This window comes from Chiloscyllium punctatum, chromosome 35 (assembly GCF_047496795.1).
Source record: "Chiloscyllium punctatum isolate Juve2018m chromosome 35, sChiPun1.3, whole genome shotgun sequence".
Taxonomy (NCBI): domain Eukaryota; kingdom Metazoa; phylum Chordata; class Chondrichthyes; order Orectolobiformes; family Hemiscylliidae; genus Chiloscyllium; species Chiloscyllium punctatum.
The window spans coordinates 31,248,045-31,320,133 of NC_092773.1; the positions used below are offsets into that span (position 1 = coordinate 31,248,045).

General features: G+C 43.5%; 1 non-coding gene across 1 annotated transcript; it reads left to right on the plus strand.

Annotated features, from left to right (window-relative positions):
- Positions 1-31,774: 31,774 nt before the first annotated feature.
- On the plus strand, positions 31,775-31,856 carry trnas-uga (transfer RNA serine (anticodon UGA)). Its single transcript has one exon. It is a non-coding gene; the product is annotated as a tRNA-Ser (tRNA).
- Positions 31,857-72,089: the final 40,233 nt, after the last annotated feature.

The following is a 72,089-nucleotide window of genomic DNA, read 5'->3' on the forward strand; positions in this document are numbered from 1 at the left end:
TGGATACAAAAACCTACGTGTCTGAGTGTTTGGTGGTGGAGAAAGTCGATCTTTTTCGATGTTGTGTCAGTCATCCTGTGCTGATAAATTTGGTTGCACTGTTCTGGGTGGTGTTGAAATTTCCCTTATTGTTGGAATTGCACTGAGGAGCCCTGAAGAAGGTCCTGACGGAAATGGCTCTTGCTACTTGGATGCTGCCTTATCTGCCGTGCTTCTCCTGTTCCGTGTTTTCTCAATACTGCACTTATTCAGGCAAATACGGAATTTTCCATCATATTTCTTACTTATGTCTTGTAAAGGAATAAACGAAAGATGGGGGAAAAAACCCAAATATGGAGAAGAATTGTTGGACAAAAGAGTGGATAAGAATCTGCTAGAAGAGTGAAAATCGGTTAATGGAGACTGTTTGTGACTATTCATTAGTGCTGTGTAATGACAGGCTATCTGATAGATAGTCTTCAGGGAATAAAGAATTGTATTATTTGCTGTAGTAATCCCAGACTCTGCCCTGATATTGATTGCACTAAAGGCTGGTGCGATTGATTTCTCTTAGGGACTGGGACTCTTACAGAAATGGGAGAGGTCTTTTGGAACTTCGAGCCAATGTCGGACATCAAACGACTTTGTACTCTCATCCCACTTTCCAGTACATGCTCTGTAGCTTTTTGTGCTGTGGTGCTTCAAGTGATCATCGATTTTTTTTTTAATTCCACCGGCTCCAGCGAAATGACATCACCACAGATATATCCCTCTCACCTCCATTCTCTGCCTTCCGCACAGAACTTTCCCTCCTGGTAACACTGGTGCATTCTGCCTTCATTCCAAACGCCACCCCACATAGCACCGTGGAATCTGCCCCTGCAAGTGCTGAAGATGTGAAACATGTGTACGTAAAGGAATAAGACCTGTTCATGCCTGCTCCACAGTTCAATATGTTCATGGCTGATCATTTCGTGCGCTCAGATCCATTTACCCGTCCTTTCAGTCTATCCCTCACTTCCTTTATTGTTCAAAAGTAGGTTTTTAGCCGTAAAAACGTTCACTGAAGTGATGTAAACTACTTCGCTGGGAAGAATTCCAACTTTGAAAGTGAGGACCGCAGGTGTTGGCGATTCGAGCTCAGAGCACTGTGCTGCAAAACGAGCAGTAGGTCAGACATCATCCGATTAGCAGAAAGGTTTGTCGTTTTGGGCAAAAGCCCTAAAGCACGAATCAAGGATTCCAAAGAGTAACAATTGTTTGGCTAAAAAAGTTCCTTCTCAATTCAGCGCTGAATCTGCTCGCTCTAACCTTGAGGCTATTCCCTCTTGTCCAATTTTCACCCGTTAGTGGAAACATCCTTTCCACTTTTATCTTACCTATTCCCTTCAAGATTGTGCATATTTCTATAAGATCTCTCTTCATCCTTCTCAATTGCAATGAATATAATCCCAATTTACTCAATCTCTCCCATAACCCGACCCCGTCAACTCCGGAATTATCCCAGTGAACCTCTTCTGCGCCCCTTCCCATGCCAGTCCATTCCTTTTCAAGTAAGGAGACCATACCTGCTCACAGTGCTCTAATTATGTCAAAATCAGCACCCTGTACAGCTGCAACATAACCTCTCTTCTTTTAAACTCAACCCCTTTAGTAAGGAAAGACAACATTCCATTTGCCTACCTAATTACACGTGATACCTGCAGACTAACTCTTTGAGATACATGTACAAGCACAACCAGGTCTCTCTGCACAGCAGCCAGCTTCAACGTTTCAATAGACAAGCAATAACCCTTTTTTCTCTAACTTGTACCAATATTGATGACATCAATTTTTTTCTGCCAGACTTTTGCCCACTCAGTCAAAGTATCTATATTCCTCTGAAACGTTTCACAGTCCTCTATGCACCGTCCTCTGCCATTCATCGTCGTGACATGTGTAAATTTCGACGTGCTACACGTTGTCCCCACTCCAAATTATCAATATAAATTGTAAATAATTGCAGTCCCTAAACCCATCACTGAGGCACACGACGACTCACTGATTTCCAGCGAGATGAGTAATCATTTATCGCCACATTATGCTTCCTATTCGTTAACCAAACCTGTATACATGCTTGTTCTCGACCACGTACACCATGGATCCTTATCTTATGCATCAGCCTCTTGTGTGGCACCTTGTCGAAGTTTTGTTTTGGATATCTAGGTACACCACATCCTCTGGGTACCCATTGCCCACCATACTTGACATGTCTGCATAGAATACCAAAAGACTTTTCAAGCATAACCTGCCCTTAATGAATCCATGCTGTGTCTGTTCAATCTAACTGGTCTTTAACGCCCTGTCTTATCCGCCTTCCTATTTTTAAACAGTGACGCCATATTTAATGCATTCCATTCTGCTCGAATTGCCCCAGAGTCGAGCGAATTGAAAAATTACTGCCAGTGCACCTGTTATTTCCACCGCCAACTCTTTTAGCAAACTGGAATACCTTCTTTCAGTGCCACGAGACATTCTATGATTTGCTGCATTACTTTTACCAACAATTGCTTTTCCCTAAGAAAGATTGCTTCCAGGTCCTCACCGACCTTCGTTTATTTGTCAATTACTGGCATGTATGAGTGTCTTCCACTGTAAAGAACAATACAAAATATCTGTTCAATTCCTCAGCCATTTCATCACATCCCATAACTAAATGGATAAAGAACCAATGCTTACTTTAACCCATTCTTTTTCAGTTATTTTTTGTAAAATCTTCTGCTAAACGTTTTATATTCTGTGCTTGACTTTTTTTCTCATATTCTTTCTTACGATTATTTACAGCAATTTTTGTGGCTTACCTTTGACATTGAAAGCTTTCCAAATCTTCCAGTTTCATGTTGATTTTGACCATTTTGTATGCCTTTGCTTTCAATTTGATAGTCTCGCTTATTTCTTGAGACACACATCGCAGATTACCCCTTTTCTTAGTCATCTTTTTCACTGGAATTTTATTTTGCTGAGTACTTTGAAAAATTCATTTGAAACTTCTGCTCATCAGGTGTACTACCATAATTTTTTTGTTTTCAGTCTATTTTAACCAGGCCTTCCCCGTTCTATTGTAGAGCCCCTTGCACATGCACTGGAATCTGGCATAGGATTGTACCTTCACACTCTCCAACAGCATTCTAAATTCAACCATACTGTAATCACTCCTTCCAAGAGGATCCTTCACGATGAGGTCATTAATTGTTCCTGTCTCACGACTGAGGGCCAGATCGACAATAGCTGGGACATCGTCGTTTCTTTGACATACTGTTCAAGAAAATCATCACGATTAAATCCAACAAAGTCCTCCTCAAGGCAACACTGACTAAGCCCGTTCACCCAATCGACATATCGATTAAAATCCCCAATGATAATCGTCGGCCCATTTTCAATGGCATGACTTATTTCTTGGTTTGTTGACCTCCCCAATGTAATCGTTTATTTGGTGGTCGACAGACTACACCGAGCAGTCAAGGTTTCTTCTTAGAATTTCTAATTTCCAATAAAATGGAATGAAATTCATTCTCACTCGAACTCATACCATCTCACAGTACCGCTTTGAAGTCGTCCTTGAATATCAAACTCTACTGATCGTCCTTCCGAATAGTCTGAAATTCCTGGATATTTAACTCCCAGTCACGACCATCTTGTAACCATGTCTCTGTAATGGCTACTAAAGCATATTCATTCGTGATGATTTGTGCCTTTAAATCTTCAACCTTGTACTAATTGCGACGATCATTTTGGTAAACTGTCTTCATGATAGCTTTCTTACCCTCATGATTATCACCGTCTCTCATAATAACTCCTGAATAACCCTTCCTTTTTGCATCTTGTTTCTGCTTACCTGTCCTTTTACATCCACCCTCCTCAGTATCCAAGGGCCCAACCACACCTTCAAGGTGATGCTCGATTTTGGATGCTAATATTGAGGCTGTGCCGACTTGTACTTTTTTTGACTTGTCATTGGAAATTTCCCTTCTGAATCTATGTTATGTATTCTTTGTGTTTCTTTGGCAACTCACGATCCCCCATTCTTCAGAATTCCAGTCAAGATAATCTGAGTTCACTTCATCTCTCCTCAAAAGCCGATCCCCTCAACTCCGGAACCAACTTAGGGAACCTCCTCTCCACATCCGTCGAGTGCCACTACATCCTTCCTCAACTAAAGAGACCAAACCTTCACCCAATATGCCAGGGGTGGCCTCACCAGCACCCTGTACAGCTGCAGCATAACCTGCCTGCATTTAATGTGGTGGAAGATCCAGAAAACCTCCGAGAAACGCGAAGTGGCCATGGGACTGTCGTAAATGAAGAGGAAAATTATTAATATCAGTAACAACGTAGCACTTTAAAAAGGAGCTGCATCGGGCATTGATCGGTCTGAAGGGCCAGATATACTTAGCACCATAGAGTCATGTAACACGAAATGGCCCCAACTGGTCGATGCTGAGCGAAATGTTCACCCATTTTCACCTGTTTTGCCTGCATTTGGCCCATATCCTTCAAAACGTTTCCTATATTTTATTTGTCCAAATGTCTTTTAATTGTTATTTAATATATCCACATCGACTGCAGCCGCTAGAAAGGTCATTTTGTATGCGTATCATCGTCTTTGCGAAAACCTTGCATCTCAGGTTCCCTTTTATTCTTTTCCCTTTGATCTGAAATTGCCACCTCCTGTCCTCGATTCCTCAACTCTGGGAAGAAGTGAGTGAAGTCACCTTATTCACATCTCTCATAATTTTACACATTTGCATAAGATTTCCACCTCGCTCTTCTACACTGTCAAGAGCTTTTCCTATCGCTCCCTATGAAGCACACCATTGGTTTCTGTCAACATCCTTGTAAGTTTCTTTTGCACTCTTTCCAATTGAGTAAGATCCTTCATCTAACAAGGTCCCAAAACAGCAAATAATACCTCAAGGGCGGCAATAGCAACATCGTGTACAACTACAATTTAACTTTCCAGTTTAATACTCAATGCTCTGAATGAGGAGGACCAGCCTGCCAAAAGCCTTTTTTCGCTCCCCTGTGTAGTCGTGATTCCCCTTTCAGAGAACCGTTCAATCTTACACCAAAGTCCCTCTGTTCTCCTTCAGTCCTTAGGCGCTACCATTCACCAGGAAATTCCTGCCTTGATTTTCCAAAACACAGAGCTTCACGCTTCGTTAAGCTCAACTTCATTGCCAATTTTCTTGGCCAACTTCTGCAGGTAGTCAAGGTCTCATTGCATTTTCTGATAAACGTCCTCATTATCCACAGCGCCACCTATTTTAATGTCATCTCCAGAACTATGAATCATGCCTTGTGCTGTTGCACTGAAATTATTGATTCAGATAAGCAACAGCAATGGACCCAGATCCCCCGAGCGACACCAGCATTCAAAGGCTTCCAGACCAACAACCATATACTCTGCTTCCGACCATCAAGCCAATTGTGTATCTAATTTGCCACTCCCTCTGGATTCCACAGCAACTTACCATGTAAACATTCTCTTGGGCCTCACTGAAATTCATGTATACTGTGCCTACCCTCATCAAGCTTCCTGGTCATTTCATGAAAGAACTTGAACAAAGTTATGAGACATGATTTTACACGCACAACACCATGCTGATTACTCTGGATCAAACCCTGTCTTTCGAAATGTATCTATATACAATCCTTAAGAATCTTCTCAAGTAACCTGTGTCCGACAGATGTTAGGCTCACTAACCCAAAGTCCTCAGGCTTTTCTTCGCAAATTATCTTGAACTTTATTGCCAGAATATCGGGAAAAGCAGCAATTAACATTTTGATAACATTGGTGATCAATACGCTATTTTCCAATGCAATGTTCAATGCAGGAAGTCATTTTGATAACAGGAATGTTACTAACGCAACCCTAAATTTAAATGAAGGCAGAAGAGAACGTGTGGCAAAGTACAAATCAGTTAAACTTGTCATAATATGTGGGGAGTCTTTTGGAATCTTGTCGAAAGAACGTAATGTTTGATCTTTAGGAAGCAACAGCAAAATTGAAGGGCATAATAATTGAATTATGGGATGGAAATCAGAGCTACCATTTCTGTTATAACTGTTGGAAGGTATTTCTTGTAGCCAGATTTAAATGAGACTGGAAATGCAGGAGGCTGGAACAACACAGCAAGCCAGGCTGTCTGAGGAGGTGAGGAAAACGATGTTTCGTGTGTAATCCAATCACAGGTGTGGGGGTCGGTGAGGTCGGAGCTCCAGATGCAGGGAGAGTTGGAGCATCGTGGGGAAGCGCAGATAGGTGGAGGGTACGACCTTATTGGTCATGGGGAGGAATGAATCCGTTTGGTGGCAGGGAGCACGGGAAGGCGTTGGGAGGGGCCGACAAGATATTTGGGGAAAGGGGAGGGAGATTCTTTGAAATTGGACAACTCAATACTGTGTCCTACGGGATGTAGAGTGCCCCGGCGGAAGATGAGGCATTGTTTTTCCAATAATTGAGAAGCAGTGAATGTGGTACAGTTGAATACTCAGACGGATTGTTCAGGAACTCACATAGTGAGTGAGTGAATAAAATTGAAACAAAGGTTATTCAGAACGCCATACGTAAACAGAAAAGTAAAAGTAAGTTTTCCCTACATTTGAACGGAATTCGAATATGAAGTGCATGGTGTTTTGGTGAGACTGTACCTGGAATATTGCGGACAGTTGAGATGTCCTAACCTGAGAAAAAATTATAACGACCAAAGGAAGAGCGTGATGGGAATTTTCCAGATTAATCTCTCATGAATGCAACGTCTTCTGATGAAGAAACTCGATCTGTGATCTGTAGTGTTTCAAAGTATGACTGAAAGCGCCCATTTATTAAAGTTATAAACTTATTTCAAAGTATAGGAATGAATTCGAGAAAATACACACGGAGGAGACAGACTAACGAGGGGCACGGTCAAGCGCAGCAGTCAGGTTAAGTCATAATCCCAAACGTTTCCACATGTTCGTCAAGCTGAACATGATAACCAGGGAACAGTGAGGGCAAGATTGTGAAGTGGCAGTTATCCTGTGAAGCTGAAGAACATTAATCAATTGTTTCATGGATGCTTCACATTTCCTTTCTTCGTTGCATTGATTTTTAAATGGTAGAATTCTCGCCTGCCGTGTGCGACGCCCAGTTTCCTTTCCAGGTCAATGCATTGCTTACTTCAACCTTTTGGGCAGCACACGGCTCAGAGGTTAGCACAACTGTCTCACAGCATCAATGACTGGGATTTCATCCCAGCCTCAGGCGACTGTCTGTGTGGAGTTTGCACATTCTCTCTGAGTGATTTCCTCTGTTATGCTCTGGTTTCCCTGCACATGCTGGTTCAGTGAATTGACCATCCTAAATTGCCCATTGTATTCAAGGAGTTGTACAATAGCTCTTTAGTCAATGGAACTGAAACACAATAGTGATGCCGTGTGGGTTGATATGGACTTGTTGGGCCGAACAGCCTGTTTCCACACTATTGGGTTTCTTTGCTTCTATGAATGAGGATGCCGATATAGAATACCAGAAGATGGTCTGTTAACAACTTGAGCAGAATGATAGATAATGTGGGCAGGAACTGATTGCTTGGGCAAACATAAAATTAGACAATCTCCAAGCGCACTTGAGTTATATTTCAATAGTGATGGAGAGTCAAAGGAGGAAAGGACCTGACCCAAATTTTATTTTCTTGGAATATGGGTGTATGGGAGGTGCTACAGAACTAGAGAGTCGCTCATGTGGTCCCATTTTACAGGACGCATGGTGCATACAAACTCTGAAAATGTAGACGTTAGTATCAGAGCAGTTTTATGGAAAATGATGACGAATATAAGCCGCATAAATATATCGTTGAAAAAATATGTTGCGTTGTGCCCATCCTGTCCATGATTCTAGTGATGTTATATGCATAACATATGTCCCATCAGCCTTCTCATCTCCCAAGCAAACGATTCCAAGCAATCCTGTGTCTCTTAATTACTAACATGCTTCTTTTCAAAGAACATCATGATGAATTTCCATTGCACATTCTTCAGCGCGATTCCCTCTGGCTAGTAATGTGGCGACATATTGGCGTAACCAAAGACTTAGACAGTTCTTACAATCTTTGCTTCGACTCATAAACGTATGTCTATGTCAATGGTCCCCGACAGTAGTACACTGGAAAAGCGCAGCAGGTCAGGCAGCATCCAAGGAGCAGGAGATTCTACATTTCCGACATAAGCCCTTTTTCATAAATGACGAAGGTGTGCCAAGCAGGTTAAGATAAAAGGTAGGGAGGAGGGACTTGGTGGAGGGGCGTTGGGAATGCGATAGCTGGTAGGAGGTTAAGGTGAGGGTGATAGGCCAGAGAGAGGGTGGGGGCGGAGTGGTAAGGAAGAAGATTGCAGGTCAAGGGGACGGTGCTGAGTTCGAGAGTTGTGACTCAGATGAGGTGGAGGGAGGGAAAATGACGAAGCTGGTGAAATCTGCATTCACCCCTTGTGGTTGGAGGGTTCCTAGGCGGAAGATGAGTCGGTCTTCCTCTCGGCGTCGTGTTGCCATGGTCTGGCGATGGAGGAGGCCAAGGATCTGCATGTGCTTGTCGGTTTGGGAGGGGGAGTTGAAATTTTCCACCATGGGGTAGTTCGGTTGGCTGGTGCGGATTTCCCAGAGGTGTTCTCTGAAACAATCTGCAAGTGGGCAGCCTGTCTCCACAATGTAGAGGAGGCCACATCGGGTGCAGCAGATGCATAAATGATGTGTGTGTAGGTGCAGGTGAATTTGTGATGGATATGGAAGGATCCCTTGGGGCCTTGGAGGGAAGTGAGGGGGAGGTGTGGGGGCAAGTCTTGCATTTCTTGCGGTTGCAGTGGAAGGTGCCGGGAGTGGAGGTTGCGAAGGTGGGGTGTGTGGACCTGACGAGGGAGTAACGGCGGAAGTGATCTTTCTGGAATGCTGATAGTGGAGGGGAGGGAAAGATATCCTTGGTGGTGGGGTCTGTTTGGAGGAGGCAGAAATGACGAAGGATGATACGATGTATCTGGACGGATATGAAAGGTCCCTTGGGGCACATCATTCTCCACACACATCATTTACTGCATCCAGTGCACTCAAACATCTCTGGGGCACCCGCACCAACCAACCCAACTGTCCCGCAGCGGAACACTTTAACTGCCCCACCCACTCCGCCAAGGACATGCAGGTCCTTGGCCTCTTCCATCACCAGACCATGGCACAAGATGCCTGGAGGAAGACCGCCTCATCTTCCGCATCGGTACCCTCCAACCACAAGGGATGAATGCAGATTTCGCCAGCTTACTCATTTCCACTCCCCCCAGCTTATCTCAGTCCCAACCCTCGAACTCAGCAACGCCTTCTTGACCTGCAATCTTCTTCCCGGGACCTCTCCGCTCCACCCCCTCTCCTGCCTATCACACTCACCTTAACCTCCTTCCACCTATCGCATTCCCAACGTCCCTCCACAAATTTCCTCCTGCCGACCTTTTACCTTAACCTGCTTGGCACACCTTCCTCATTCATGGAGAAGGGCTTATACACGAAACGTCGAATCTTCTGCTCCTTGGATGCTGCCTGACCTGTTGCGCATTTCGAGAAGCACATTTTTGAGCTCTGATCTCCGGCATTTGCAGTCCTCACTTTCTCCAACAGTCGTATCCTGTCCAGTCGCATTCAGGGGTCTTTGGAGAAGCATCTCTCTTAGTTTTCGATTGTGCTACAATTCATTAAGTCCTCAATTGTTTGGTTTCTTCTTCCAAAGTGCAATACCTCAAATTTATTCGAGTTAAATTCCATCTGCCATTCATCTCTCATCTGACCATTCTACGAATATTTTCATGTCACAGAAAATCTTCCTTCTCACTGCCAACCCCGCACAGTTTCTGTGTCAACCACAACGTTATTTATCAAAGTCGCCCCACCCAGCCCACATTCATTCATGCACGACTCAGTGAAAACAATAATACCAGAGAACAATGACAGTTGGGAAGATACACGATGTGTTGGAATGTTGCCTTACTGCAGCTGTACAGGGCTTTGTGGAGACATCATCGTGAACATTGTGCAGTATTTAGAGCAGTTTTGGTCTCTTTATCTCATAAAGGATAAACCTAACATTGAATAAGTGCAGTGAACGATGATAAGACTGATCTCTCGTCTGATATGCTTGTTGTGAGGGCAGTACTTCGTTCAGCTGGGTCTGTATCACATGGAGTTTAGGAAAATAAATGAACCTCTCATTGAAATACATAAGACTCTGGCAGAGTGGCAGATTGGAAGCAGGCATGATCAGACTGGCACATATAAAACAACGGGCCACAGTATTAACGACAGAGAGGCTACTGTACTTGAGATGTTACTTATGTTTCCGCTCAGAGACTGTTGAACCTGGGCAACCATGTTACACATCAGCATGTGGAGACGAAAATGTAGAATAACATCAAGAATTTCTGCATGGTCGGAGAGCAGGAGTATGGTGCAGAGTTAATAGGATCAGCCAACATTATATTGACAGTGAGAAGAAAACAATGGACCAAAGGTTGAACTGTTGTCCCTTTTCTGTATTTCCTTGATTGTTTGTCGCATGAAGATATGTGTACAATATGTGGAAAAAAGGTGCATTGAAGCGATATTCGATCATTAAAAAAGATTGCGGGGTGGGAGAGGGGGAAGCATCAATAGGTTTATGAGTCAAATCTGACACTTTTTTATAGCCTGTGGGAAAGCTGTGTAAACGTTGTTATCAACTCTCGGATTTTGGAAAGGAGGTCTCTGCAGTTCGATAGAACTACATCTCATGTACGTTTTCTTATATTTAGGCTGGTACAGAGTTTAATCTGGCTTTACTGTTAAAAAATCTGGTGTGGTTTGACGCAATTGACTGTCTTACTTGGCCATTTCAGAGACCATTGAAGAGTCTATCACATATCTGTGTTTCTGGAGTCAATTTTTGATAAGACCTGGAAAGCTGGGCAGATTTGCTTCCTGAAAGCAAAGAGGAGGCGATGGCATAGTTGTGGTATCCCTAGATTTCTTTATATATATGGGGATAAAGGCAACGTTACACGGCCACAGGTTCGATACTCGCCAACATAGATGATTGTGTCTGAATTTAATTTTTAAAAATCGGAAGACCAACAAATCATTTTGAACTGTCGGGACACACGCATCTGGGTTATTGTTGTAAGTATTTATTTAATACTTAATGGCCATATTAAAAGTCCCAGCAATTCATTCAGTTATTTCAATCGTTACAAAGTCTCAAAGCAATGAAACCAGATGGATCACGGGACATCGATCTTGGCACTGTGAAAGAATGGCTGGACGTGTCCTGTGGACCCGACGAAGATTTCTGCGCAAACACAATTGAAAGAGCTGTCTCAAAGACAACTCAAGCAGCAACAGAAATGTCACAATCACGCAATCATACCTGACAGAAAATATATTCACAGACAGCAAGGAAAACAAACCTGGACATTTCTTGTCTGAACAGCAGAGTTGGAGACACAGTGATATGCTGTCAGGAGGGAAGGGTTTGGGGAATTTTCAATATTGATGCTTGAACTCATGAGATGTCATGGATTCAGGTTAAACATGAGCAAGGATAGATCGAACTGATTATCAAATTGTGTCCTCGCTCCAAGTAAAGAATCAGTACTTCTTCATGTTAAGAAACAAATGTTAACAAAATTGTAAGCAATGGCATCCGGTTTAGATGTGGGGAACGCTTCCACTCATTTGAAAACCTATCAACTATTACCAGACAATAAATGTTCCCTTCGCTGGGCGTTAGTTCAATGAAATTCATCTGTAAATGTTGAAAAGGTTTTGGGGATGGGTGTCTGCTGCCTGACTCATCTGTATTCCCCTCCTTACATTATTAGTGACACTACCTTCACAAGATTTCTGGTAGTAATGAGTAAATCCCTTCCTGTATCAGTCTGACGAAATACTGTCATACATCCCAACATTTGACACATTGTCCTCACCCTGTGTCAGCTTGTCATAGAATGGAAATAATGATGGTGGTAGACAGGGTTTACCATTGGGGCTACACCATCCGCCTTCCATGACACTACATCCTGCTTTCGTCCACTCACGCTTTTCTTCCTGTGTGGCCAGTGACTGTAACTCCCGTATGTCTGCTTTTGGGTTACAATTCTTTTTCATACACATGGCAATCTGCTCACTTATTGGTTGCTGGGTTGCTGTTTTTGCTGCTGAGTCTGCCCTTGCATTGTCTTGAGAAATAAAATCATTTTTTTTTTATGTGGGCTTCACAGAGTGATTGATTTAGGCAACAGGACCGCCTCCAGGAGGTCAGGAATCAGGCCACAGTGTGTGATGGCCTTTCCAGTCTAGGTCAATTAGCCCCTGTGTTCTCACAGCGTTCTAAAATCGTGCACAACCGCGAAAGTATGTTGGTTATCGGTGTATATATGCACTGTCTTTCCCTCGGCCAATTGTTAGGCCTCAGGCAAGGCTATCAGCTCCACTGCTTGCGCTGATAGATGAGAAGGGAGTAATCGTGCTTTGACTATATCGTCGCTAGTCACTACAGCATACCCAACACTTTTCTGGTTCATCGCCTTGCTCCTGAATGCTGACTCGTCCGCAAAAACCCATATCTGGATTCTGAAGTGGTAAATTCTGCAAATCTAGTCTGGGGCTGCAAATTTCATTAGTTACAGCGACACAATCATGTGGGTCCCCGTCTCCTTCTGTGGGGAGACGGCTTGCTTGGTTAAGGACGTTACATCGCTTCATTGTAATGTTAGGCATCTCCAAGAGCACATCAGTATATCTGAGCTAACGTGCTGCTGCCATGTGTGCGGACCTTTGTTCAGAAATCAGCAAGGATAATGCATATGGGACCAGAAGGGTTAATTCATCGTAGCCAGCTATATCCCTGGACGCTACAACAGCTTTCTTGGCTGCAGCCACGGCGCGGAGTCATTTAGGCAATCTTGCCGCTATGGGGTCTAGTTTAACTGAAAAATAAGCTACCGGCCTCAATCTTCCCCCATGATCCTGTAGCAGCACAGATGTCATGCATCCAAACTTCCTATCCTCCGTTTGTACAAAAGGCTTGTTTGTCTTCGGAATTCTCAGCATAGGTGTAGTTTTGAGCGCCCTTTTTAATTTAACAAAAGCACTCTCGGACTCTGGGGTAACAGCAACGGACTCTGGTTCTGCAATCCTTAGACATGGGCTATGTAACTTAGGCGCACCTCAAGGATTGCGTAATGTGGGACAAACGTTGTAAAGTAGGATCACATGCCCAGAAAAGGTTAGTAATTGTTTCGAAGTGTGAGGGTTTTGAATTTTCTGGATTGCTTGAACGCTGTCTTGACCAAATGCCTCGCCTTGCTTATATATTAATTGACCTAAGAAGTTCACATGTTGTTGCACAAAATGTAGCTTTGCGTGACTGGTTTTGTGCACTTGCCTTGCTATATGGCAGATCAACGCAAGAGGATCCTTCTCACGTTGTTCCTTTGATGGTGCCGCTGTCAAGCAATCATCTACATACTGCAAAAGCACTGACGCCGGAGTTAGAGCAAGAGTCTCCAGACTCCTGCGTAGAGCCTCATTATATAAGGTGGGGGCATCAGAGTAACCTTGACAAAGTTGTGTAAAGGTATATGACTTCCTTTGAATGAAAAAGGGAACCAGAATTGATTATCTGGGTGCACAGGTACACTAAAGAAGGCATTTGCTAAATCCACAACAGAGAACCGTTTATGGTCTGGTGGAATTTGAGGCAATACAGTATAGGGGTTGGGAACATTTTGGGCGTGCGGGACAACAGAGCTATTGACTGCCTGCAGGTCTTGAACAAACCTCCATTCTCCGGTTCACAGGGAATGTATGCCTTTTTCACCAGAAAAATGGGGGATCGCACTGGTGAGTTTTCAGAGCGGGTTATCACTCGAGCCTTTAGGACGGATTCAAAGAATGGAGTATTTCCATCTATGGCTTCGGGTTTAATGGGTGTTATGCTCAGTCGGCATCATTTTTAATCTTGGGTCTGAGACTTCTATCTTAGGGTAACGCCAGGCTATGCCCCCAAGGCTTTTCACGGTTAGTGGGTGTTACCAGGATTTTCCTATCTGCCTGAGTTAGCCAATTTTGTTCTTCTTATGTGTCCGCACATCTGCATTGAACCAGTTTCTGTGTGGGCAAATCGTCCCTGAAGACCCAACCTTTCGTTCTTTGTACCTTTAGCCCCCAAGGTCCCATATCCTGCCAGCTGCTACCAGACGCCTTCGCCAGTGACATATAAGGAGGGGAAACTTCCACATCAAAAATATATGGTCTTCTTGCTGTTACATCTGCCTTAGGTAAGTTCACACTGGCTGCACATCTGTGATCAATCCCATAAAAATCGCACAACAACTGATCAGGATTAACCATTCTCCTGAACCAATCCTTCTCATATAGTTCGTCTTTGCCATCACGTTGTATGTGTGCTGTGCAGAGCAGCTTATATCCAGCAATAGAATCGGCGTTAATAGGATTAATATTGCTGCTTGTTTCCAGTGTGAGTGAATCGCTCACTGAACGTGTCACCCCCCTGGCTTAATCGCCACTCACATATACACATCAGGAGTCGTGGGTCATACTTCACAGCCTGTACTGGTCAATCCTCCCGTTGAATTACCTGCAATCTCGTCAGAATACTGCGAAAGTCCAACCCCAGTCTCCCTATGAGATCCCGACACAGCAGATTTTGAGTACAAAATTCCGAAAACAGGAAGGAGAATTGGAATGTTTCCCCATTACTAGTTTTGTCCAGTAGGGGTGCGGAAAATCTGTCCAGCACCTCGACTCCTGATGCACCCATTCTGTTCAGGAACCTTTCACTCATCTTTATTTACGTCGATTGTATAAATTGGCTTAATTTAAGGACTGAGTTAGTTGCCCCTGTATCTACCAAAAAGGTAACTGATTTCCATTCCAGGTATAATATAGAGGTACACATCGACTGAGATGTATTATTGTGATTATGAACAGACTGTCCACTTTTTGCAATCTCACCGCTCAACATCGAGGTTGGACGTGTCTCAGTGCCCGTCACATTAGGAGAAGAGATTAGTATAAACGAATCCTCATTTGAAGCATAAGGGAAAGGGGCTTACCGGGACCTTGTGGGCTGCCCACCTAAACCTCAGCCTTTCCCTGTCAGTCACCCTGCTGTCCAGCCTCCAGGGCCGATTGAAGCTTTCTGTGTGGGCACTGTCTCGCCCAGTGATCCATTGGTCTGCAAACAAATGACCCGCCAGATCAACCTCTGCCCGCGCCTCTTCTACGACCTAATCCGCTTCATCTTCAGCGACTTCTACCTCTGCCTCTCTCTCTTCCTGCAGTACCTCCCTTCAACGGCTGGGTGAAAATTTGCATCATAGTAAGCAGAGCTTTATGTGCTTGCTGTTCCATCTTGAGTTTCCGTTTCTCCTTGTCTTGGATAAGCAATTTTTCAGCATGTATCGCATGTTGTTCTATCAAATACAGCTTTCCCGTGTCCCAGGTAGTACATGTGTCTTTTACCATTTTTCGTTCGTTTGTCCTTCATTCCATTGATGAAGATGTTCCTCAAGTGGGCCTCATATGCCTTGATTTCTGCCACCGTTACGTCGTCGGGTGGTCTCAGACCACTATGGGCATTATGGACTTCAGTGAGATGCGTAAGTTACTGGGACACTGTCTCACCTTTCCGTTGTTGACACATTGCTATTTTGGTGGTGTCCATTCGCACTGGGAATGCCTCCCTACAGGCGGTTGCCAGTGCTGCAACGAAAACATTAAAGTCTCCGTTCTGCTCCGCTTGCGAGTTGGCTACTCTGGCATGGACATTTGCGGCTGGCCAGTTATACTTGATTTTCGTGGCATTGGTGCCTAGTTTTCATCCCAGGAGACGTCTCATCTCATGTGACGTGGGATGGAACTCAGGACAAAACTTTGTCACTTATTTGGCGAACTGAGTACCTCCAACCTCGCGTGAGTCAGGCAAATGCCCACAGGCACTTTCCAGATCCTTCATGGTCTATGGCCGGTGGACCAACACTGGATACCCTTCTTGACCTGCAACTTCAACCATTGGGGCTGAAACAGAACTTCCTGTTTGGATTGTTATACGCCAGTACCCTCAGTGTCTGACTCATCATCCGCCGGACGTGATCACGACCAGGCCCTGTTCACGATCACCTCCTTCTTTTGAGCTTCTTGCTTCAATTGGTTGTGGGTACGGCATGCGATGGTTGATTCAGCAGACGCTGAGGTGGTGGCCGCTGACGTGGATCGTTCGCCAGGTGTATCTCTTAGGGGGGTTGATGGTCTCGGAGCGTAGTCATCAAGGATGGAATCAGAAACATACTTAAGACACTGTACAGCGTCGTTAGTGTGGTTTGCGCGCGCGTCTGCATGCGTGCTGGTTTTTGTACGTGGATTTGATCTATCACTTACTTGAGATTTCCTTTCTCTGATGTCAACCTCAGCCTTCCACATATTATAAGCACTCCAAGTGACAAATTCTATTTTTTCCTTCCTTTTCTCCTTCTCTCTCTCTCCTCCAACATCGAACTTAAGATTACAAGCTGTCTTTTATTAAATCTTCCTCCCTCTGTAAAACCACATTCCTTGATCCACAATTCTAATGGCTTTACAGACTCTGGGCCGTAATTATAAAGCATGTATTGTATTTTTGGTTGGCCATTTCAAGTACTGTGGGGACGCTCCTTTTGTTTGCTCTTGCCGGAGCCCATTTTTAGTGTAACTGCCAAAGTGTTCAGCTCTCTCTCTCTCATGCGGTATTGTTACAGAACATAGAGCATAGAACATTACAGCGCAGTACAGGCCCTTCGTCCGTCGATATTGCGACGCCCTGTCATACTAATCTGAAGCCCATCCCCGTTGCACTATTCCACGTACGTCTATATGCCTGTCCAATGACGACTTAAGTGCACTCAAACTTGGCGAATCTACTAACGTTGCAGGCAAAGCATTCCATGCCCTTTCTACTCTCTGAGTAAAGAACCTACCTCTGACATCTGTCTTAAACCTCTCTTCCCTCACTTTAAAGTTGCGTCCCCTAGTGTTTGACGTTCCCATACTTGGAGGAAGGCTCTCCCTGTCCACCCTATCTAACCCTCTATTAAGCCACCTCTCAACCTTCTTCTTTCTAACGAGAGCAGCCTCATGGCCTGCAGCCTTTCCTCGTAAGACATTCCTTCCACACCAGGCAATATCCTCGTAAATCTCCTCTACACCCTTTCCAAAGCTTCCACATCCTTCTTATAATGCGGTGACCAGACCTGTATACAATACTCCAAGTGTAGGCCGGACCAGAGCTTTGGACAGCTGCAGCATAACCTCCTGATTGTGGAACTCAATCCCTCTTTAAATATAGGCCAAAACACTGTCTGCCTTCGTAACAACCCTGTCAATCTGGGTGGCAACTTGCAGGGAAATGTGTCCATGGACAACGAGATCTCTCTACTCATCTGCATTCCCACCATTAGCCCAGTATTTTGCATTCCGAATACTCCATCAAAGTGTGTCACCTCACACTTGTTCACATTAAACTCCATTTGCCTCCTCTCAGCCCAGCTCTGCATCCTATCTATGTCTCTCTGCAACCTACGACATCCTTCATCACTATCCACAACACCACCGATTTAGCCTCGTCCACAAACTTACTAACCCACCCTTCTAAGCCCTTATTCAGGTCATTTATAAAAATGACGAACAGCAGTGGACCCAACACCGACCCTTGTGGTACGCCGCTCGTAACTGGACACCAAGATGAACATGTTCTATCAACTACAACCCTCTGTTTTCTTTCAACAAGCCAATTACTGATCCAGACTACTATGTCTCCCACAATCCCATTACTCTACATTTTGTATAATATCCTACTGTGGGTAACGGTATCGAACGCCTTGCTGAAATCCATACACACCACCTCAACCGGTTTACTCTCATCTACCTGTTTGGTCACTTTGTCAAAAAAACTCAATAAGATTCGACAGGCACGATCTACCCTTCACAAAGCCGTGCTGACTGTCCCTGATCAGATTATTCTTATCTAGATGATTATAAATCATATCCCTTATAATATTTTCTAACACTTTGCCAACAACTGAAGTGAGATTCACTGGTGTATAATTACCAGGGTTGTCTGTACTACACTTTTTAAACAAGGGAACCACATTTGCTATCCTCCAGTCCTCAGGCACTGTTCCTCTAGACAATGATAATTTGAAGATCAATGCCAACAGCTCGGAAGTTTCTTCCCTTGCTTCCCCGAGGATCCTAGGATAGATACCATCCAGCCCAGGGACTTGTTTATTTTCACATTCTGCATTATTTCTAATACCTCTTCCTTGAGAACCTCAATCTCTTCTAGACTAGATGCAAATATGTTTGTATCTTTCTCGCCAACATTTTCATTTTCTATAGTAAACACTGCCGAAAAATATTTATTTAGTGCTTCCCCTATCTCCTCTGACTCCACACACAACTTCCCATTATTATCCTTGATTGGCCCGAATTTAACTGTCGTCATTCTTTTATTCCTGACATACGTATGGAAATCCTTACGGTTAACCGTGACCCTATCCGCCAATTACTTCTCATGTTTCCTCCTGGCTCTGCTGAGGTCTCTTTTTTAGGTCTTTCCTGGCTTTCTTGTAACCCTCAAGCATCCTGAGTTTTCACATTTTGTCCTAGCATAATCCTTCTTCTTCTTCTTGACCAAAGATTCCACTTCCTTAGTAAACCACGGCTCACGTGTTCTGTATCTTCCTCTCTGCCTGCCAGCTGCATACGTATCGAGGACACACAGGAGCTTTTCCCTGAATAAGCTCCACATTTCTAATGTGCTCATCCCCTGCAGTTTCCTTCCCCATTCTATGCTTCTGAAATCTTTCCAAATTGCATTGGAATTTCCCTTAACCCAGCTGTAACTCTTGATTGGTGGAGTACACCTATCCCTTTTCATCACTAAAGTAAACCTGACAGAATTGTGATCGCTGTCTCCAAAGTGCTCACCTACTTCCAAATCTAACACCTGGCCAGGCTCGTTGCCCCGTACTAAATCTAAAGTGACGTCGATCCTTGTATGCCTCTCGACATACTATGACAGGAGGCCCTCCTGCACACACTGGACAAAAAACTGACCCATCTATAGTACTCGCACTGCAGGACCCCAGTCAATATTGGGATAGTTGAAGTCCCCCATGACAACTACCCTGCCTGTCTCACTGCTATCGAAAATCATCTTTGCTATCTTTTCGTCTACATCTCTGGGACGACTTGGAGGCCTATAGAAAACTCCCAGCATGGTGACTTCTCCTTTCCTGTTTCTAACCTCAGCCCATACCACCTCAGGTTACGACGACCCAAACATCCTTTCTACAACTGTAATATTGTCTCTGATCAAAAATGTCACACCTCTCCCTCTTTTACCATCTTTTCTGTTCTTACTGAAAAATCTGAATCCCGGAACCTGCAACAACCGTTCCTGTCCCTGCTCTATCCATGTCTCCATAATGGAAACAACATCGAAGTCCCAGGTACCAAGCAACGCTGCCAGTTCACCCACTTTATTTCGGATGCTCCTCGCGTCCAAGTAAACACACATCAAACCAGTTTCTCGCTTGCCAGTGTCAGATCTTTAATTTTGAAACTCCCTACTCTCATCCTCCTCTGTACCTGTCCGACTATTTGGTTTCCCATCCCCCTACTGTATTAGTTTAAATCCACCTTAATAGCTTTTGCGAATTTCCCACCCAGATTTGGTGCACCTCTTGTTTAGATGAAGACCAACCTGCTTGTAGAGGTCCCACCTACCCCAGAAAGAACTCCAATTATTCAAAAACCCGAAACCCTCACTCCTGCACCATCCCTGTAGCCACGTGTTCAACTCCTTTCTCTCCCTTTTCCTCACCTCACTAGCACATGGCACGGGCAGCAAATAGAGAAAACAACTCTGTTTGTCCTAGCTCTCAGCTTCCATCCTAGCCCGCTGAATTTCTACCTCAAGTCCCCATCTCTCTTCCGACCTATGTCGTTGGTGCCAATGTGGACCATGACATGTCGCTGCTCTCCCTCTCCCCGAAGTATCCCAAAAACATGGTCAGAGACGTCACGGACCCTGCCACCCGGGAGGCAACACACCAACCGTGAGTCTCTCTCGTCCCCACAGCTCCCCCTATCTGTCCCCCTAACTACCAAGTCACCAATGACTACAGTTCTGCTCCTTTTCCCCTTCCCTTCTGAGCAGCAGGTATCCCACTGCTTTCCCCTGGTAAGTCATCCCCTCCAACAGTATCCAAAACGGTATATTTATTGTTGAGGGGAATGGCCACCAGGGATCCCTGCACTGCCTGCCGGTTCCTTATCTGTCCCCTAACTATCACCCATCTGTCTTTTTCTTTTATCTGGGAAGTGACTACATGTCTTTTCCCTTTGACTGGCTTTCTTACCTCCGGAGGTCCCCTCTCGCATCGGACAAGTCCGCCCCAATGCCGTGGTTTTCGAAACCAAGAAACCACGTTTCCAGTACGCCTTAGGTGAGTCCAACTCAGACAGTTGTGGCTACAAGTCTATAACCACCTATAAAAGTGCTGTCTCATAAACACTCTAGAGACGGCTATCCCCTTTCCTTGGGTTTTGCTCTCGTACATCGCGAGAGTTCACTGAACCCTGTTCCTGTTGTATGTATTTCTTAGAATGAGTCTCCATGTAGGATTAGTTTAGCCACGACTCTTACCCCGACTCGATTCAATTCGAACGATGGCGCTTGGGCGATCGACACATTCTCTGTCCTCTCACGCATAAGGGCCAATTCAGTGCTCGATATGAAGAGAAACTGTCGCCTTGTAGCGGGATGAGCCCCCAAGTTAACTGTCGTGGAAATTAAATTGACTTGACTCACTATTAGCAAGGGCAAAGAAAGGAACTTTATTTAAATTCTGCAGAATTAAACCCAGTACAGTCACCTCAACGCCTCAATGTCAGGGTTATCTGAGCATTGTTCAGATACTTGCCTTATACTGATACTTATCACACACTCATGGGCAAAGACTGGGAAAACCCAAGTTGTTATTGTCTCAACCCCTGGTCTTGGACATAACAGTTCTTAAGCTTTCACTGTGTCCGACTGTTGCAAGGTGGAGTTGAATGTTTACAAAACTGAAACAGAGACAAGCTGACTGCAAACCTCACCAAAGTGTTGTTTACAAAGGTCAGCACAGCAGTAAATGTTAGAAAAGCATTGTCTTTCAAATTTCACAGTAAATGGATAATTTTCCATTACAGTAACTAAAAGGATCCATGAGGGCACACCGGTAGATCTCATCTATATGGACTTCAGTCAGGTGTTCGACAAGGTTTCCCATGGGAGACTGATTAGCAAGGTTAGATCTGAAGGAATACAGGGAGAACCAGCCATTTGGATACAAAACTCTGAACGGTAGAAGGCAGAGAGTGTTGGTGTAGTGTTGCTTTTCTGACTGGAGGCCTGTGACCAGTGGAGTGTCAAAAGGATCAGTGCTGGGCCTTCTACTTATTATTTGGATGTGAGCATAAGAGGCATAGTCAATAAGTTTGCAGATGACACCAAAATTGGACGTGAAGTGGACAGCAAAGAAGGTCACCACAGATTACAACAGGATCTTGCTCAGATCGGCAAATGTGCTGAGAAGTGGCAGGCGGAGATTAATTCAGATAAATGCGCGGTGCTGCATTTTGGGAAAGCAAAGCTCAGCAGGACCTTTCCACTTACCGGTCAGGTCATAGGGAGTGTTGCTGAACAAAGAGAATATGGAGTGCAGGTTCATAGCTCATTGTAAGTGGAGTCGCTGGTAGATTGGATAGTGAAGAAGGTGATTGGCATACTTTGCTTTATTGGTCAGAATATAGCGTCCATTTACTGGCTGTCCAGGACCTTGTTTAGGCCGCTTTCGGAATATTGCATGCAATTCTGGTCTCCTACGTATCGGAAAGATGTTGTAAAACTTGAAAGGGGCCAGAAAAGATTTACAAGAACGTTGCCAGCGTTGGACGATTTGAGCTTTTGGAAGAGGCCGAACAGGCTGGGGTTGTTTTACATCGAGTGTTGGAGGCTGGGGGGTGACCTTACGGAATTTTACAAAGTTATGACGGACATGGATAGGTAAAAATAGCCAAAATACATTCCTGGGTGGGTGTGAGTCCACAATTAGAGGTCATAGATTTAGGGAGAAAGGTTAATGATATAAGAGTGATCAAAGAGACAACGTTTTCCCGCAGATGGTTGTACGTGTATGGAATGACCTGCCAGAGCAAGTGGTTGAGGCTGGTACAATTGCAACATGTAAAATGCATTTGGAAGAGAATATGAACAGGAAGGGTGAGGAGGGATATGGGCTGGGTGCTGGCAGGTGGGACTAGGTTGGGTTGGGATGTCTGGTCGGCATCGACGGCTTGGACCGAAGGGCTAGTTTCCTTGCTGGACATCTCTATGACTGTACGGCTAGTTCACCACAGTTCACACCAGATGGCCAACTTTCCAAAGACCGCAATTTCCCCTCCCACGTGGTTGATGAAGCTCTCCTATGCATCTCATCCATTTCCGGCACCTTCACAATCGAAACACACCCCTCCAACCCCAAAACGGGCAGAACCTCTCTGGTTATCACCCTCCACCCCAGCTACCGTTTGCAGTCAACGTACAGCCTTCGACATTTCTGCCACCTTTAAACAGAACCCAACACCAGAGATATATTAGTCTGCTCACTCTTAACCGTTTGAAAGGAAGTCTATTCCTTCCGCTACTCTCTCGTCAGGATCACTCCCACGCCAATATACCCAAACATCCAAGCCGCTTCCTTTGCCACTGCAGGAATTGCAAAACCTGGGCCCACACATCCCACCAACCAGGGTCCAAAGCCAGAAAGCAACCTTCCACATCCATCAGACTTTCACCTCCATTTCCATACATGTCAGTTACTGTATTCATTGCTCCCGAAGCAGTCCCCTATACATTTCGCAGACAGGATGCTGACTCGAAGAGCACTTCAGTGAACACCTGCAGGACACCTGCACCGGCCGCGTCATTGCCAAAAACTTCCATTACCCTCCCATTCCACCGAGGACATGCCGCTCCTGGGCCTCATCCATCGCCACTCACTTCCCACCCGACTTTGTAGAAATCACACCTCATCTTCAGCCACGGGAACCACCAGCCCAATGGCATCAATGTGGACTTGACTGTCATGACTTGTCATACCTGTCTATGCTGCTTCCCACTTATCCGCCCACTCTTCCTTGTGACCTATTACCACTCCCCCACTTCCATCCACCTTTTTTACTCTCAGCTGCCTTTCCCCAAGCCCCACGCACCTGCCATTTAATCTCTCCAACCCCGAGGCTCAAACCCTCAACCCGAATGAAGGGCATTTGCTGAAATGTCGATTTTCCTTCTCGTCCGAATGCCTTAACTGCTATCCTTTTCGAACAACACATTCCCAACTAATCTCCAGGATCTGCACTTCTCCCTTTCTCCTGTGTAAATGAAGCTGTCTTTTGAGTTGAAATAGAAAGCTTCATTCTATTTGTGTATTGGACCCTCTGTCCGCCCACAAATCTCAGGCATGAGATCTGACCTTGTTCTTGATTGCAGATGCTGCTTTTCATGCACTGTTTTAATTCTGACTGTTTTCTCGATTCTGTACCTTCAGTCTGAAGGTGATGACCGATCAACTGTGCATTAGCAGAAATTAAGTGAACTTTCCCACGTACCAAAGAATCATCACATTACTTTTGATTCCTACAAGACTTCACTGTGCAAGAAACAGAAAAGAACACCTTTAGTAACTTAAGATCAGTTGAGTTGAAGAATCCCAATCTTTAACTGCTGCGGACAGATCGACTCGACCGTCCTTCTCCTGAGGAGTGTCGTGAGTTTATAAAATCATCATACACAGATGCATAAGTTTCAATCAACAAATCAAACATTGTTGTAAAATTTTGCACCCTTTTTATTCACTTGTGTCCGAATTGTGGACAGTTCTTAATCATCCCAATCAAAGTGTGCAGACTCTTCCTGATAATCTTCGCTGCATTCCTGCCGATTCCTTGTGAGAATGATTTCTCTCCTCACTGGTTAAAGATAGTTCCCTACGGGAGAGAGTGTCACTGTATCGATGATGTCAAAATGCAACCCGATTCTCAGGGCCACATAAATCGTTTCATGTCAGGCGGTTCCTCAAAGAGTAACATGCATTTAGGACCCACTCCAGTGCAGGTTCACAGTGAATTCACCCGTTCTTTATTTCACAGAAAACAAATCATATCAGCACCTTTACTGAAAGCTAAACATTGTGGTATATTCGAAATTCCAGGTGCATTTATTAAAATGAATGTCTGCCACAACATCTGGCTACGTGGCCCTGGTCTGATTGGTCGTGAAGAGATTATCAAATGTAACTTTCGAAAACACGATTTATTAGCGAGCAATCGAAATATCTCCAAATAAGCAAATCATCTTGTTCAAATCATCTCAACTTGCTAGACTTTAACTGCGACCTAGGGGGATATTACATTCGAAGGTTCTCCTGAAGTACATCAGTGACGAGTTATTTGATTTTGATTGTCACTCTGAATAACTGTTTCATAACGTTATTTGTAAAACTGGAAGCTCCTTGGTAGATTTTAACTTGCTTGTTTATTGGGATTGACCTTTGTTCTAAACACAGCCAATATGACCTAAGACTCCTGTGCTCCACCACACTTTCAAGAATCCCTTAATCCTGGATTCTGCATTGAAATTCGCTCTTCCAAAGTGAACGACTTCACAATTGTTCGGGTTTAACTCCACCTGCCATATATCAGCCCAGTTCTGCAACCTCGCAATGTTCCATTGCAATCCACAACAGCCGAATACACTATCGACAATTCCACCATACTTCATGTCATCGGAAAAATTACTACGTCAACTCTCTTCTACCTCATCAAACTCATTTATAAAATTCGCAAAGAGCAGAGCCCCCCTAACCAATCACGACGGACTTTCACTGGACACTGAACTCCAAGATGGTCCAATAATCTTCAGTGTACACTTGATGGTCACTGTTATTGAGGATTTTTAATGTCATTAATTAAGCCTGCTAAAGTTAACGTTAACAGATGAAAATGAACTGAGTATCCTGCATTCCTTTGCCGCTTTCTAAAGTTCAGGAAATACTCCTGTCTCTAATTTATTCTCCTGTATTAAAGCAAAAAGGCTTTCATGGTGAAGGAAGAAACGGAAATCAATTTTTACATCGTATAGTTTTATTGAAGGATTGAAGCATTTCATATCTGTCCCTCATGACTCTGTCAGTTCATGGCTCGTTATATATTCTCCACTCATTAATACGTTTACTCATCATTGGATAAAATTAACAGATGTAGTCAGTGTTACTAAAACATTTATCATCGCGCAGCTGCCAAGATGTCTCAGCAGGTCGGATGATTGTTTGAATCGCTTCCATCACGAGGAATGAATGAATTGCTTCTCCCCGATGTGAACCCACCGTTGCCTCAGCAGCTTGAACGCCTGAGAGTATCCTTTCCCACACACACAGCATTATTCATAGAGAGTGATGCAAGTATAGAATAAGTTGCCAGAGGGAGAGGGAGAGGTTGGTAGAAGTACAAAGTTTACAATGCATCAAGATTGGTAAATAAGTAGGAAGGGTTGAGAGAGTTATGTGTCAAATACTGACAGATGAGATGAGAGTTATTTATGATATATTATCAGAGTGGACAAGTTGGACTGAAGCATCTGATTCTGTGCTTTCAATTTCTATGACTCTCTCTCTCTCTCTCTCTCTCTGTCATGTCTTGCTGCGATCTGCCCTCAGTTCAGACAAAGAGCTGGGATTGTGGAAAGTGGATAGCTCCTACTTCTAACCATTTTTACCCAATCATATCCCTGGGAGTGGATAAACTGAAGTCTACTCCAGTACTGGCAGACTTCGAGATAGTTCTATGCAATGGAGGTGTGTTTGAGGAAGACGTGGAGGGTGTGAGAGACGGAGAGTGGGAGAATGTGGGTGAAAAACATGGTGAGGTTGTGTAAGACAAAAAAAGAATGATGTATGTGGCCAGACAGGCAGCGTATGTGTGACAAAGACAGGCAGGATGCGTGTGTCCTCAAACATGAGAGAGGTTTTAGATAATGTATTTATGTTCGGACTTGCCATTGAATGATTTGATAGACGGTTTGCATATCCAGCTGACATTTGATGTTTTATTCTGGCAATATTAGCATGAAATATTTCATATACAATCCCTCAGTACTGTCACTCCGACAGCACTCACTCACCCCACACTGAACGGGCGACGATGGTACTTACTCAGCACTGACCCTGCGACAGTACCCTCTCGCTCAGTACTGACACTACAACATTACCTGCTCCCTCAACACTAACCCTCTGACAGTGCCCACTCCCTCAGCATTGATCCTGTTACAGTTACCGGTCCTTCAGCACTAACCATCTGAGTCTATCTGCATCCTCATCCCTGATACTCTGACAGCGTCAGCTCCCACAGCAATGAGCCTCCAAAAGCGCCGCTCTTTCAGCACTAACTTTTTGTGTTGGAAAGGGAAAGCACCGTTTCGTTTCTCTGGCGCTCCGACAATGCATGCTGTCTTTCTCTGTCATTGGAGCCTTGTCCTGGTGCACTATTTTACTCACTTGCACAGTGTTCAGAAGATTTGAAGTAACCAAAGATATCTTCCGTGACTTCCTGCGCCAAATGATAATAATCTCCTGCGAGTTAAGGAAACAGAGCGAGGTGAGCTGAAAAACTATTTGTCCTTATCAACTTTGATGAATTCCTGTGTCATACTCAACACAGGTCCAAAACCTACGGCCAGACTTCCTCTTACTAACAGTCACAGGCAATAGTGGATTTGGTACTAGGTAATCGATAGGCCAGGGGTTACATTTGGATGCAGGTGGGCAACATCGTGATCGCAAAACCAATTCGGTTACGTTCACTTGAGCAATAGAAACGGATAGTTGCATACTGCAGGGAAAGTCTTATGGCTGACGGAAAGGCAATTATCATGCGATTTTGCAAGATTTAATAAAACAGGATGTGGAAGGAAACAGATGGGATGACCACAATTGAAATGTGGAACGTACGCAAGGAACTGCTATTGCACGGACTTTATGAGTATGTACCTGTCAGACGTGAAGGAAGTTGTCGAGCGAAGCAGCCGTAGTTTACTAAAGAAGTTGAAGCTCACGTCAAGAGAAAGAATGAGGCTTATGTTAGCGCTTGACATGAAGGCTCAGTTAGGGCGATTGAGAGTTGCAAGTTAGTTCGGAAAGACCTGAACAGAGAGTCCAGCAGAGCCAGGGGAGGATATGAGAAGCTGTTTGCGGATAGAATCTTAGAAAACCCTAAATATTTCTACGTGTATATGGGGAATAAAAGAATGACGACAGTAAGATTATGACCAATCAAAGATAGTGAGGAATTGTGTGTGGAGTCAGAGGAAATAGGAAGGCGACAAATGAATAACTTTCGTTCGTATCCATACTGAATTAGATCAACGTTGTCGAGGAGAATCCGAGAAGCAGGCTCTTAGACTAGATGGGACTGAGGTTTACACGGAGGACCTGTTAACAATTCTGGAAGGTGTGAAAATAAGTAAGTCCCCAGGTCAGATGGGATCTATCCAAGGATTTCCTGGGAAGCGAGGGAGGAGATTGCAGAGCCTTTGCCTTTGATCTTTATTTGGTTATTGTCAACAGGAAGATCACTCGAAGATTGGAGGAAAGCAGAAGTTGTTCCCTTGTTCAAGAAGGGTAATACAGAGGACCCAAGTAATCATAGACCAATAAGCCTTACTTCTGTTGTATGAACAAATTATGGAAATGATTATGAGAGATAGGATTGACAATCATTCAGCAAACAACAATTTGATTTCAGATGGTCAACATGGTTTCGTGAGTTTTTTGAGAAGGTGCCCAAACATGTGGAGCAGGGTAGGGCACTTGACGTGGTGTACATGGACGTCTGTACAGCCTTTGATAAGGCTGTTGGAGAAAATGAGGAGGCATGGGATAGACGATGATTTCGCAGGTTGCATTCGAAACTGGCTTTCTGTTAGAAAGCAGCAAGTGGTGGCTCATGGAAAATATTCAGACTGGAGTCCGGTTACGAGTGGTGTGGCACAAAGATCTATTTTGGGACCACTGTTGTTTGCCGTTTTCATAAATGACTAAAATGCAGGCATATGTGGATGGGTTAGTAAGCTTGTGGATAACACTAAAGTTGGTGGAGTAGTGGACAGTGTGGAAAAATGTTGCAGTTTGCTGGGGAGCTCGTATAAACTGCAGAGTTGGTCTTAGAGGAGGCAAATAAAGTTCAATGCATCTACATTTGAGGTGATTCACTTCGGGAACATCGGCAGGAAGGCAGAATACTGAGTTAATGGAAAGATTCTTGGTAATGTGGATGTGCAGAGGGATCTTGGAGTTTCCAGCCAGGTTGATAGTGCTGTTAAGAAGCCATACGTTGTGTTAGGTTTCGTTGGTAGAGGATTGAGTTCCTGAGGCATAATGCTATGCTGCTACTATACAAAACACTTGTGTGGCTCCACTTGGAATATTTTTTACTGACTGGTCGCCCCATTCAAGGAAGGATGTGGAAGCATTGGAAAAGTTGCAGACGAGATTTAACAGGATATTGGCTGTTCTAGAGGGAAAGTCTTATGAGTAAAGTCGGAGAGACTTGGGTCTGTTCTCATTGGAAAGAAGAACACGAAGAGCGGATTTGACACAGAGTTCCAAGATGATAAGAGGATTAGATAGGGTAGACAGGGGAAGTCTTTTTCTTAGGATGATGAAGTCAGTTTGTATGGGTGGTCATAAATACAAACTGAGGGGTTACAGATTTTAGCCAGATGTCAGAGGCAGGTTCTTTGCTCAGAGAGTAGTAAGGACGTGGAATTCCCTGCCTGTCGATGTAGTTAGCTCAGCCACATTAGGGAGATGTAAACAATTCTTGGATAAGCACATGGATAATGTTGGGATAGTATGGGGGATGAGCTGAGGTTAGTTCACAGGTCAGCGCAACATCGAAAGCCAAAGGGTCTGTGCTGAACTGTATTGTTCTATGTTCTGAAGCCAATTCTCCATGTCGGGAACCTCAAACCCCATGGCATCAATGGGGTTTCCAGTTTCCACATTTCCCCTCCCCCGCCTTACCCCACTTCACATCTTCCAGCTCAGCACCGTCCTTATGAGCTGTCCCATTTGTCCCATTTCCTTCCCACCCATGTACATCACCCTCCCCTCCAAACTATCAACATTACACCCTCCCCCGTGCACCTATTGCTCTCTCAGCTACCTTCAGCCCAGCCCCATCATCTCGCATTTATCTCTCCACACTCGAGACTTCCAACCAAATTCCTGATGAAAGGAGTTTGCATGAATTGTGGTTTTCCTGCTCCTAAAAGACTAACTGACATGCTGTGCATTTCCAGCACCACATTCTTGACTCTAATCTCCAGCACCTGCACTACTCACTTTCCCCTATTAATCATGGCTGTCCTTAACTTCCACTCTCCCTTTCCTGACTCCATTTTCAATAAAGTTTAGAGATCTGTAAACAATACATAAGCTGTTTCCTAGGAATAGCACAAGACGTAGCTTGGTTTTCGAATAATTTACAGGCTCCTTCGTTTCAGTCATTCCCTGGGATATCATCTCTTTCATTGTGAGCATTACGAAAGGAAATTCTCTTTCGCAGAAAAAAAATCAGTCTGTCACTAACCTTTGTTTGTTTCATGCACAAGGGCACCCAGACTCCTCCAAAACACACTTTTTTGGAGTTTCTTTTGATTTTAATTGCAGTAAATCTTTTGACTCTTCCTACCAAATGCATGACCTCAAACGCCCGACATGAAAGTGCACCTACAAGGATTTTGCCGACCCACTGAACCTGTGTCTATCCATTTCGAGATTCCGCTGTTCTCATCACAACATGCCGTCCCACCTATTGTGTATCGTCAGTAAAACTGAACGCATTTCACTCAACCAATTCGTACAAGTCATTAATTCAGACATAAATCATTGAAGTCCTATGACTGACGTTTCCAGCACTTGAGTAATTACATTTTTGCAACTTAAAAAATACCCAATTATCCAGATTTTGTGTCTTCCATTAAGTAAACAACGGACAAGCCTGGCCTTCTTTTTCCTCAACACCGTGAACTTCTACCTTGTGTAATGGCTTCTGATGTGGTCACTTATGGAATGCCGACCAAAAATTGATCAACTCGGTATGTAATATTATCAAAGAACTCTGACAAAATTGTCAAGTGTGTTTTTCCTTTCAACTAATGATGTTGACTCAGTTTGTCTCCAAACAACTTTTCTCAATGTCCTGCTATTTCTTTCTTCATAATGGTCTTTCGCAGTTTCCAAGTGACAGACAAGATATTGGAACAGATGGAAGTCATTCGGACCACCAGGTCGTCTCCACCTTTTAATGAGGTCATGTCTGATTTGGTTCATTCTCAACTGCCAAGTTCCGCCTTATCCCCGTTTCCCTTTATTCCCCAAGTGACTAATTGGCTCGCCATCTCAGCCTTGATCATACCCAGCCTTGACAGCTCTCTATTGGGAAGAATTCTGCAGATTTGCTATCCTCTGAAAGAGAGGAAATCCTCCTCATCTGTGTGTCAAATGATTAACAGTTCACCTGAGATTAGGCTCTATATATTCTACACAAATGTCGTTTTTCAGTAAATATCTTCAGTCCCAGTCCTCTGGAAACTGTCGCTAATCGGTCGCAACATTTCCTCCAGAACATCAACCCGCCCATCCGCAATGCGCCCTCCCCCATCATGATTAACAGACCACGTTTACAGAATTACGAGAAAACTCGGGAACACGCAAGTTACGAGAAATGCTCGAAGCGAGACAGACTGCTATTGTAGAAAAGTTGGTTCCTGTGACATGGATGTGTTTGCATAGGGTGCAGAACTGTTGCCATGTCATTACAGTGAATGTCCCCAGGATTTATTTTGGAAAAATAAAACTGATTGAGGATAACAATCGCTTCGGGAAGGTCAGGCTGAAGTTTGAGTTCGTGAAAAGCCTGGTTCATGGGTCGTGCAACGAGTTAGCTCACCCGTCTTTGTTGCGTAAATGGTCAACGCGTTCATCCATTAACCGAACAGTTGGTGGTTTGGAGCCACCCAGGATCGGATCTCTCATGCCTCATGCTTCATTAGTTTTTTTTCCTGCACAGCTTCGGGTTTTTAATGTGGTCAGGAAAATGTTCCCCAAACAGGAATCCAATCAGGAACCAGAATGGAATTTCTGGATTGTTTTAATGGCTAATAAAAAGGAACTTGGATTTTCAGAATCTGAAACAAAAATAGAAAACGCTGGGTACAGACTGGGGTTTGCCAGTACTACTGGGAGAAAGCAGACTTCGAATAACTTCTGAAGAAGTTCTGAAACGTTGAATCGCCCTTTCCCAGCCCAGATCCTCCTCGACCTGCTGAGTATTTTCCTGCAATTTCCGCCTTCTTTTAAGCTGAATATCGATTCCACCTCTCGGGGTGGAACACCCAGACCCACTTTGTCCCGACATTTCATCGATTTGAAAGCTGTGGTTTTTGAATTCAAATAAACCAAGTAATGATTCATTACTGCTGAGCTCACCAGAGACAAAGACCTGGAAATGATTAATTCAACAGTGAAGGCGAATCCTTGTGTAGTTCTGGCCGAGTGGTTAAGGCGATGGACTTGAAATCCATTGGGGTATTCCCACGCAGGTTCGAATCCTGTCGACTGCGGTGGAGGGCAGGGTTTGCCTTCGACTTTCTATTTTTGGGATTCAGATCACGGCGGAGAGAATCACTTCATTCAGGTCACGAATGGTGCAAATCTCCAGTACACTCAAAGAACTGCACAGATGTACACTTGCATTGCCAAATTTGTTTAGACTCGTTACGACACAGGGCAAACCCTCCTGCTTCATATAAAACACAGAAACGATTTATGCCGTACAGTAATCTGCAAAAGTTTGATTGGCCATGAACTGCACAAAGTAAAAATTAAGAACTTTATTTCTAAAGTAAAAGAGTAATAAATTAACAAACCACGGTTAACAATGTATTTCTATTACCCATTTTGACCTTCCCTTCAATAATACTATTCAGATAAAACTCCCAATTAAAGTTAACAAAACAGCTCTTCTTTTTTCAAAGCCAGGCAGCTGTCGGTGCTTTTCTTCGGATCTTCCTGTGTCTTCATTTTCCTTGATAGGAAATTCTGTGTCACACGTAACCATTCGAAAAGGTATTTTTCAGAGATATATTTTTTCAAGAAGATTGTTACATGCAGGACTTGGCAGTCTTCCTCTCATCTGTTCAATGTCCCCCGTATCATACCCCAGAGCATCTGATTATGTCATTCCTATTTAAGATTTTCAATAGACACAATTCAAATTTGAATTGAAATTAATATTTTGTTCTGGATAATATTTAAACTCAGTGGTCAACTCGAAATGTTTATGTCTCCAGGCAATGAACTAATTGAGTTGTTCGATCCAGTATTACGTTGTTGTATTCCTGATAACACTTGTTGCAGTGTCTGGTTATTCTGCTGCTTTCAACAGTCTTAGCCATGCAACAATATGTTTAAAGCACCTCGTCTATTCAGGATAATGAACCATCATAATGAACATATGTTTTCATTTTATTTTTTAAATACTTTACCCTGGCATACCAATAAATTTCGTATAATATCGTCTTAACCTTTTCCTATATACACACATAAAACATTAAATAAAGACAAATCTCATCTCAACGCCATAAGTTTAATCTGCAATAACCTGTCTGTGAATACATTCGACAGACACGTAACATATACGATTTATATATTGAAATTCTCTACCGTTAGAAGCCAACGAAATAGTATCATATTCTTATATATAAACGTTTTAGCGGATTGTGGTCAGTGTACATAACCGTTTCTGAACCATTGTTCGGGCATATACATTAAATTTGTAAAGCCAGTACCAAACTCAATAGTCCTTTTTCGATTATGGAGCATTTCCTCTGGTAGATGTTGATTTTCTTTGGAAAGTAACCAACTGGCAGTTCAATCCCATGCTTATTTTTCCTGTTGAAGCACATCTCCCACTCAAACGTCACTACCTTCGATGGCGACTTTAAACGCTTTTGAGAAGTTTGGTGTAGGTACAACTGGTTTGGTGGTGAATATCGACTTCAAATGGTCGAATGTCTCCTGGCATGGTACTGTCCACTGAAATGTCGTATTCTTATTCAGCAAATCGGTTAACGGTGCCACTAAACGAATACAGTTTGCAACCGACTTCTGGCAGACTCCGCTGAGTCTGAAGAATTGAAGAAACTCTTTCTTCGAAGTTGATCATGTAAATTCCTCTGTATCCTTCGCCTTTACGTTCCGGCGGGAATCGACCTTCCATGACCGATCTTACATCCCAAGAACGTCACCTCTTTCGTGAATTCTGTTTTATTTATGTTTAGCATCAGTTTTGCTTCTCGTGGTCGTTCAAAGAGCTCTGCCAACAGTCTTTTGTGATCATTCCTTGAATTGCTAAAATCATGACATCGTCCAAATACACTGCACAGTTTGTCAACCCAGCCACAACTCTGTACATGTGTCTTTGGACTGTGGCGGGCTTGTTCTTCAGTTGGGGAGAAAGTGAGGACTGCAGATGCTGGAGATCAAAGTTAAAAATGTGTTGCTGAAAAAGCGCAGCAGGTCAGGCAGCATCCAAGGAACAGGAGAATCGACGTTTCGGGCATGATTCCTGAAGAAAGGCTTGTGTCCGAAACGTCGTTTCTCCTGTTCCTTGGATGCTGCCTAACCTATTGTTCTTCAGTCGAACGTGCATCACTTAAAACGGGTATCGCCTGTATGGAATTACAAACGCAGAAATCTGTTCACCAACTTTGATAATAGTATATGCCCGTGGCTACGCATTATGCTCGCATTATGGCCCATCTGATCAAGATCCTGCTGTAATCTGTGGTAACCTTCTTTGCTGCCCACTAATCCTCCAATTTTGGTGTCATCTGCAAACTTACTGACTCTGCCTCTTGGGCTCACAGCCAAATCATTCATATAAATGCAGAAAATTAGAGGACCCAGCACCGATCGTTTTGGCACTCCACTGTTCACAGGCCTCCTGTCTGAAATGCAACACTCCACCACCATCCTCTGCCTTCTACGGTTCAGCCTGTTCTGTATCCAAATGGCTAGTTCTCCCAGTATGCCCTCAGATCTAACCTTGCTCATCAATCTCCCATGGGAAACCTTCTCCAACGCCTGACTGAAGTCCATATAGATGAAATCTATCGCTGGGTCCTCATGAATCCTCTGAATGTCATGGAAAATTATCCATTTACGATAAATTTGAAAGAGAATGTTTTTCTAACATTTAATGTGGTGCTGAGCTTTAAAAACAATACTTTGAAGAGTTTTACAGTCAGTTTGTCTCTATATCAGTTTGAGAAACAAACAACTCGACCTTGCGACAGTCGAACTCAGTGCAAGCAGAACTGTTATGTCCAAGACCAGGGAATGATCGAATAACAACTAGTGTTTTCCTAGTCTTTGCCAATGAGTGTGTGATAAAAAAAAACACATTTGAGGCAAGTATCTGAAGAATATTCAGATAACACTTACATTGAGGCATCGAGATGAATGGACAGGGGTCAAATCTGCAGAATTGAAATATAGCTCCTTTCTTTGCTCTTGCCAATAGTTGAGTCAATTCGAGTTAATTTTCACGACAGTAAACTTGGGGAGTCGTCCCGGGAACAGGCGTCTGGATGGGATTCTGAAGATTCCCACGAGGCGTAGGTGGCAGTGCCTTGAAGGTGTTTCGCTTCATATCGAGCGCTGAATTGGCCCTTATGCGTGAGAGGGCTGGGAATCGGTCGATCACCCAAGCGAATCGAATAGAGTTGGAGTAAGAATCGTGGCTTAAGTAATCCTACATAGAGATTCATTCTAATAGAATAAATACAGCAGGAACATGCTTCAGTGAACTCTCGCGTGGTAGTAGAGCAAAACCCAAGGGAAGGGGATTGCCGTTTCTAAAGTATTTCAGAGACAGCACATTTAAGGGTGGTTTTAGACTTGGAGCCACCACTGGCTGAGTTGGACTCACCAAAGGTGTACTGGATACTTGGTTTTTTGGTTTAGGAAAACCAAGGCATTGAGGCGGACGTGTCCAATGCGAGAGGGGTTCTCCGGAGGTAAGTAAGTAAGGCAAAGGGAAATGATAACGGTACCGCATGAGAGAGAGAGAGAGTTGAAGACTTTTCCAGTTACACTAAAATTAAGCTCCGGCAAGATCAAACAAAAGGAGAGTCCACACAGTACTTGAAAAGGACAACCAAAAATACAATACATGCTCAATAATGACAGCCCAGTGTCTGTCAAGCAGTTAGAATTGTGAATCAAGGAATGTACTTTGCCAGAGAGAGGAAGGTGGAAATTATGAGGTGGAGGTTGGAGGAGAGAGAAAAGGAGAAATGAAGGGAAAATTGAACCTGTGAATTGGAGTGCTGATAACATGTAAGGCTGAGGCTGACATAGGGAAAGGAAACCTCAATTATGTGATAGATCAAGTACATGTACAAACACCAGCGCACACACAGACGCGCACAGAAAACAACATAATGAAGCTGCCTCAGGGTCTGCTGAATCATCGATCGCACGCCATACCTGCAACCAATTGAAGTAACAAGCCCAAAAGAAGGGTGACCATTCCAAGAAGGAAAGGGATCCAGGGCCTCTTCGCGATCAATCTCTGACAGATGGTGAGTCAGACAAGGAGGGTACTGGCGAATGATCAACTAATCAGGCAATTCTGCAAACTCCAATGTTAGACGTTGAAGGTCCAGAAGCGTATCCAGTGTTGATGCACCAGCCATGGACTATGAAGGATCTGGAATTTGCCTATGGCAGTTGCCTGACTCAAGCGACGTTGGAGGTAATAAGTTCGCCAAAGAAGTGACAAAGTTCTATACTCAGTTCCGTCCCATGTCACAAGAGATGAGACGTTTCCTGGGATGAAAAATAGGTGCCGATGTCACTAAAATCGAGGATAACTGGCCAGCCGCAAACATTCCTGCCAGAGTAGCCAACACACAATCGGAGCAGAACGGAGACTTTAATGCTTTTGTTGCAGCCTGGCAACCGGCTTAAAGGAGGCATTCCCAATGCGAATGGACATCACCAAAATAGCAAAGTGTAAATAACGGGAAGGTGAGACAGGGTCCCAGGACCGAAAGCGCCTCACTGAAGTCCAGAACACCCGGTGTGGAGTGAGACCATCTGACGACATAACAGCGGCAGAAATCATGCCATATGAGGCACACCTGAATAACAGCTTTATCAATGGAATGAAGGATGAAATAACGAAAACAGGTAAAAGACACATGTACTACCTGGGACACGGGAAAGCTGAATTTGATAGAACAACATGCGATACATGCTGGAAAATTGCTTTCAGAAGAGAAGGATAAACGGAAGCCAGAAATTGAACCGTAAGCACATAAAGCTCAGCTTACTATGATGCAAATTATCACCCAGCCGTTGGAGGGAAGTGCTGCAGGAAGAGAGAGAGGCAGAGGTGGAGGTCGCAGAAGATGAAGAGGAAGAGGTCGTGTAAGGGTGCAGGCAGTTGTAGATCTGGCGGGTCCTTTGTTTGCAGAGCAATGGACCAGTGGGCGAGACAGTGCCCACACAGACAGCTTCAATCGGCCCTGGAGGCTGAACAGCGTGGCGACTGACAGGGAAAGGCTGAGGTGGAGATGGGCAGCCCACAAGATAAGCCTCTTTCCTTTATGTTTGGCGACGAGGATTCGCTTCTGCTTCTCTCTTCTAGTAATCTTATGGACACTGAGACATGCCCAACCTCTAAGTTGAGTGTTGACATTTGCGAAAAGTGGAGTCTGTTCAAAATCACGATGATGCGTATAAGTCGATGCCGATCTCTATGTTACATGTGGAATGTACATCAGTTACCTTTTTGGAAGATACAGGGTCAACTTACTCAGTCCTTAAATTAAGCCAGTTTAGACAATCGATGAAAATAAAGATGAGTGAAAGGTTCCTGAACACAATGGGTGCATCAGGAGTCGTGATGCAGGAGAAATGTTCAGCACGCTTCTTGTGCAAAACTAGCCATGGCGAAACATTCCAATTCTCCTTCTTGTTATCAGAATTTTGTTCTTTAAACCTGCTGGGTTGGGGTCTCATAGGGAGACTGGGGTTGGACTTGCTCAGTACTCCGACGAGCTTGTGGGTAATTCAAAGGGAAGATTTACCAGTACAGGCTGTAAATTATGAACCGCTACACCTGATGTATTTCTATGCGTGGCGATTAAGCCAGAGGATGATAAGTTCAGTGAGCGATTCACTCACTCTGGAAGCAAGCAAACATGCTAATCCTATTAACACCGATTTTCTTGCTGGAGATGTGCTGCACTGCACAGCACATATACACTGTGACGGCCCTGACGAACCATATGAGAAGGATTTGTTCATAAGATTGGTTAAACCAGATCAGTTGTTATTGTGCGAAGTTTATTGGAGTGATCACAGATGCGCAGTCAGTCTGAACTTATCTAAGGTATCTGTAACAGCAAGCAGACGCTATTTTTTGATGTGGAAGGCTCTGCTCCTCACGTGTCACTGGCGAAGGCATCTGGTGACAGGTGGCATGATTTGGGACCATGGGTGCTAAAGGCACAAAGAACGAAAGGTTTTTCTTCAGGGACGATGTGGGTGCCTGGATCAATGCAGATATGCGGACATATAAGAAGAAACGAAATTGGCTAACTCCGGCAGATAGGACAAGCCAGGGAACCCCCGCTTGTCCTGAAAAGCCAAAGGGAACAGCCAGGCGTTTCCCTAAGATACAAGTCTCGGAGCCAAGATTAAAAATGGTCCCGATTGAGTTGTTGGCAAAGGACAAACCTGATGTGGGGCTTATACCGGGCTGTGAATCCATACAGATAACCCCAAAGTCAGAGTATCATCCTTGCAGAGCACAATACCCGTTAAAACACTAGGCCACAGAAGGAATAACTCCAGCCTTTTAATCCGCCCGAAAGGCTGCAGTCATAATCCCCTGTGAAACCTCACTTGTGAGAACCTCAATTTTTTTCTGGTCAAAAAGGCATGCATTCCTGGTGAACCAGAAGAATGGAGGTTTGTACAAGACCTGCAGACAGTCAATAATGCTGTTGTCACACGCGCCCCAAATGTTCCCAATAACTACTACATGCGCTCAAATTCCAGCGGAGACACAATGGTTCTCAGTTGTGGATTTAGCAAATGCCTTCTTTCGTGCACCAGTGTATCCAGACAGTCAATTCTGGTTCGCGTTTTCATTCAAAGGGAAATCGCATACCTTCACGTGACTTTGTCAAGGTTAATGTGATTCCCCCACCATATATAACTAGGCTCGACGCAGGAGTCTGGAGAGTCTTGTTCTCACCCAGGGGTCAGTGCTTCTGCAGTATGTAGATGATTGCTTCATAGTGGCACCAAAAAAGGAACAATGTCAGGAGGATACTATTGCGTTGTTCTGCTATCTAACGAATGAAGGGCACAAAGCCAGTCTCGCAAAGTTATAAATTGTGAAACAATCCGTGAAGTTCTTCGGTCACTTACTGTCTGAATAAGAGAAGGCCATTGGTCAAGACAGATTTCAAGCAATCCAGCAAATTCTAAAGTTTCACATGCAGAAATAATTTCTACCCTTTTTGGACATGTGCTCCTACTGTAGAATATTTATCCCAGATTACGCAAACCTAGAAACACCCGTCAGTGACATAGCACATGGCAAAGTTTTGCAGAACCAGAGTCTGTTGCATTGGACCTCAGAGGTCGAGTGCGCCTTTGTTAAATTTTAGAAAGCGCTCCAAACTACACCTACAAGTGAATTGCGAAACCAAACAAGCTTTTTGTACAAACAGTAGATGCGAAACGTGAGTGCATGACATCTCTACTGTTGCAGGATCATGGGGCAAAATTGAGGCCAGTAGCATATTTTCCAGCTAAACCAGACCCCATAGCGTCAGCATTGCCTAAATGTCTGCGAGCCGTGGCCGCAGCTAAAAAGGCTGTTGAAGCATCCAAGGATATAGTCGGCTGTGGTGATTAAACCCTTCTGGTCTCATATGCAGTATCCTTACTGCTTTCCGAGCAAAGGACCGCACGCATGTCAGCAGCACGTTGGCTCAGATATAATACTGAACTATTGGAGATCCCTAACATTACGATAAACGGATATAAAGTCCTTAACCCAGCTGTACTTCCCACCACAGAAAGAGGCTGAGACCCACATGATTGTGTCGCTGTAACTAATGAAATGTGCAGCCCTGGACCAGGGTTGCAGGATTCACCACTTCAGAATCCAGATATGGAGATTTTCTTGTGGACCGGTCAGCATACAGTAGCAATGACACGGGGCAGAATTGTATTGCGAATGATGTAATGTCTACCTACGAGAAAATCAAAGCGGGATTACTCCCTTCTCATCTGTCGGTGCAAGCAGCGGCGCTGATTGCCTTGACTGAGGCCTGTAAATTGGCTGAGGGAAAGACAGTGAATATTTACACCGATAACAGATACGCATTCGGGGTTGTACATAATTTTGGAACCCTGTGGAAACACAGGGGCTTCTTGACCTCCACTGGAAAGCTCATCGCTCACCGTCGCCTGATTTTTGACCTCCTGGAGGCGGTCGTATTGCCTAAATCAATAGCTGCGTGTAAATGTGAAGCCCACACAAAACATAATGATATCATTTCCCAAGGCAATGCAAAGGCACACTCAGCAGCAAGCACGGCAGCCCGGCAGCCGTCAAGTGAGTGGATTGACATATGTATGACAAAAGTTTGTACCCCAACAGCAGACGGACAGGAATTTCAGTCACAGGCTAAACCGGAAGAAAAGCGTGAGTGGGCGAAAGCAGGATGCAGGGTGAGGGAAGGAGTATGGTGGAGCCCCATGGTAAAACCTGTCTACCATGATCGTTATTTCCATTCTAAGCCAAGCTAACACACAGTAATGACCCTGTGTCAAAAGCAGGGATGTATGACAGTTGTTCGGCACACTGATACACTAAGGGATTTACTCATTACTACCAGAAATATTGTGAATATTGTGTTATCTTTGCCACTAATACATTAGGGAGGGGAATACAGATGAGTCAGGGAGCTCACACCAATAACCAAAAAACCCTCTGAGCATTTGCAGATGGATTTTATTGAACTAACGACCAGCTAAGGGAAATTGAATTTTTGGTAATAGTTGATATGTTTTCCAAATGAGTAGAAACGTTCCCAAAGTTTTAACAGGATGCCATTGCTATATCAAAAACTTTGATAACTGAGATAATTCCGAGGTGGAGCATCCCTGAACGGCTTAGAAGAGACAATGGGACGCCATTTGTCAATAATGCCTTACAGCAGATCAGTGATTATTTGGAAATAAACATGAGACAACACTGTGCCCACCACCCCGCGAGTGGTGGGGCAGTGGAAAGAGAAAATGCTGCACTAAAAAATAAATTGACAAAATGTTGTGAGGAACGAGGGTTGACATGGACAAAGGCACTTCCCATTGTGCTAATGTATATGAGATCCGGGAGGAGAGGAAGAGCTAATCTTGGCCCCTTTATGATTTTGTTTCGTAGGCTGCCCATTCCAGGAATTGGACCAAGACCTAAGGTAGGACAGATAACATGCCACTGTCAAGATGAGATGTTGTGTTACTGTATAAAACACTCTGCACTTTTGTCTCAGACAAAGAATCAAGTGAAAGCAGCACGACCCCATCCAGCAGGAGGGATCCTGCACGATCGAGAACCTGGAGACTGGATCGTGGTGAAAGACTTCAGGAGGAAAAACTGCAAGGCGACGAAGTGGCTGGGACTATTTTCAGAGCTCCCTGCAACACAGACAGCAGTTAACATCGAGAAATGAGCCACGAGAATACACGCCAGCCATTGCAAACGTGGAGTTGGTCCTGAGGAGACATTGGGCAGCACTGGAACCAATTCAGTGCAAGTCGTAATTAGAAGCCTCATACGATTAAGGGGCTGCCACAGCTTACACTTTCAGTAATCGAACTGGTAAGACTATTGGTCAGGGCATGGGCATTTGGGATACAGCCGCAGATAGCAATCATATTTGAGGGTATGAAAGTGGCCTTCACGTGCGCCTGCTGGGAGTTTAGAAACAGCGATGACTATAAATGAGATAAAAAATATTTATGCAGGGGTTCTTGCGGCGCTAGTAATTGGCATTTAGTCGTAGCCACCACGGCCAAAGGGACACCTGACCCGGGAAATAGATATTATTTCATCAAGGTAGGAGGTGCTCGGGCACGGATGATAATATCAAAAATGCAGAAGAGCGATGAGTGAGTGTACTGATGTGGAATAGAAACCCTTCTCCGACATCTATACACAGGTGAATGTGGTGGTACAGTCGCCGGCCCCCACCACCACCCGAGATGAAGTGAAGAAGGTCCTACAGAAGATAACAGTACCAGGACATGTCAACTCACCAAACCAGATCATGGATCTAACCCCAGCAGAGTGGAGGCCGTTAATGTCACGACGGAACGCGGAGGGAGTCGACGGGGCATGATAGCGAGCGGAGCTCGGGAGTGGAAGTAGGCCCTGCAGGAGAAAAATGGCATAAATCCAACGCCAGTAGGTTGGGGATTGTGGAGGCCACTGCTCAATGTGAAGGGAACAGAGCATGTGTTTTGGCCTCAGTACAACACAGGAGATTAGACGTTTGCTACCCTTGTTGGATATGTTTGCACATAGCCCAATGATGGACGACTGAACCACTCACAGAGAGCCTGACGAGAAATACGAGCTGTCTGCTTCCCCGGGCTGCGACTGCTCTGACCATGATAGGGGGAGTTATTAGGACAAATCTCGCGCCACCACTTGAACTTAAGGCCAACTGCAGTCCTAAGGCGGAGCCACACCTGACCACAGAATTCCATAATGTGGAAGGCAGGTGTATTTGCACGAATCGAGGGAGGTTCGACTCGTGGATCTTCCGGTGCACTACGACGCTGTACTTAAGCAATGATTTTTGCTTAGCAACCTTTGCAAATGGTACGATCATAGACATTACTTGGTCCTTTATCATAAATCAGACCATGATGGAGGGTATAATATGGGCCTGTGGAGAGAAAGGATGCCACCATCTTCTCCTGGGATTAAAGGGGTGCTGCTACCCCGCGATACTGTCCACTGGCACAACAGTGTTCGTCCTAAGGCCCGGTAACAGACGCACCTGAAGAGACATCCCACGGCATTGGAATATTTACACATTCACCGACCCCTGAACTACTCCAGGAGCGAACATTGGGTGGTCCATTCTTTTGGGAGCAGGAATTACAGTGGCAATAAACAAGATTAATGGCCTCGCATATAGTGTATTACTGTTAGCAAATGAGACGGAGGACGGCTAGCACTCATTAACACTGAGTTCACGGCAGTTAGGGAAGCAGTGATACAAAATTGATTAGTGCTAGACATACTGACGGCCGGGAAAGGGGGCGCGTCTGCAATATGTCAGGTACCTCATGCTGTTTTAATCTTGCTCAGGAGTCCCAAAATATCACGAATGTAATAAATCATATGAAGTACAACCGCCTCCCCCACAGATGACTCTTGGTTCTGATGGCTAAATTCACTTCGAGGAGGATTGGGGGCATTGGATCCTACATCTGCTACTAATTGTTGTGCTGGTCTTACTCATCGTGTTGTGTATAAGGCCCTACTTGTGTAATTGCCTACGCCGCTTGCTTATGAGTGCAGTGGAATACCAAAAACTAAAACTATCAGTGGCCACACTGCAGGAAAATCCGATTGCGCGGACACCACCCTACAATGACGTTGACGAGTGTGACCTCTGAACATGGGATGTGTAGAGGGCACTCCAGAGCAAGTGACGGTACCACCACAAAGCTGTGTTACAGGCAGGTTGCATCTGAGTAAAGGCCTGGTGTTTCTTAAACATTTTCTGATGTATAGCTATCCTGACAATTTATTTTTTGTGGATGCTGTAGTTGTCCTTGTTGTGATAAAATGACAAAAAGCGGGAAAATATAATGGAAAATTATCAATTTACAGTGAAATTTGGAAGAGAAAGATTTTCTAAAATGTAATGCTGTGCCGAGCACTGTAAACAATACTTTGATGATGTTTGCAGCCAGCTTGTCTCTGTTTGAATTTTGGAAACATTCAACTCGAACTTGTGACAGTCGAACTCCGTGAAAGCTGGAGAAATATTATGCCCAAGATCAGGGAATGAGAGAATAACAACTTGAGTTTTCCCAGCCTATGCCCTGACAGCGTGATAAGAAACAGTATAAGAAAAATACCTGAACAATGCTCAGATACCCCATGCATTGAGGCATCAAGCTGAATGTACTGCAGTCAAATCTGCAGAACTTAAATAAAGCTCCTTTCTTTGCTCTTGCAAACAGTTGAGCCAAGGCGATTTAATTTCCACGACAGCACCAGGTGCTGCAGAATGTTACAAGGATAGATAGTGGTTGTCAGTACTGGAGAATGTGGCAGGGATAGACGTTGGGTGCAGGTGCTGGAGGACGCTGAATTGATAGTGAATGGGTGACGGTGCTGGAGAAATTTAACAAGGATAGTGTAAGGTGTAGGTTCTGGAGAGTGTTACAGGGATAGAGTGCATAGGTTCTGGACAAATTACAGGGGTAAGGAGTGGGTGCAGGTGCTGAAGAACTTGAGACAGCTAGGGCGTGTGCGAAGGTGGTGAACAATGTTACAGTTTTATGTACTGGTGATATTCGCGGCATATGGGGTGGTGTAGGTGATCGAAAATGTTGCAGGAATAGAGAATGGTGCAGATGGATGAGACTTTTGCAAAGATCGGCAGCAGATGCAGGTGGTTAAGATTGTTTCAGGAATTGCGATGGGGGGAAGGTGCTGGAGAATGTCACAGGGACAGGTAGTGGCAGCTGGTGATGGACAACGAGAAAATTACAGATGGTGGGTGTGTCTGCTACAGAATGTTGCAGTAATAGGGAGCAGCTGATGTTACTGGAGAATGTCATAGGAATAGGGAGTGCATGCAGGTGCTGGACAGTGTTACAGGGACAGGGTGAGGGTTCAAGGGGTGCAGACGATTACAGTAACAGGGAGTGTGAGTAGGTGTTACAGAATGTGACAGAGCTGGGGAGTTGGTAGGGGCTGGAGAATATTAGATAAATGAGCTTGTTTACAGGTGCTGGGGGATACTACAGTGATTCATGAACTTGTAGGTGCTGGGTAATGTGACATGGATAGGGAAGGATATCCCTGCTGGAGAATGTTTCACGGATAGGGCGGTGTGTCGGGGCTGGAGTAGTTTGCAGTCTTGAGCGGATTGTCGGTTCTGGAGAATGCTGTGGTGCTAGGTGACGGTGTAGGAATTGAGAATGTTATAAGTGCAGTGATGGGGCATAGGTGGTGGACAATATTACAGGGATAAGACATGGGTGTAGGTGCTGCAGAATGCTTGCTGGAATGTGGTGCTGGAAAGTGTTACGGAAATAGTGAGTGGGTATAGAGGCTGGAGATGTTACAGGGGTATAGAGGGCTGTCGGCACTTGAGAATGCTACAGGGACAGTGACTGTGCCACTGGATGATCAGATTACAGGAAGAAGAAGTGTCTGTATGTGCTTGGGAACATTACAAGGATATTGAGCGTGTGTAGGTGCTGGAGAATGAGATTTGAAAAGGGACTGGATGAAGGTGCTGTGGAATATGATAAGGGTGGAAAGTGGGGGTGTTATTGGATGGAGATCATAATGGATAGCAAGGGTGCCTTTTCAGGAGAGCTTTTCAGGGAAAGTAAGGGTTATAAGGATTGAATAAGGATACTGCCTGAATCGCAGGGCTGCTCCTCCGAGGAGAAGTTGATGAACTTGGACTTTTCTCTCTGGAGAGAAGGAGGAAGAAAGGTGACCTGAGCGTCAATATTAGCTCAATGGATTTTGGATGGAAATCAGAAGCAGCTTGTTCAACCAGAGGGTGGTATATCTATGGAATTCCCTGCCCAGTGAAGTAGTTGGCGCTACTTAAGTAAACGTTTTTAAAACAAAAATAAGCATTTTCTTGAAGAAAAAATGAAGTCAGGGATATGGTGAGAGTGCAGCTCAGTGGACTTGAGTCCACGAACAGATCAGCCATGATATTATTGAATGGTGGAGCAGGCACGAAGGGCCAGATGGCCTACTCTTAGTTATTTTGTTATTATATTATGAAGATACAAACAAAATAGCTGTTCAGTGTCGTTGTAATTTCTTAGTTCTCTACCACAAATGATCCTGTCTGCACTTTCAATGTTCCACATTTGAACTTGCTTTTAGTATTTATTTGTAAACATTTGCAGAAGCTTTTCGTCAGGCGGTATGCTTCTTGTTAATTTGGGTTTTGTTTGTTTTTTGGTGTTTGCATCGGTTTGTTGGTTATCCTTTGCAGGGTCTTAAACGTCAAGTAAGCCATGTCTCCGCAAAATATCTGGCTTTTTTCAACTGCTGTCGTCCTGTTTGCGCGTTAGCAGGATGTGCGAACGCAGGTCATCTAGGAATGCTTCTACAATTAACAAATCGTGCCTGTTTTCCATTCAATTTGTTTCAAGTACTTTACCGATTCACTGAAGCCAACTTGCCCCTCATTTCTTCATATCTTGAATGACTCAATTGTGTAACGTTAATTGCATCACACAAAACCGTTTTGTATTTACAAATTTTTTAAAATTCAGCCTGTAAGCATCACTACGCCAAATAATCACTTTACAGCAAGATTTCAATTAACACTCTCATCACAGAACACAATTTCTAAAATAACCTGATCTCTACATTTTTGTGCAACGTCCTATTACGCGAAAGAAACATTTTTATTCCCAGACTGAGCATTCATTTGCATTAGCACAGCGTCGATGCAAACTTGAAATCGTCTATTTTTACTGCAGTGCCCACAAAGTTGAATATCGATTTTCCTGTTATATAGCATGCCAAACATTTTCATTGCAGTTTTCATCTATATTCAGCAACTCAAATCGATACTTGCTTCTTGTTGTGTTTTTTTTTATGGGCTCAGCATCACCGGATTCTGTGCACTTTGAAAAATCGAATGCCTTTGATCAGGATCCACAATTTTGGCCACTCTGGATGGTTAAAAAAGCATTAAATCCTGTGTCGCTGGCAAATTGGTTACCAATTATCTTGATGAGAGGAAGACAAAAGTAAAATTGGAAGACGTTTGTCGGAGTGGGGAACTTTGTGTAGTGCAGAACCTCAGGGTTGTTGTTGGGTCCATTGTTGCTTGTCATCTATATCAATGATTTGGATGAGAATGCACAAGGATCATTAGTAAGTTCTCACATGACCATACAATGGAGGTAAAAGATTGTTTAGTCTGGATCACGTTGCGATAAGGAGAGATGATGATTTGAGTTGGTGAAGAATATTAATGTTGGCAAAATCCCCAGGACCGGATGGGAGCAATACCAGGATGCTGAGGAGGCGAAAATTGAATAGTTGGTGCTCTGACAGCATTTTCGTAGCAACCTTGAACACACGTGAGGTGTCAGAGGACTGGAGAGTTGCAAATGCTGTCCTTCTGTGCAAGAATGAGAGTAGGGATATTCCAGGTAATGACAGACCAGTAAGCCTGAATTCAGAGGTGGGAAAGTTGCTGGAGAAAATACTGAGGAATAAAACTTTCTTACATTTGGAAAAGAATGGGCTTATCAGTAGTAGGCAACATGGTTTTGTGCGGGGAGATTGCGCCATCCTTACTTCTTGGAGTTCATTGAGGGAGAGACCAAGTTAATAGATTAAGGATTGTCTGTAGGTGTCATAAACATTGACTTTCATCAGGCATTTGATAAGGTTCGCGACGGCAAACTAATGGAGAAAGTGACAACACAAAGTGTGCAGGGTGTTTTAGCTAGGTGGTCAAAAAACTGGTTGAGCAATAGGAAACAGAGAGTTGTAGCTGAAGGGAGTTTATCGAAGTGGAAAAGGTGACCAGTGGTGGTCCACAGGGATCATTGTTGGGTTCACTATTGTTTGTGAAATATGTCAATGATCTGGAAGTGGGCATTGGGGTCCTATCAGTAAGTTTGCAGATGGCACGAAGATTGGTGGAGTAGCAGAAAGTATAGAGAAATGGCAAGGGTTGCAGGTGAATATAGATAGAGTGGAGATTTAGGTGGAGTAGTGGCAGATGGAGTTCCACTCGGCCAAATGTGAGATGATACAATTTAAGAGATCCATTCGACAGCGAACAATACTGTAAGTGGATGATACTTGAAAAAAAAACGTTGATGGGTGGAGATATCTGGAAGTTCAGGTCGATTGTACACTGAAGGTGGCTGCACAGGTGGATAGAGTAGTCAAGACTGCATATGGTACACTTGCCTTCAACGACGGTGGGCTGAGGAGAACAGGGGGAGGTCCTGTTAAACTTGTACGAGACTTCGGTTCGGCTGTATTTTGATTGTAAGGTAAAAACAATGACTGCAGATGCTGAAAATCAAATACTGGATTAGTGGTGCTGGAAGAGCACAGCAGTTAAGGCAGCATCCAACGAGCAGCGAAATCAACGTTTCGGGCAAAAGCCCTTCATCAGGAATAAAGGCAGTGAGCCTGCAGCATGGAGAGATAAGCTAGAGGAGGGTGGGGGTGGGGAGAGAGTAGCATAGAGTACAATGGGTGAGTGGGGGAGGAGATGAAGGTGATAGGTCAAGGAGGAGAGGGTGGAGTGGATAGGTGGAAAAGAAGATAGGCATGTTGGACAAGTCAAGGAGGCAGTAACTGAGTTGGAAGTTTGAAACTAGGATGACCTCATTTCCCCTTCCCCCACCTCATCCTAGTTTCAAACTTCCAACTCAGTTACTGCCTCCTTGACTTGTCCGACCTGCCTATCTTCTTTTCCACCTATCCACTCCACCCTCTCCTCCTTGACCTATCACCTTCATCTCCTCCCCCACTCACCCATTGTACTCTATGCTACTCTCTCCCCACCCCCACCCTCCTCTAGCTTATCTCTCCATGCTGCAGGCTCACTGCCTTTATTCCTGATGAAGGGCTTTTGCCCGAAACGTTGATTTCGCTGCTCGTTGGATGCTGCCTGAACTGCTGTGCTCTTCCAGCACCACTAATCCAGTATTTTGATTGCGTCGAGTTGTTGGCCAAAGTGATGTGGACGATTTGGAAAGGTTTTAGAGAAGGGTTATGAGAGTAATGCCTGGTATGGAATGTGATCGCTTTGAAGACATTTTGAGTAGGTTAGGACTGTTTTCATTCGATAAAAATGAGATTGAGGGTGGACCTGATTGAAACACACAAAATCATGAAAGTTATAGGCAGAATGTGTAGACATAAGCTGATTTTCTTTCCCAGAGAGATGCATTCAACAATGAGAGGTAACCGTTCAAGGTCAGAGATGAAACGTTTGAGAGAGATACAAGCAGAAAACACTTTATACAGAGGGTGGTAGGTTCCTGCAACTTGTTGTCAGCTGAGATAGTAGAGACACCCATGGTAGATTTATTGATAGGGCAACTGGACCGATGCATAATTAGGTGAGTAGCAGAGTGAAACAGATCCATACGAATTAGGCGATAGGTTTAGACAGTGGATCTGGATCAGCTCAGGCTTACAGAGGTGAAGGACCTGTTACTGTGTTGTAAATTTTCTTTGTTCTTCTATGTTCTGAGGCGGTATCATAGACAGTGAGGAACTTTATCAGAAACACAACGCGTACTACATCAGTTACAGCAATCATTTATGTTTTCAATATGCAAAAGGCTGGGAAAAAATAGTCCGTTCGTGGATTGCAGGAAAATGAATCTGAGGACTGTCTCCGAGATGGCTTTTTGGAACAGGCGACTTTGAATTTACTGGTGTGCCTTCAGCAAGATGTGATAAGGGAACTCAAGATAAATGAATGCTTCAGGGCCATTGAATATAATATGATGGAAGTGACTATGCAATTGGAAAAGACGCACATAGACTCAGAGGTCATGTTAATTCAGCTGAATAAAGGAAACGATACAAGCATGAGGGAGGAATTGTGTTAGTATAACTGGGAGCGGAACCTAGCAGGAAAAGAAAACAGTGGAATGGCAATGCCAGGATTTTCTGTGATTGATTCAGCAGACATGACAGAGATTCACACCTATAAAAAAGAAGCATGACTCAGTGAGAGTGATGCAACCATGGCTGACTTGGTAAATCAGGGATAGCATTCAATCGAAAAAAAAACAAGTGTATAATGTGATGAAAGGCAATCGAAAACGAGAGGATTGGGAAGCCTGCAAAGTATAGTAGATGGCAGCTAAGAAATAAAGAGGGAGAAGATTAAACTATGAGGGTAAGCTGGCCAGTTATATAACAGAAGACTGCAAGAGTTTCATTAGATATATAAAGCGCAAGATTGAGCAAAAGTGGACATCGGGCCGCAAGAAAATAATGCTGGAGAGATCGTAGTGGGAAACAAAGGAATGACTAAAGAACTGAAAAATAACTCCGTGTCAGCCTTCATGGTTGAAGACACGAGTGATATCTAAAAACTTCAATACTGCCACACACTGTAGTGGCAGAGCTGAGTATGGTGGCAATAACCAAAGAGAAGGCGCTAGAAAAACTGAATGGCTGTAACGTGGATAAATTACCTGTAATAGATGCGCTACACACCAGAGTCCTATGGGAAATTACTGAATTGCTGAGGCAGTGGAGTGCTTCGTCGTGATTTTTCTGAACTGTCTAGAATCAGGCAAGATCCCAGAGGCGTGGAAAGTCGCTAACGAGATTGTTTAAGAAGTGAGTAAGGCAAAACATGGAAAATTACAGACCGATTAGCCTCACCTTGGTTATTGAATCGATTGTGAAGAATGAGGTTTCTGAATAGTTGGAAGTGCATAGTTTCATCAAGGGGATGTGATGCCTCAAAGCTTCTACAATTCTCTGAGGAACAAACGAGAAGCTTCGATTAATTGCAGTCAATGCATGGACTTCAATAGTCCTTTTGGCAACGACCCGAAAACGAGACCTCGAAGTAACATGAAAATCCTTCTGGCATTAGAAGAAAATTGCTAGCATGGATAGACCATTAGCTGTCTGGAAGAGGGCAGAGAGTGAGGAGAAAAGGGCTTTTTCTCAGAATCATAGCGGTTGACTGGTGGTGTCCCGCAAGGCTCAGTGTCAGTAACATAACTTTTTCCTTGATATATTAACAATCCAGATGAGGCAGCTAAGGGAATTCTGACGATGTTTGCAGAAGATACATCATTGAACCACTGAAATCACCTTGGAGCGATTTGCGCAGCTGGCTACCTAACCTGGTAGAACAAGAGATTTTCAGTCTCAATTCTAATATTCCACACAATGTACATTTTAAACTTTGCTTTTTGAAGTGAACCTTCGTTCCTCATTCCAGCGGCAGTGCTATCACATTTAAAGTGAAACTTTCTCCTGTTCGTTTTGAGTGATGTTGCAGTGCTGATGCAATATACTGTAAAATCAACACCCACCACCATAAGTAGTTTCATTTGTAATTTGGCATGGCATAACGTGCATTGTTAGCAATTTTGGGAACAGCAGCTGAATTGTTGTTGATTTAAAAATTTGAACACATATGAATGGAACTCTGTAGTGGATGAAAATTAACATAAATAGCTAAATTTAAAGTAATAAACCAAAATGGACATAAGAGCATGATACAAAATCTGAAGTCAAGGTTTTATAGATTTATTAAAATGTTCAAATAGATTAACAAGGCACATGATCAACTTCAAGACATGAAATCAAGTAAATATGTAAAGTAAAAAATAAAAATACGTGAGCAACTCGCTCTTGCATTGTAATCCAAACAATCTGCCACGTTATATTTGACGATGAATAGAGGATCTGCCATTTTGCATTCAAAACGGTATAATGTGACGAACAAGCGAACTGAAGCAATGGTTAACGTTGGTAAGATATGTATTTACGAATTTGGTGACGTCTCATTCCGTCTATAGTTACAGAAAAGCAAATTAATACAATTCACTTCCATCCGACAAGGGCTATATGTAAATCCAACATTCTGGTGAACGTCTGCTATCAACACGACAGGAAAGCAGCGTGCAGGTGTAATGTAGATGTCTCGACGGAGCAAACGTAGAAAAATGAATGACAAGAGAGGGATGAACAAAGTTTTCATTTACGAGTAGTAAAAATTATGGCTTGGTAGAGAGAGTGATGAATCTGGAGAATGTTCAGCAGGCTGTTGTAAACATGTTGCATAAGTCTCTTTCAAACCCTAATCAAGAACTTATCTCTCCCTTACTCGAAGTATGGAGAGTGGGATCTCATTATCAATGTTGGACCTTTGATAATGGCAGCCATCCTTCTGAGGGGCAAAGATGTGCGTTGAGCATGTAACGCCACCATGTTGGCAGCAAGCAAGTTTGTCAACGGTGTGGAAGAATCACAAACAACTGATTTGTTCAGAATTGTCAGATCTTCTCAACGTAACTGATGACGTCTCACATCTTCTTGATTAGGCAGCACTGTAGGAAAGACAGAAGGATAAAGTAACAAATTTTTCTAGAGAAACAATGGCTTCTAGAATGAATTTAAAGTCCTAAACAATCTATGGAGAAAAAACAGATAAAGATTAAAGTCTAGTGATCCTTCCGGAATGTTGTACGACAATCCCTTCTGCCATTCAGCCATATTTGTTCATTGATCTGCGGCTCTGTTAAGTCACAGCTGAAACTCAAGACTTTGAACAAACACTATCCTCAAATAAAGGATCAGCCAGTAGCAAAGAGGGACAATGTTCAGCAGTTCGATTGGTGTGGCCATTGTGTACTCGCTCACAGGAGGAGAAAATGTTGTCAACTCTTAATCAAAGTGACGGTCCCTCAAGGACGCTTACCCAAACCTCAACAGCTGATTCATAACCATTTTCGACTCAACAAATAGGAAGAAGTTTTAAAAATCTGCCTTATCAAAAACTCTCAGAAGCGTGAGCAACTCTTACATTTTGCAAGTTTGCGCAATAGATGTCATCATCAGATACTAAACAAAGAGAGAGCGAGATTAAGTGGTTTTGGAGTTAAGTTATAGCGAGGACTAAAGACTCATTTGTTTAATTATGGAAATTTAGAAGTGGATGGCACACCCGTCAGTTAAGTCTGTGACTTGGAAGTGAATTTGGTGATAAAGTTACCAACAGACACCTGCTGCCAAGATACTTAAAGCTGGTTCAGTAGTTGATTCGAAATCCCACTTCTGGAACCTAACAAAACCATTATCTCTCTTACCCTCTCTCTTTCCCTCCTCTAAAGAACGCCACAACAGGTGTTATCGTTCCTTCCCTAAAGGATATTCGTGGTCCCATCAGACAACTTTCAGACTCAACTGTTTTATCTCCAGCAATGATAAAAGTGACAGACCTTAAACTGAAATTTCTGTTTTGGCGGGACTTCTCTCATGCAGTTCTATATCTTTTAAGTCACCTTCACATGGTTTTGGAAGGGGAGAATTTAACATCAGAAAATTCACATCACACAACATCACATCAGAATCTCATAGATTCTCACATTTCTGGGAACTTTAATTTTTTTTGGATTTTGAACATGGAAATTTAAATCCTCATTTACAGTTGGGAGAAACCTTTTTTCCCTGTGTGGACAAGTCTCTGTCGATGGCCAGACACAAATGCAGTCAATTGGAGAGTGTATTGTTGGATAAGCAAAGATGTCAGGCAGCATCCGGGAAACGGGAGAATCGACATTTCAGGCATATGCCCTTCATCAGGAAGGGCTTGTGCCTGAAGCGTCGATTCTCCTGCCTGACCAGCTGTATTTTTTCCATTACCACACTCTTGACGCGAATCTGCATTCTGCAGTTCTCACTTTCTCCACATGTTCTGTCGTAGTCGAGTGAAAGTGTGGAAATTTGTTGGTTGTGCAAAGCGAATCAATACCCATCCGACCTGGACACATATCGGTACAATCACACTGCGCAGAATATGAGAAGATTTTCAGTGATTTATCCCATCAGACGGCAAATTAGGGAGTTCACATTATTAATACAGATCACTCACCCAATCAGAGTGTGGGAAAAGAAGCACTCAAGCAACACACTCGCGAAAACACTAGCGAGTTCACATTGGCGAGAGATCGTTCATGTGTTCTGAATGTGGCAAGGGTTTCATTCAGCCATCCCACCTGCTAAAACACCAACTGGTTCACAGAAATGCAAGAATATTTCCACTGTGGAATTGTGGGAAATTATTTAAATATACTGCAAAACTGGTCAGTCATTATTGTGTTGACACTGAGGAGAAACCGTTTAGGTGCTTTCACTTGCTTTGGATTCAACAGCAAATCGCACTGGGAAGATGCCATTCAGCTGTACCGAATACAGAAATAATAATGGTACTTTCTTTCTAATCTGCGAAAGCACCACCATATTCACATTAGGGAGAGATCATCACCTCGTCTAAGAGTGGGAAGGGCTTTTCTCAGTCATCAATCTGTACAGACATAAACAAGTTCAAAAGTAATTACCGTAATTGAGTTTTGTTACTCGCAATCTGTATTGAATGATGTTCACCTGGGTCTGTCTCTGCTGATGAATACTGCTTCCAGCCCAGCTATTAGGGCTAATATTCTGGCCAATGGGAAATCAATCAGCTTTTTTTAAAGTCATGCAGCTCTTCGAGGCATGAAAGAAAAGCAGCTTGCTGGAGAAACTCAACATGTCTGACACATCTGTTGGCAGAGAAAAGTAATAAATGTTTTGAGTCTGATCTGAATCTCCTTTGGCACTGAAGTGGACTGGGAATGATTGCTATCTAGGAAATGAGTAGGAAGAGGATGTGAAATATTGTAATCATATCCAGAGAGCTCGTGGTGGGACGGAGATGTACAGATTTATAGGCGGTGCGAGAGTTTCAAAAGAGAAATTATTTTAGGTCTGCTGAGAGCAAGCCTAATAACCAAGACACTGGTTAGCTCCCAGGTAGAATGGATTGAGGGGAAATAAGTAGTGGGAAGATACCGAGAAGGAGCATTGGAGCAGAGGTCCGTGGGTAACTTAAACAGGGTAGTTCCGAATGGATGACAGAGTTCCTGGTGTTTAGTTTTGAACTCGGTGTTAAGACCTGAAGAGTGTTCGTCCAGCTTGTACGTTAACTGTGGAAAATGCTGAGTTTGTTTTTGTATCTCAGATGTCAGGTGGTCTTTTTCAATTGTTCGCCCTCTCTCCACCATCCTCACCAACAACACCAAGAGCGAGGAGCGCATGGACGTTTTCTATCAGTGAAATAGAAGCGAACTGATTGAGCTGCCTCCCTCCCATCCAGCCATCACTAAACAAGTCTTTAAATTACCTTAAAAAAAATACAAGGTCCTGTGCAAGTAAGCAAGTCCGACAGCATCTGTGGAGTAATATAGCTCCAAAGAAAATTCATACTCAACTCAAAATGCTCACACTGATTCTCTATTCAGAGATTCTGTCACACCGACCGAATATCTCCAGCACTTGTGTTTGCATTTTAGATTAACCCTGTCAGAGAACATCTTGTACACATTTATTGATATAGTCCTATCCCCATTAAACTGCCAATGATCCAATTCCTCCATGTTCATTGTGTCTTCAATTGTCCTCTCTCCGCCTTCTGGTACCATCCTTCACTCTTCTAGATTCACGGTCAGCATCTATCTTCAGAAATAACCGCGTGGTCTCTCGACCACATATACTACTGACGCATCTGCGACCCCTCTTTCCATTACTTGTACATTGTGTCACCAAAGGTTTATCTTTGGTTTGACCTATTTCTCCTCAACATGCTTCCATTGTTTGAATCATCCAAAAAAAAGTGATGCTCATTTTCACATTTCCACTGAGACGACCAAGACATGCGTCACCATATTCCCTCTCTATTGTGCGACGTCATGAATATCTTCTATTTAAAACTCAGCAAACCAAAACCATCTTCTTTGCTGCTGAAAGTTCAGTTCCCTGATGTAGAAGACCTCCCCCATCCTGGAAACTCTCTAAAGCTGAATCATTATGTTCACAATCTTGCTGTTGTATTTTTTTTCCAGGATCAGTCAATGATCATATATTCCAAAGGGGAAAAGTGAGGACTGCAGATGCTGAAGATCAGTGTGGAGCGCATGGTGCTGGAAAATCACAACAGGGTAGGCTGGATCTGATGAGCAGGAGGATAGACGTTTCGGGCATAAGCCTGCACTTCTGATGAAGAGTTCTTGCCCGAAATGTTGATCTTTCTGCTCCTTGGATGCCACCTGACCTGCTGTGCATTTGCAGCACAACATTCTCGACACTGTCCCCAATGGCAGACACAGCCCAGAATGCATTCTCTCTCACAGACACTGTGGCTCAATTTTCTTATACCCAATTGATGTGGAGTTCAAGAAATTACCCCCAGTACAGTCACCCTTCCCTATCCATGTGATGCGAGGCGTAGAGGGGTGCATACATCTCATGCAGTATCATCCCAGTAACCCAATTCTCACAATCCCTGTGTCGGGGAGAATGAGGGATCGATGTTCCATATTGTATTTTTACGTGGTCTGTATGTAACACGATCCATGGACGGATTTCAATGACAGGATTTAACAAATTTAAAGAAAATTGTGCATCAAATCAAGGACTGAGGGGAAAGGAGCAGATGCTGTTCTTACATGTTACTGAAGTTAACCTTGGTTTCAAATATTAGGATCAGCATGCCAATCATAAACTGCTCAGAGAACTTTCAAATCAAGGGTCTCAGGCTGGAATGGAACTCATGTCGAAAATTCCCGAGTTGGTGCAGTTGGCAGATAGGACGAGACAATGCTCAATGCAGCAAAGTATGAACACTGAAAGGAAATCTAAAACAGGATGTACCGTTCTAACGATGGTGCAGGAGTGGGAGAACGTGGGTGTATATATATCACTGAAGGTGAAAGGGCAGTTCGAGAAGTTAATGAAACATCCAATATGTTCAGCTTTATTTACAGGGGCATAGAGTACAAGTGCAGCGGGTAATGTTGAACCTGTTTGCAAGGACTCAGCTGGCGTAGTTGTGGGCATGGCACTATATTATAGAAAAGAGGCGAATGCATTGGTTTGAATGCTGAAGTAATTTACAAGAAAGATACCAGGAATGAGAATCTTCAGTTCCAGTAATAAGATTGAAAAATTAGGAACTGTTTTTCTCAGACATAAGAAAGCTGAGTGGAGATTGAAGGAAATTTTAAATATCAAAAGCGTGCTGATAGACTAGTTAAGGAGAGACTGTTTTCTCGCATCAACGAGAATAAATGAGAAGGAATGGAATTAAAGTAACATGAAAAAGAAGCAAGGGCGATATGTAAAAATGTTTTGTCACAGACGAATAGTAAAGTGTGGAATGTACTGCCTGGAATTGTGGAGGAGGCAGTTTCAATTGAGGTTTTCCAAGTGGTCACTTCTTGCTTATTTGGAAGGCAATGGTACTGTGGAGAGATGCGGATAAAAGACAATAGGTCACGAGAGAAGGGAAGTCATGTAGGCATGATGGAATAATTCGCCTGTTAATGAGCTTTAATAGTTCTATGACTGTGTAAAGTGAACCTGGAAATTAGAATTATGTTGTGATATGCTCGAATAAAAAAGAAAAATGTTTTGCTGGAACATCAGGAGAGGGAAATGCACTGAAACTAGTAAATTATTACAACAGCGATTGTGAGTCCTGAACAAGTCCAGACAGGAATTGATGAGTTCGAACCGTCTGGAATAAGTTGAGTTTTTTCTTCACATTTGTATGTTTACAGTCAGGAGGTGTGGCACTGGAAAAGCACAGCCAGTCTGGCAGCTTCTGAGGAGCATGACAGTCGAACATTCGAGCATCAGCTCAGCATCATGTCTGTGGAAGAGCTTACTCTAGAAATATAGACACTACTGCTCCTCGAATGCGGACACACTGGCTGTACCTTTCAAGCAGCACACGTTTTGAAAGTGATCTCCAGCAACTTCAGTCCTCACTTTATCCATTGTGTGTTTACAGTTGAACAAGAGAATAATACTAATTAGGACATCAATTATGAAACTGAAGTGCAGATCGGCTAGAAAGTGCTATTGCACTATGTAATACACTATTACACAAGGGAAACTAGACAAGAAGCGCCTGTCATTAAACTCATGACGAGTGCTGACATAAACTAAGATTTAAAAAAAGCAAGAAGTTAGAAAATGAAACGACAGTCACCGTCCTGCCTTATACACCAGAGAGTTCACATTTGGACACAGGAGTTTGCTGCACTGGCTATCGTCACTGATCGTCATGTTAAGGATTGAACTCCTTCAGTCTTACAGGTTAGGTTCATATGTATTGATTATGAAATAGCTATACGATTTAGTGCTTAATATTGTGGCTGATATGTTTCCCAACCCCATTCTCTTGCCTTCTTATCATAACTGTTGACTTCCATACTACTCAAGACGTATCTGTGTCTGCACTGAAATTCCTGAATGACTTGATGTAGACTGATTTCTGTGACAGTCACTTCCACTGATCAATCAGACTCTGACTTGTTTTGGTAAGCATGATCTGCTGGTTGCAAAGGCTACAAAATCCTCTGGCTTCCCCTAACCATCACCACTTTTTATGCTTTATCGTTTGTTTTATGTTTAGGCCGACTTTTCTTGTCAGCCACGTTTTCCTCATCCTCCCGTTAATATATTTCTTCTTCGATGGTATGAATACCTGCAATGTGTCTTCAATTATAGCAGAAACGACTCCTATTTATGTTATATTCTCTTCTGTCCTAGGCGTCCCTTGCAATCAACTCTAGTAGGCTCCTCGCTCATGTCTAACCATTACGTCTGATCCAATCATTTCTCCCAAACTGCAAAGTGAATTCTGTCATTTTATGGTAACTGCCCCGTCGGCTCTCCTGCACCTTTAGTTCCCAAATCAAATCAGACTCCTCAGAGATCACCAAATCCAGAATTGAGTTTTCCCTTGTGAGCTCGAACAAAAGTTGCTCTGAAAATACCACCTCGTGCACATTCTGCAAATTCCATTTGATAAAAACGTAATTTCCTCAATCACCTGCACTCTGAAGATCCTTATAATTATTGGAAAGATGACTCTGCCTGAATTGTCAAAATTAAATTTGTGACTTTTACATGGCAGTGATTACTTTTGTGAACATTTTAACATACTTTTGTTACAGTCCAAAGCAATCAACTTAGGAACCGTCAAAAACTACGTATACAGCACTTTTTACAGGAAGTAATAACTGGTCAGTGACTGGGAAATCTACAATGAGTAACTTATCTCCAAACCTGCGACACCGGCCTTCTAGAAGAGCAATGGCATGAGATGCAAGCAGACTCAGCACCTGTAAGTTCCACTGCAATAATTCACCATCCTGAGTTCGAAATACATTGCTATTTCTTCACTGTTGCTGTGTTTAAATCCCTGGAACTCACTCCCGATCAGCATTGAGGGTGTCAATTTGCTGCACGGACTTCAGAATAGCAGCACACCGTCACTCTCTGCAGACCAATTATGGATGGACAATATATACTGGCTGAGACATATTGCCCAAATCGAAAGACAATTCGGAAAACTTGAGTAATCTATACACTTAAATCGTCAATTGAAGAGTTCAGAGGATCTGTGAACTTCCAGTACAATTGCAACAAATGTTTGGTGTCGAAATAAGATGGGATCTGCAGTTTGTGACAAGGAATTCCCAGTTTCACTAAGGTGTGCACGTCAGTTACCAATACTTTGCTGTAGTTCTTCTTTACCTTTCAATTTGATCATCACTCAATCGGAAAATAAAGCAGCTTACGACTTCCTCATGACTTGTTCAGTCAACAAATGTTTTAAAGACTTAATGTGCTATTCTGACATATTTTGTTAATTTTTTTTCTAGTTGCAGTTTACTGGAAATCTGTCCCAAATATAAACAGTGCAGTTCCGATTTCTACTACCCAGGCTATTGTAAATTCTTAAGATCAGTGGGTTCAGGTTTACTCTTCGTAGAATGTCACGTCCAAACCTTTAACAGTCTTGACTAGCTGCTCTTGACTGCTAAACTATGATTTCTGCATTGTATCATACTTGCCATCTATCACAGTATTACTAAACTGCGGATAAAATATAATCAGGCTACCTGAACTGAAGAGCCAGACAACAGAATGATGGAAAGGTCATTACAAAATCACAGAATTGTTGCAGTGCTGAAGGAGCCCATTCGGCCCGTTGCCTCTGTCTGGCTTTCCAAATCAACAGTATGAGTAATGTCATTCTCTTGCGTTCCAGCTCAGTCTGCACATTGCTCCTGTTCTCATGATTATGGGATCCTGTCTTGAACATTTGGTTAAAGACCCTGTCACCACACTTCCAGACAGTGCATTCCTAAGTATCTGCTGTCAGAACGTTTCTCTAAACTTGCATGTATTCTTTCCTTTGCCTTTTAGTCTGAAGTTATTCTCTTTGGTTTCAATCATCATATGAACAGAAAAGGTTCCCCCTATATCATGAGTGGAGACCACTCATGGCGATGGATATTCCAAACAATTCTCCTTTCAGCCATGCCTTCTGTAATGAAAATAATCCCAGTTTCTGCACAGTATCTGTGTAACGGGTTCCTCGTCCCTCGAAATCATTTCTGTTAAAAAAAATCCTCATTCTCTCTAATCAGTTCTCATTCGTCGTGAGACATGGTACCCCGAACTGTACACAATATTCTACCTGAAGTCTTTGTGACTTACATAGGATCAGCATAATCTCTTGTAATGTATGCCATTAATAGCAAAGTCAAGATTTTTGAAGGCTTCTCCAATGACTCTCTCCACCTGCCCTGCTGCATTTATCAGCTTGAGTACATCTACATCTAGGTCTCTCTGCCCATGCTGTCTGTACAATAGTCACCAGTTATTTTATACTTCGAAAGTTCATTCTGAAATTCATCTGTTATCTATCCGACTGCATCTCCAGCTTGTCATTGTCGTCACGGCTTAAACAGTCAAAAACAGTCACTCAGCATAGATGTAGAATCCATGAACCAAACAGTCTATTTCGACATTATACTCAAACTGAACTAGTTTCTCGTGCTTCTGCTTGTCCTGTACCCCTCCAAACATTTCCTATTCAGGAACTTATCGAAATGTCAACTAAACGCTGTAACTTTACCCACATCCATCGCTTTCTCTTAAAACTATGCCTTCATCAGCAAGTTCTACATTATTTTCGATAGCTGACATCGACTTACCAATTCCTGGGGTATCCCAGACATTTATCAACACAAAACATTGATCTGATTGATTCTCCCTCTACCGAATAACAAATGTTAACCTGATGTTCCTAACTCACATTGCAGAGTTTCAATGAGCAATTGCAAAACACAGAATTACGACAGCACAGAAAGCGGGTCATACAGTTCCCTAAATGGACTTTCCGACATTTTGCCATTCAACTGAATATTCCTGGCAATTTGCATCGTATTTATTTTCAAATAATTATCTAATGACCTTTATTAACCCTGCCAAATTCACATTTCCAAGCTTTGACTACCAGAGTTATCTGCTTACTTTGTGAAGTCTCTTTCTCATCTCACATTTCCTTGTGTTGCAATTTATTTTAAATCTTTTTCTCAATGCTTTTACGGAGGTGAATAGTTTCACACTGCACACACTGTATAGAACGATCCAAATTTTAAAAGGTTATTCTAAATTTTATTTCTGCCTTCTCTATTTTAACATTAATGCCGATATTTGTCCACTGGTGGAGCCATGCATATAACGGTGGTTTCTACAAACTTCTAGTGCTCCCGTTTCTTGCTCCTCTCCAGATGAAAATAACTTAAACCGCTGTAGTGTCGTTCCTGGATCTCGAGTCTTATTGTGCTGAAGAGCTAACTCCAATTAAACATTTTAAAAAAATCTAAGCCAAAGTTTCCAGTCTCTGCTTCAATCTTCATTCCTGATCTACTGCCTCCATCCCGCTCTCTGAACTCATTGAGATTTAGCGAGGCTGCCCACAACTTGGTGTTGTGTTTGCCTCTGACGAGAACTTTTCATCTGCGGTCTCTGTCAACACTAAGACCGCCTTTATCCACCTCTGTCGCTGGGTGGAACGAGGTTTTGTAGTTCGCAATGCTGTCTGAAGTGACAATGATCCAGGTCCGAACACAGCCTCGGGTGACTACATGTGTGGATTTTGCACAATTTCCCCATATCTGCCTGGGTTTCCTTTGGTTGCTCCGGTTTCCTCCGACCGTACAAAGATGTGCGGATCAGATGAGTTGGCCATTCTTAATTGCCCATTGCGTTGGGCGCATTAATCAGAGTAAAATGGGTCACGGTGGGTTACTTTTCAGAGGGTCAGTGGGGACTTATTTCGCCGAAGGGCCTGTTTTCACACTGTAAGTGATCTAACATCATTGCAGTCTTTCCCTCTCATTGTATCTGCTGCAGAAACGCATATTCGTCCCTTTATAAGCTCCGCCCTTGACAGCTTATTTTCTGTACTCAATGATATTCTCCATTTTCAGTTCTAAACTTCATGTCATCTAATACATTGCGGTTATTACACTCCAACAATTCTCATGCCTCTGCAAATCCCCTACAGATTACACTGTCGACCATTCAAGCAACATCTCGGTTTTAAACCCCACCTCCTTGTTGTTAAATTCCTCCAATGAACCCTTCCAACTTTATCTATGTAATATTTCTATTTGATATGTGTGGTTGTCTCGAATTCTGGCCTTTTACTCATTTCCTAATTCATTTTTCCATCATTAGTGACTGCCCCTTAAATTACCCCAGCTGTAAGTCTGGAATTCACTCTCTCATTCTCCCTTTTCGAAAGTGTTTGATAATCGATCCAGCTCTGACCTCATGTTGTCTCCTTGCAACGACTTGTTTACCTGCTTCCTCTGAAATGTGCAAGGTATTTGTTTAAGGTCACGGGCAGTATGCAATTAAAAGCGTTGCTAAATGCGTCCATGGCCTCCTGCGTGAATTCCCACAACAAACTGTCTTGCTTATTTTTCCAGTCAGTACGTCAGCCGGGTTTGTTCGCTGCCTGTGTTCTCACCAACAAGGCTGCTTGCAGACAAAAAAAAACCCTGCGAATGCGGGAACCTGAAATATACAGGCAGGAGGCTGGAAGAGCACAGCAAGCCAGCAAACATTAACAGTTGGAGAAGTCGACGATTCAGGTGTATTCCTTTTTCGGTACGGAGGGTGGATTTGGCGGGAGCTGCAAATAAATGGGATTCGGGGGACACATTTGTAAAGTACGGATAGGTGAATTCAGATTGAGGGTATGATCTGGTTGGTCAATTGGAGGAATGAATCCAGTTGTCGGCAGGGATGGTGGAATGGACGGAGACTGATTTAGAGGAATGGGAACGAAATTATTTAAAATTGGCCAAGTCCATGTTGACTCCTCCATGCAGCAAGCTACTAGGGCGAAGATGAGGGGATCTTCCTAGATTTGCACAGTGGTTCGTTTTGGCAATAGAGTAGGCCAAGGATCGTCATTGGAAATGGAGTTATGGGGGATCTGAAATGAGCGGTGACTGGGAGGTCTGGTCGCACCCTGTGGAGCTGGCTGTGACGCTCATTGAATTGTTCCCTAAGATTACATTCAGTCTCCCCATGTACAGAAGACCTAACTGGAGAACCTGTTGCAATAAACTAGGTTGGAAAAGATTCTGGATTAGTGGTGCTGGAAGAGCACGGCACTTGAGGCAGCATCCGAGAAGCAGTAAAATCGACGTTTCAGGCAAAAGCCCATTCCTGATGAAGGGCTTTTACCCGAAACGTCGATTTTATTGCTCCTCGGATGCTGCCTGAAGTGCTGTACTATTCCAGCACCACTAATCCAGAATCTGGTTTCCGGCATCTGCAGTTATTGTTTTTACCTAGGTTGGAAAAGAGTCAAGTGGACCTCTGTATCACCTGTACCGACTGCCTGGGGCTCTGGATTGAGGTGACGGGTGAAAATAGTGGGTTTTACATCTTTGACATTTGCAGGGGAATATACATTGGGGTTCAGGGATGTCTGTGGGGAGAGTTGTGCCACCAAGGACTGTCACAGAGGACGGTCATTTCGGAATGCAGTGAGGGATGGATAGGGGAAGATGTTTTTGATGTTGGGGTTTAGTTGGAGTTGGTGGAAGTGTGTTGGTTGTGGAGACTTGTGGGGTGGTAGTTGATGACTGAGGTGAATGTCTTTATTGCATTGGGAAAGGCGGGCTTTAGAGCAATGGAACAGGGAACGGAGATGTGGTGGAGGGCTGACTGGATGACAGGAAGCAGGAAAACAATGTTATTCAAAATATGTGGACATTTGGAATGTTCGGGTGTGTAATGCTGGTGCAGCGAGGGAAGAGGAATTGGGAGATTCAGATGTAGCTTTTGCACGTACAGGGTGGGAGGAGGTGCATTCCAGGTAATTATGTGAATGTGTAAAATTGCAGTAAACGTCCGTTGGGAGACTGTCACTGGCGATGGAAATGATTAGATCAACAAGGTGGAGGGAAGTGACTGAAATGAACCAAGTGAATTTGGGTGCGGGGTGAAAGTTGTGGGCGAGGTCAATGAACGGCTCCAATTCATTCTTGGTGCAGAATACTACGCTGCTTCAGTCATCGATACACTGGCAGAAGAGTTGGGCACAGTTCCTGTGCAGGTACTGAAGAGGGACTGCTCAATATAGCCAACAAAGAGGCAGTCAAAGCTGGATCCCATCCGGGCTTCCATGGCAACCACCTTGATTTGAAGAAATCTGTAGGAATGAAGTAAAAGTTACTGAGGATAGGACCTGTTCAACGAGGCTGGGGAGGGTATTAGTGGAGGTGGAATGAATGATTCTCATAAAGATGATGCACCAGAGGGCCTGGATGTTGTCCTTGTGGGGTATGGAAATGTATAAACGCTGCGTGTCCACAGAGAATATCCACTGGGGCAAGGGAACTGGAAGTTGCTGAAGAGATGGAGGGTGTGGTTGGTATCACATATCCAGGTGGGAAGTACCTGAACCAAGAGGGAGAGAATGTTGTCTGGAGAGAGACGAAATGAATCTCGTGGGGCAGGAGAACGACGAGACGGTAGGCCGACCGGATTAGATGGGATTTTTAAACTTACAGAGCAGATAAAACCGGACAGTATCGGGCTGGGGGCCTATGAACTTGGAGGCAGAGGACCGGGCATCACCAGGAGCAACGAGGGCATGGATAGTGCTTTAAGTTCTGGTCTGATTGGTGTTTCTGAGGTTTCATGTGAATGGTGCTAGGATGTGGTGTTGGACAGATAGCGTTCAGCCTTTGCGACAGTGGTGTTCATTCCCCAGACTACTACTACCCCACTTTTGCACAATGCGTTTGAAGATGAACTGGTCGTTATTTTAGAACGAGTGGATTGGTGCATGTACAGAGGCGATGAGGTTAGAGTGAGTGATTGTGTGGAGAAATTGAAGAGGCCCATATCACATTGTTAGTCTGCAATGAAGAGTTCCAGAGTGTGTACAACACCTTCATGTGGTGGCCAGCAATGTGACAACATTTGAGGTGTGCTCTCCCAAGACGCATGCAGCTGTTTACTTGAAGCAAGTTTTCTGATGAAAACCTGCAGTTAGCTCAGGCTCTGAGTTTCTTATACATGGTCTGAGTTTGATACTGATTTATTTCTGAAGCTTCCAATTGAAACTAACCGCCTGCTCCATCTCATTCAGTCATTCAGCAGGTTGTGTGTCTGCCACCCTGAGCTCTGTGTCTCACTTCAGATCCATATGGTGCAAATCATATGTCTCTTGATGGACGACAATTCTGAACATTAGGTAGAGGTGGCAATATTGGAAGCACATAATACAATGGTTGCTTCTTCAACTAAAAAGAGTTGGCCTTGGGCCTGGCATGGGCTGTCCTATCACGTGGCCTCTGCGCAGTGACAACGCAGCTGCAATAATATGGATCTGAAATGCTTTACTGGACTGTCATGTCGATCTCTTTTACTCTGTTGTGATGACAGTATATTACTTCTAATTTATTTTAAACACTGTATGTAATGTTACGACTTGCACTTTTATTCCTCTTTTGTGTCTGGAATGTGTACCTGTAAATCCACCAATTCCAAATTGAGATGCAGCACTCTTGTGAAACCTCCTTTGTAATCCGCTACCATCGTTCTCCCAGGCAGTGCAGTCTAATCTTAACATGTCTCTAAATAAAGATATTTTATACCAATATCTCTCTCTTTGTTCTCTTGCTGCCAATCTTGAAATTGTGATATTCAAATATTCACTTGTCCAGGATTCGCATCAGTGTTGTTACACAGGGTACATGCTATTCAGCTGCTCCCAGTGTGGGAAGGAATTAACTCATTCCCATCTTCTTATAATCAGTGATTTCTCACTGGGATGAAACTTTTAAATGTCATGATTACTAAATTCTTTCAAAAGTTCTAGGGAACTAATATGCATTAAAAACGTTCACATGATCGTTAAAGTTTTAGATGGGATATTTACTTAAACATCCTGGAATCTGATGTCTCATCAATAAGTTCAGACTGACAAAGACGGCTTACAGGTGTTCTCTCTGTTTAAGTAAGACCAGGCGATCAATCCAACTCACAGTTCACCAGCGAGTTCAGACAAGGCAGAAGATAGTTATGTGTTCTGTGTATGGGAAGGTACTCAGTCAATCAATTACCCTGTGAAACATTAGTGAAGCCACACTGACTATATATGGTTCATCTGCTCCAAATGTGAGAAAAAATCCCATGTTACAAGACACCAGCAACTTGTCAAGGGGGAGAGACTGTTTACCTGCTCTGAATGTGGTAAAAGATTCGTACAGTTATCCAACCGAGACAACAGCAAGTTACCGTCGATCTGTTCTGAGGCCTCTCATCATCTGCCACGTCAGTGAATTCACATTGTCCAGAGATCATTCACCTGCTCCGGGTGTGAAACAAGATTTAATGAATCATACAAACGGCTCAAACACCAATAATATCACATTGGGGAAAAACGTTGCATGTTCAGGATGTGTGAGAGCATTTACACAGCCAAACTCATGACCATTCATTTACATTCTTCATTTCGCAATTAAATATGAAAGTGGTTTCAAAGCCAGTTCGGAAGAACTGTAGGCCATTATGAGGATCAAAGTTTTTGATGATTCACTGTGTTATTAATTTCTGGATGGAGTAAAAATAAATGTTTAGAATGCGTCTTGATGGCAGTTTTATTTTTGTTAGATTTAAGGTCTGTTCCCAAATTGATGACATGGCAATTCAGGAAGATCTGGAAAAAAAGAACATACAGATTGTGTAACTGTTCGTAATTCGAAAATAAAGCCTGTTTGTTTTTCTTCAAGTCCGTGGAATCTTGTTGATGTATTCTGTTAACAGATGCACATGATCTGACATTTTCATCTATTTGAAAAATTAAGAAAAGGCAATAATGGAAATCTGATTGAAGTAATCAAAAGACTTTCCCTGAATAAAACCGCACAGTTTGAAATTATACAGCCTTTTGGCACAGCCGCCATGGCTAGGTAAAACTGTAAGTTTGCTTGTAGTATAATATCCACAGCAACTTAATGACAAATTCTTGCATGCACCTCAGTAAGTCACAGTGCACGCTTATCTTTAAATTACAAGAATCTATTCAACACCTCTAACTTCTCAATGTTGAAATATTTTTGTGACTGAATTCGACGCGATGTTACAATGGAATCTGGAGCATTTCTCCCGTTGGTAAAGGAAATTTGGTAATAGACTCCCTTGCTCCAAACATTGGCACTAAATAGACCTGATAATGGCTTGCCACCGCCATCTGAGAAACATGGTCACAACGCAGGCCTTTCAGAGTGTCAACTGTGACACGGATCACTTTCTGGTTTGCTGACAGGTCAGACATTGGCCAAGGAAAATTCCCCACGTCAAGCCTCCAAGTAAACAGTGCATCGATGCATGAAGACTCAACACCTAGACAAAAGGAGGTGTTAATCACGTCATTGGAAGATGAAATACTTGCAGACCAGACGGAGAAGCTCAGCAGAGATGGAATCTCTCATTATACACAGCACCAGTTGGCGGTAGCCTGTGAGTATTAAAACCTTTGCCCCACTATCAAAGACAGTCTCTTCTGAGACTCAACAAACGGATCAGAAGCGCAGCCTCGACATTCGTCAGGCTAACAAAGAGAGCCAGCCAGAACAGAAAGATGATGATGCACACAGAAATTACATTCTACAGATCCTGTAGCGTCAGTGCACTGCTTTAAGGCAGCGAGAACTGGAGCCTGCATTCCAGACACGATCGTAGTCTCAACACCTTCCATCTTTGCAGCCAGTGACGCATCCTGGATTGAGTGAGTCAATAACATGCGCCCAGAAACCCAGCCTCTTCACCCTGCTCGAACAACACTGTCTCCATTGGTTGTTCCACGTACTCGGCATATGCAATGGGAGGATCCCCAATGATTTTCTGTAAGGGGATTTGGCCTTCAGCAGGACAGCAAAAGGGTGCCTTACCTTCATTTCAAAGATGTCAGAAAGAGAGAGATGAAGTCACTGGACATGAACCTAAAGAGGCGGAAGTACATTGAAGTGATCGCACTCACTGGAGGCTGGAATTACACTGAGGTCTAAAAAGACGAGAAGTGAAGCAGGGCCATGCTGCTTAAGAAAACCGCACCCGCCCCAAAAAAATGCACCTTGAGAACACTGGGGAACAGTGCTTTCAAGTGCTGCAGCTGAGACTGCCACTCCCGAGAAGGCATTGAAAGCCAATATCGACGCTGCTCAACAAATATCGAAGAAAGATATCCCAGGTGCAGATTTATGGTCTTGCGAGAATAACGGATGCCACCAAAGGATTGTGCAAAACGTTAATTGAATACCCTACCCATGTTCCTTTTCCCCAGCAGTAAATTCACACTTTGCTGCCTTATCAATGCTACTACTCAACTAACCCATTTCCCATTTCCCATTGAACTGTCATAGACCTTTTTGAGCATCCCTTTCCATTGGCTGACAAACTTTTACAATAAATACTCTTTGGTATATTTATCCGAGTTTTTGCTTCCCGTATGAACATTAGATACTGTACTAAGCGCTGACTTTTAATTCTTAAGTGACACTTGTTATTTAGGAGTGCAAGACGCCATCGATCACTGTCATTCCAGTTTCGATTTGGTGACACTGCAGTACATTGTGCAGCATGGTGAACCTGGAGGTTTGGGGTTCGTGGATGGTAATATTGTGAAATAATATTTTTGATGGAAGAATAGTATGGGAATTTATGGACGTTCCTGGGGTCGATAGGAAGAATAAGAAAGTAAGCACGTTGGAGATTCATGGCAGTCACTTGATTACCAATCTCAGACCGTGTCTGCCCCTGTTAAATGTGAGCTCCTTTGACGTAAATTCTTCTGTTAATCATAACTGTAATCTGTGAACGGAAATGGCTGCAATTCATCATCAGAGAGATTTCATTTAGTTTTGTTTTGGGTGAATTCACAGGATCTATATGTGAGCAATGCAAATTACAACCAAAATTGTTAAATTCAAGCAAAATCCTGATAACCCTTTTTGCACGGTCTCTAAATCCTCACATCCTACCTTTAATACTGGGTACAGTACTGGATGCAACAATTCAAAATGTGGCCTAAATTAAAGATTTTCAGAGCTGTAAGATTACTTCCTCAATTTTATACTCTGTGCCCTGGCTGGTGAACGCATGCATGCATGCCATATACCTTGTTGAGCACCTTCCCCAGTTCTGTTGACACTTTCAGAGAGCTACAGACATGCACTTCAATATTTTCTGCATATCAATGCGTCTCTGTTTCCTGACATTGACAATAAAGTTTTTTTTTTCACTTGGTCTCCCAAAATACATCACCACGCATGTGGTATCATAGAATACCTGCAGCGTGGAAGCAAGACCTTCAACGCCTCGAGGCCCACAACGACAATCAAATAAGCATCCTACTCAGACCTACGTCATTTACCTATCCTTCTATTCCTACATTTAGCATGGGTAGTCCAACTAAACTGAAAATATTTGACAGTGGGAGACAGCCAGAACTACCAAAGAAATCTCACGCAAACTTGGGGAGAATATACAAACTTCAAAGGGACAGTCAGTCGAGCGTGGAATCAAACCCTGATTTCTGGCTCTCAGAGGCCAAAATGCTAACCCCTTCGCTTGTGCAATCTTCAACTGCCATTTCTCTTTAAAAATGAGGACCGTGATAGAAAGGTGTAACGTAGAGAGTAAATACACGTCTGCATTGTCCACATCAAACACTCAGAAGACTGAGACAATGCAGAGTTAGCAATGGTGTTCAAATCTCCAGGTATACTATCCCCATTAATCATTCTCAAGACAGGGATAGCATAACGTTAGCTACAAACGAAAATTACCTCTACCCGATGTAAGTTTTCTCGCTGAGTTGGAAGGTACATTTTCAGACGTTTCATTACCATACTACGTAACGTCATCAGTGAGCATCCAGTGAAACAATGGTGTTAGTGAACCGCTTTCTATGATGCGATCAGTTTTCCTTGGGTTGGTGATGACATTGACGAAACAGCCCTGTTCACATCCATCAATAACAACCTGCTCAAGGAAATATTGGCTGCAATATTAGAAGAAACAAAGACACATACACCAATTACCACTTCATTACTAAGGACAGCATCGCCATGCAAGTGGACTGAAGCTTTAGAAACCTCTTCACTTTCAGTAACGAAACCTTTTGACAAATCAATGGCATAAATATGGAATCTCCAATATCAGGATTGTTCGCAGAGGCAGTAATGTAGAGACTGGAACAAACAGCTCTGCCGTCCATCCAACCCAAACATTGGGTCCACCATGTGGATGACACCTTTGTCATCACTAAACGAAACAAATTAGTGGAAAGCTGCATGACCATAAATAATGCTCTGATTGGAATAAAACTTACAAAAGACATGGAAAACCACAACAAACTGCCATTCCTCAATGTCACAGTGGAGAGAAGAGCCAATGGGCAGCTTCAAACTAGTGTCGACAGGAAAGCAACACACCTGGACTAAATATTGAACGACAGAAGCAAATATCCCAGCACCCACAAACGAAGCCGCATAAGATTATTACTTCAATGAGACAGCACACACTGCGACGTAGAGAAACTACGACGAGCGGAGTAAAATCACACCCTCGGCATATTCAAAAAGAACGTCTCCCCAGTAGACATAGTCTTCCAATTTCTCAGCAACAAACACAAACAAGCAGACTAAACGCACGCAGTAACATTAGCTACTCGTCTCTAAATGAAAGGTACATCGGAAATGACTGACGGACTACTGAAACTTCTTGTCATCATGGTAACCCAAAAATCAAAAACACACCAAACAGCAACAAATGAACCTGAAAGACCCCATATAGACAGGAATCAAAACTAATGTCATTTACGAAGTACCTTGCACAAACTGTAACAAACACTACGTTCGACAAACAGGTAGAAAACTAACATCCAGGATGCACGAAATCAACTGACCACAAAAAGACATGGTCCACTCGCACTTGTATCCTAACATAGAGACGAGGAAGGACTCCATTTCGTTTGGGATAACAAATCCATCCCAGGGGAAGCCAAACAGAGAAAGGCATGAGATTTACTCGAAGCGTGGCACTCCAACCAGAATTCTATCAACAAACACATAGACTCATACCCCACTTACCACCTTCTAAGAAAGATAACAGTACATATCATCCACAGAGGAACGGGCATCACCACAGGAAATGACATAACCAACCCAAGCAACCCTGTCTTTGCTGGTCATTTTGGAATTTGTGTAAGAACCATGAATTCTGCCTCGCTGTCCGGTCATTTAATGGGTGCTGCGACTGCAAAGGCTCTAGATGCTACCGGCGTGAACACAAGGGGAGCTGCAGGAAAAGCATGCCCTTTCCTCCCCAATGACATTGCCTTCTACGTTTTCTTTTCAGTTAACAGCATGTTGATCCTGGAGAGGTTTCTGCAAAATAATAGTTATCTCGTCATATTACAACACAGAAACAGCCCATCAGCTCAGATTCAGCACTTCAGCTCCAACGATTTTTCTTCAGAATTGATACTGAACTCGGTCTCGGTGACACATTATCTTCACCACTCGGTCGTATTTTCAGGCTCCATACAGAAGGCAACCACCATAATAAAAAGCATGTTCTTGTTAAAGAGAGAACGAATTCAGTTATTCCCCAGTCATTCGGTAGCTAACCTCTTTTTTTCCTGCCAAAGTAGAACATCCCACACATCATTGCTTTTTGGTCGTATGTGTGGTGGTCCTGAAGTTTCTGTAACTACAAACAGGAGCATGAATTTCAAAACACAGAAAAGATACACGCTGACCTCTGAAAGAAATCGAATAATGTGAAGACTACTGCAGCAAGAAATGTCAATTACTTTGTAGTTTGTTGAAGTTACCAGCGCATGCAAGTCCACAAAAGCCATTGTAAGACTTGAAATCAAGAACTATGGATGACAAGGCTCCACGTCAGCCACTGAGATATATAACCTACAGCACAGCATTATTTCTAATATTGACAACATCAGATTGTATTTTGATGTAATCAAATTCATAGATGGGGAATTACATCAGCTGACCAGGTCTCGAAATGTTCACACTGAGACAAAATCACAAGTAGCGTATACTGCAATACAATACACGTCTGGCCAGTGCAAGTTATAACTCCAGTAAATCTGATGTAATAAGATTAGTATAAGGCCGACAGGCTAATATACAGCCTGATGGGAGAATGCGAATCAGGTATGATCTCGATGTTGCGGTCGATGTTGCTGGTACGAATAAATAATAGTGACTCCATAGCAAAACATGAAACGCAGCATTGCCCCGACAGTGTGAATCTCTGATGACAC